Here is a 60,174-nt window from a genome sequence, read left to right as displayed (position 1 = left end):
CGGTGGATGCCTCTTCTGAATGCGGTGTTTGAATGAGGTAAGAGAAGACAGATGAAATGCTTATTGCTGCTGTTTACTGCCAGTCCTCTGCTCCCACATGCAGATTTTTGTCAATGTTTAACTCCTGTTTGGAGTCAATGTTTAATCCCCAGGCACCCAGCCTTGAAATCCAGCATTCTTTAATAAGCCAGTAATATAGTCATTTTAGTATCAATCACTGGAAAATAGAATTGTGACAAGGAGTCTACCAAAGCTAATTAGCAAGCCCCCTCCTCTTTTTTTTTTTTTTTAAAGGATATTGACTGTTTGGGATAATCCATGCCCAAGTAGCCTCACCTTTGTCATCAGCAAATAATGATCTGGTATTTCCTCACCCTCAATGTCATCTATTAGCAGAAGTACAGCATCTATTCTGCCTATTCTAATATCAACTTTTGGGCTGAGGGAGGGCATGGAATGGGGGTTACTGCCCTTGTTGCTCAGCTGAGTGCTGCTCACTGGCTCTGTGGCTCTTAGTATGGTCACTGTTTGGAATCCTACTAAGAGAGTGGGGATCTGAATAGTATAGTTAGTTGGCTGGGCTCAGGCAAGCTTTTGGGGGGTTTCTGAGTCCAGACTTATGTTTGAAAGCTGGAACCTTTTGTTAGGTGGATTTCCCTGTTAGGGAGTAGTCAGGAAGAAAATTAATCATAAACACTCCATATTTGTCTGGCTGTTGGGTGACTTCATAGGGATTATTCAAAGCCCTTCTTAAGGAGCTTGGAGTGTGGTATGTATGATCTGGCCACACTGTGTCAATGCCAAAAACAACCTCAGTGAGAAGAAATTCAGAGGATCACAGGCTGGTGGTGGGCATGTGGGGGGTGTGACAGATGGGGAGAGGGCTGTTAGCAGTTTTAGTCACTGGATAGTGTTAGAAAAGTTGACATAGTAGCTGAATGTGTGCACGTGAGCTTCAAATCTTTCTTTTTTTTACATGAACACACTGAGTCATTTCCTTTTCTCTGATCACCTGCCTCCCTGTGTCACTGTTCAGATATCCAATCCCTCGCCCGTTTTCCCAGCTCTGTTTACTCCCAAGCAGAGAGTAAAAGCAACATTCCTTCTGGGGCTTCTGGGATATAGAAGTGTCTGTAACTCTTAATCTTTTCAGCTGGTAGAGGAGTAAAGGCAGAGACTGGCTGTGTCTTGCCTTGAGGAGGCTGTCATTTGTGGAGAGCAAGGAGTGAGGTGTTGAACTTGAGAGGGCCTGGCAGTGGAGAGCTGGCCTTTGTTCAAAGGCTCTTTCAGTTCCCCTTGGGCCAGAGAGAGCTTTTCACTGCTCTGGTTCTGAGAGGCAGGAGCAAATAAACCAACCTTTTCTGAGGTTACCAAACCATTCTCATGCCCTCTCTTCCTTCATACTGTGCCTGGGGATGGGCGGAAGGAGGAAGGTTTTTGTAGTAGACATCCAAAGTCAACTAGTGGAGGGTCAGATGACAGGGTCCAGCCCCTCTCATAAGCCAGTGGTATCCTCTTAAAAACTTTCGGCTTCCTTGTTCCTGGTCTGAACTTGGCCTCTAGCCCAAGGTTTGCCTGGCAGGCAGATATTGGAAAAATATCCCATGATCTCCTGCAGCCTGTGCCCGTCTGAACCTCACCATTCCTTTCTGTACAATGGTGTACAATGGTCTTTCTGGGGATGTATACTGTAATTAATTTTTAGTTGCACTACACAAATAAAGGAGAGTACTGAAGGCAAAAGGAAGAGTTTAGACCCTGCATCTACACACCAGCCTGTCCTTCCCATGCCAGACTCTGGAGAAACAAACTCCCTGATGCCCCTTTCCTGAGCTCTCGTCAGGCATGAAGTGCATCTTCTTCAGACAAATTGTGGGGCAACTGAGAAAACACCTTGGTCACTGGGGTCCTGTTTCTCTTTCTCCTCTCTGAGATACTCAGGGTTGGGAAGCCAGAAACTTGAAACACTGGGGAAATAAGTGGCCCTTAATTAACTCTCTATGCTCAGATCAGAACTGGTAGATCTGGATTAAGGCAGCAAGTAAGCAAGGGATGGGAACTCAGCCAGAGGTTGGAAGAGGTAGGACATAGAAGATTCCTGTGTTAATTAGGGAATGAATGTGTGTCTCCAACAAAGTGGGACCAGGAGGCAAATGGTGGCCCTCTGGCCCAGAGCCTCAGCGCTCAAGACTTCTGTGTGCCTCCAGAAGTATGGTATTGGGTCCTCTTTCTGAGCTGGCACCTCGCCGCTGCCTATCTGGGTTCTAGCTGACCCTTTGGAGATGGGGCCCTGGCGTTACTGCTCACCTTTTTGTTGATTGCAAAGGAAACAAGTTTGTCTGGGAGGGCCAGTGCATATAAAACAAGCTGTGTCACTTTATTAGAAATGGAGAGCTTGGTGGCACAGGATCCTGCATGCAGGGGCACCTACGAAGTTCATTTTTCTGTAGAATCTTCATTCTCTATTTAGTGTTTGTAAACCTCTTTATCTTGGAATATCTGCACCAATAAAAAATAATCACACAATCCATGTTTACTCAGCTAAAGTACATCATAGGTCTTTTCATGGAAATACCTTCCTCTTTGCATCTGACTGAAGCTGCTGTTAAATCCATCCTATATTTCCAGACTGCACTGGCTGCTGGGGGAGGAAGAAACTCCCCCAAAGTGACAGTGGAGAACAAGGAAAAGTTGGCTGGGGGTCAGGCGTTTGCCCTGAGTTAACTGAGAAGGATGGACACCCCTACAGGTAATTGAAATCTGAGCTCTAGTTGTACAAATGCATAAGCACCTCAGGGCTGGTGACTGGAGTTTGAGCTCTCAGTTTCAGCTCCCTGAGCTTTTTGTACTTCACTTAGGCAGAACAGGATTATTATAAACCAGGTATATGGCTGAAGAAAACAAATTACTGGAAATTTTTATGGCTCTTTCTACACATGGGCCTAAAGGAGGAAAGACTTTGGAAGCTTCAACAGGAAAGGGCCTGACCAGACACCCAGGCTGCAAATCCAAGCACGGAGGAAGGTAGTGCGGCCTGCTGCTCAGGGATTTAAGCTGTGGGGCTTGATCACTCCCTTTGTGTTAAATTCCCAGCCTGCCCTTTCCCTAGGAGTGTAACTACTTAATTTCTCTGGATTCCATTTTCTCATCTGTAAATGGAAATTATTATACTTGCCTTACAGAAACGTTATATCCAGTCCTACCATGGAACGTGAAAACACCTAGGGCCTGCTGTGTGGAGATAATTTACCGAATGGTGGTGGCATTAACGATAGAGGGGGAGAACTGAAGTGGGATGCCCCGACTGGGAAATCTGCTGGGCCATAGGAAGTCAGTTCTTCCCAGCATCTGGGGTTAGCAATCTCCATGGACCTGCCCCTGACTCCAGCCTGGTGGTGGATGTTTCCCTGCCCTGCATCTGGTGGTGTGGGGGTCATACTGGCTGGGGATTTACAGTGAAAAACAAACCACCAAAAATACAAAGTGGTGGAGTTGGCCGGCTTTGCCTGCTCTGGTCCTTTAAGTTAAGCACTCCTACCCAACCCCAGGCAACAGTTGGTCCATAAAAAAGGAAGTGTAAACACTGAGGACTGCCCCACTTCCTTACTAGGAAAGATTTTGCTCAGATCTTATCTCTGCCCAGTTCCAATCTCACCCCTGAGACCCTGATCTTGGCTGTGCTCTGGCCCTTTGAATTTGTACTGGCTCCTCCTGCTGGTGGGCCTCAGTGTCCCCTACAACACCCAAACTTGACAGCCTTTCCTACTTCTGGAAGCTGCTCCTGACTTCAGCCACTTGGTTAACACCCTTGTTGGGCTGGTCTCCTTCCTTGTAAGATGGGTGTTTGGGCAGAACGTATTACAGGAGTTTGGAGGAAGGGGTGGTCCCTACGGAGCTTTTGAGGAGAAGTGGGGTCTGATCCTTCACATCAGAATAGGAACAGGAGAGTCTTGTTTGGTTTTATGGCTCAGAGCAAGGATTGGAAAATGATGGCTCGAGAGCCAGATCCAGTGTGCTACCTGTTTCTGAAAATAAAGTGTTGTTGGAAGACAGGTAAAACCAGCCAGTTATGTGTTGTCTTGGCCACATCTTGTGCTACAACAGCATAACTGAGTAGTTGTGAAAGAGGTTAATTACCTACAAAGTCTAAAATAGTTACTAGTTGACCTTTGTTAAAAAAACAAAATTCAACCGAATACATTTTAAAGACCTTCTTGGCTTTATTCAATAATTCATGAGTCAGATAGCATCTTATCCAGCAGATAGAAAGGAGCTCCAAGGAACTATACAAAATGACAAGCTTTTGTAGGCAGAAGGGAAAGGGACAGGTAAGTCATAGCAGCAAAAAGTAAATTTGCTGTGGCAAAGTCATTTTCCTTCAGGAGACAGAAGGGTTCAGCAGGCAGATTGCCTCATTACTGCTGACCAGAGGAGTTCTGATTGACTGGTTTAAGGTTCCATTTCTGGGAGAGGCTGAAAGTACAGTTAAGTCTCATTTTGGTGATTTGGGAGGGCTTAGCATAAGTGATTCCATATTGGGCCTGTTTTGTTTTTAACACACTTGACTTTGGGGTGGGGTGGGGGGAATGTTGAGAGCAACTCTGTTTATAATAACCTGAATCTGGAAACAATAAAATGCTCATCAATAGGTGAATAGACAGTCCAATTGAGATATATGCATAGTTATTCTTTAGCAATAAAAGGAATAAACTATGGGTATGCACAACAACCTGGATGAATCTCAGAAATATGTTGCACAAAAGAAGTTGGACACAAACACATGTTATATGAAGTCTAAGGTGGGCATGATGATAGAAATCTGATTAGCAGGAGGAGGGAGAAGGGGGGTTGCTGGTTGTTGACTGCTAAGGAGATTGGGGGTAAGGAAAGTAAGTGTTATTTATTATTTATTTATTTATATTGAATTTATTGGGGTGACAATGATTAATAAAATTCCATAGGTTTCAGGTATACAATTCTATAATTCATCATCTGTATATTGTATTATGTGTTCATCATGCCAAGTCAAGTCTCCTTCCAACACCATTTATTCCCTTTTTACCCTCTTTTACCTCCCCTACCCCTCTATACCTCTGGTAATCACCATACTATTGTTCGTATGTTTTTCTTCTTCTTTTCTTTTTCTTAATCCCTTCACCCTTGTCTCCCAGTTCCCCACTTGTCCCCTCTGATACCTGTACAAAAATTTTTGCAGATCCCTATTTTAGTGAATCAAAACCAGACCTGTAAGCTTGCTTTACCACAACATGAGTCCAAATTGCTGGGGAAACAGACATGACATCCTCACCTCCTGGGGCTACCTAGAATGCACCTCAGTGTATTAAGAGCTCTAAAAAATCCTATACAAAGAACTTCTTTGTTGTTTAACCCTCACTTGCCAAACTTCTTTAATCTACCCAAAACTACTTTTTCTCAGAATACCTTTTAACAATCCTAAGAAGCTAGCATTCTGTGGACTTCCCAGTATGCACTTAATTAGGTAAAACAATCTTACATAGTCTGGTTCTTGGCCCACCGATGCCTCTAAGGTGCAGAGTGACATTGGCTGAACTGCATATCCCTCAGTGCCCCCTAAGTCATTGGTTGAGTACTGTTGCCCGTTCTATCTCTCCTCAGGTTTTTCATAGCAGGTCACTGAGATAGTGTGTGCGAAAATGGCCTTGAGCAAGACAACTTGGTGTAATAGATTTTTTTATCAGTTTTGCTTTGATCATTGCTATATTGGTGATATGGATAAGGCATTAGACCAAGGTCCTGAGTTCTCTTTTCTAGTCCTCACTTTGCTATTACTAACTAGGTTTACTGAGTGACTTTAAATAACTTACTTCCCCAGACAGGGCCTCAGTTACTTCCCACTAGGCTGAGAGTTTTAGAGTGCTTAATCTCTAAGGAACTATTAGCTCTGAAATTGTATGATTCCCCTTGGTTAGATGCATACAACTTTCCTACTTATCCAAAACAATGAGGCTCTCACAAACCATGAAGACAGTATCCCCTTGATTTTCCTGGGACAGTATCGGGGTCCAGCACCAGCTGTGAAGAGGTATTGGTAAACAGTTTCTGGTGCTGCTGACAGTTTAGAAGGGAGGGCTGAGACTTCTGGGAATGTCTACCCAACAGTTCTCGACTCAGTATCAAAACCTTTCTTGCCCTTCTCTTCCATCCCTCAAAGCCTTCTCTGCCCAGACATTAAGTCTGGGCAGCTGGTTAATAGATTTGGCAAAATAAAAAAGCAGAGGTAACTCCTGAAAAGGCAATGGGACCAAGAGTGGACTGAAAGTCCCCAAACAGGGAGTGAAGTGGTTATAAAGCAGATTCCAGATAAAATTTTCTTTGGCCACCTTCTCTCTTAGCCCCCCACCAACCATTGTCTAGCTCCACCAACATCCTTGCTGTTGTCAATGTAAGGAGTGTCTAAACCTGTAAGAATTTTTTATGAGTTTATGTGAGCCAAAATGTTGACAATTGTTGGTAAGCAAAACCTCAACAGAGGGAGGAAATGCTCCAGAGAATGGCAGCTCTGCACCTCGCTTTATGCATTATAATCAAAAGAGAGGCTATACGTGGGCTACATGAAATTCATTGATGATAGATTAGGGAGGTAGAAAAAAGCAAAGCAGAGAAACTTCCAGAATTGGCTAAAAACTAAAATGATAGACACATACTTCTTTTACACAGGTGGGAACAGGATAGTTAATAGTCAACAATTAACTCAATAACAGTGAGGGGATTTGTGGTCACCACTTTGGTACTCTGGTGTAGTATCTGTGCTTTGAGGGGTCTGGGAAAAGGAAATTACTTTGACATTCCAAAAGTATGTTATCGTAGATGCAAAAGGACCATAGACACCTTAATTAAGGGAAAGATGGACTTTTGTTGGGGAAAATTCTAGCCTAAGACATGACTATCTGCCATAAACTGCTTGTAGTTAATAAGATTTAATTTCAGGCCGTCCTTTGTGGTTACTTAAGTTTTCTGAGTTAATAAGGCTGCTACACAGGCCTCCTCTGAGCTTGTCAGGTTTAGTATGAGGCCTCTTTTCATTGACACTATCAAGGGTTTATAAGCAGTTGAATAAGAGAAGCTTTGTGAAGAAGGTGACAATCTACTGAAAAACACCCCCCCCCCTTCCATGAATTTAGGAAAATCCCAGAAAATCTTGACTGGGTCAAAGGGTCTACAGCATGGTAAGTATGGGGCCCAATGGGGGAGGGGTGATTGAAAGACTGGGTGTCCTTTTGGTCTCTATGAAAAATCATCTGCTTATGGAGTCATCCAGGGGACTCCCGGGTGAAGGGAGAGCCAAGGCGTCTGTGTGAGCAGGGCTCTTGGAGGCAGCTGAGCCCATGCCCTTCCAGTCAGCCAATCAGTCACAAATATTCACAGGGGATTCTCCTGGATCGAAAGCCCTCTGAGGACACAGTGAAATAAAACACAACTACTGTCCTAAAGCAGCTTAGAATCCACTTGTGGAGGCAAGACCAGTATACATGGATGTAATTCAATGTGTACAGCAGGCTGAATGCTAACAGATGTCTGGAAAGGGGGCAATTGGCACAGGCTAGAAGTGATGGTTGAAAACTTGTAATTCCTCACACTGATTGGAAGCCTCTTACATTTTCAAACCTCCAGGAATGGAAATTTCACATTTTTCCTAGGTAACCTCCACCAGTGTATAATAAATCCTTTCTCGAAGCCTTATCTGAGTCATACTGTCATTCTTGACTGTGGCAAATTCTTGACCTTTGTAGGTCCAAGGATGGGTCAGCCTTTGCTTCCCCAAATGGAGCCCTGGCTCCATTGGCTTCCTTTTGTAAAGGCAGAGAAAAACAAGACGGGGTCGTGGTGTTTGGTCCTAGTTCTCCTTCCATGGCAACCAAGCAGCTTATCCTTTCATTCCTCAGGGTCCAGGATCCCTCTCTGGGACAGTCATGTGGCATGGGTAGGAGAGTCATCCTGGAGTATCTTCCTTTCCACATGGGGGTTGGAGGCTCAGCCCCCAAAAATATCTTATCCGAATCAAGATGACTCCTGCTGTGTCTTCTGTGTCTTCACCTGCACAGACAGAGCACACTATGAGGGGACTGGGCACTGAATTTGACTCCTTGAGAACCACCCCCATGCACCACAAGCCTTCAAGAATTTTCTGAGCCCTTAGACTGGCAGGGACTGGGTCTGAAAATCTTCACTTCCTCCACTTGCTCCTAGAAAATCTTGCCCTTTCTTCACCAGATTCAAACACCATGGAGTTTAAAGTCATTTCAGGGGTATTTGAACCTGGGCATGTTGCTGTAAGAGACTTTTAGCAGAGCCATGCAGGGGTGCAGATGTAGTTCGGTCCCATTCTGGGCCCAGCACTATCTACTGCTGGGGTTGCTTATGTGGTTCACACGCCTGTGGTGAGCACAGGTCTTGCCATCTTCAGAGGAGCTTCTCCTTAATCTCTGGGGTGCCACTGAGATATAAATTCAAAGATGATTTTCCCATTTTGATAAAGAAATGAAGGCCAAGAATGGTTACATGGCTCAGACTAGAATCCAGCACTTCTATTGTACATCCAGAAGTCCTGGCACCAACTCTGACCCCATCCAGTCCTGAGGTTGTCAGAGGGGAGCTAAGCCCTCTCCCCCTCCCAGCCTGGGGGCTACTTAAACTCGACTCACAAGTAATCTTTCTCCGAAGTTTCCTTCGCCATAGGACAAGAGCCCCAAGCATAAGAGGGAACAGCACTGTAGAGACAGGAGTCAGGATCCGAGAGATGTTCTTCTCTTCTGCAGAATGACTGGAGTGCAAGTAGCAGGGGTGGGGAGAGCCCCAGAGAGTGGAGGTTGGAGCTGAATAACAGTCTGTAGGCCATTGGCCCTGGCCTCTCATTTTATAGGTGAGAAGCTAGGCCAAGGTGAGTTGGCTGCCCTCATTCCCATGGTGAGTTACTAGCAAAGCTGGCACTAGAAGCCCTGTCTTCAGGTTCCTGAGCCCTGACTCATGTTCTTGACTCCCCTGCCTGTGTGTGGGACCATCTACTGAGCCATGTTGCAAAGGGGGACTGGGTGAGGGTCAGGGAATCTACCCTTGGCATTTGGCTCTGCCACAGTCTTTCCTTGTGGCTTCAGCTAGTCACCTCCCCTCTCTGGAGCTTCCATTCCTCATCTTAAAAAAAAAGTCCCAAAGGTTTCATTGTTTTGAATTTTGTTGAAAACCACATGAAAATGCTTGGATTCTCCTAGCACAGACCTCCAGTGGCTGGTTTTATTCCCTTGCCCTTTACTGTCTCGTGGTTACAAAATGAGAGAAGTGAGTAGAAGGAGAGGAGCGTGGAGGTCAGCTCATGGAGGGGTGTCCCAGGGGAACGGGCAGTGTGGAGCCCCAACCGACAGGGGGCCCAGAGGTTTACCTCTTCATGGAGGACCCCTTGCCAGGGGATCTTCTGGGTCCTGCTACCAGGTCCTGGCTTGGTGTTATTTGGGGACCACTGTCACCAGCCAGGAGGTCCAGTTCCCCTTCAGTGCTCCCTTCAGCAGATGACATCTCTGTGCTCATGGGTCCCAAGGTCCACATTCCTGCAGCTCGAGTAGTTTCTTCAGTGGAACCTAGGGCTTGTGGCTTAGAAACCAATCTCTCTTCTTGGAGGGTTTCCCATGCCCCTTTTTCTGTGGCCAGGGTTGATGGCCTAATGGTGCCTGTGACCATCCAGTCTGCATCTAAGGCTATTCTGACCCTTTTTGCTTCCTCTCTTGGCCTATCGGCCTCAGTCGTTGTCTCTCTCCCTTCTTCACTGGCCCTAGCGCTGTGTGCTCCAGAGCTTCTGGTGCCCCACAGCCAAGCACCTTCTGTTGCATCCGACATGACTCTGGTTGTTGCAGCTGAACTCTCTGAAATACGTACGGTTGCCCAAATGGAACTCTCTCCCTGGCTAACTCTCCCTACAGCTATGGCCCCAGGGGTTCCTGGGGTTTGCATTCCCTTAGCCGATGCTGTTCTTTTGCTGGTTCCTGGAGTGAGAGCAACTCTGTTCCATCCTGTGTCCTGTCTTTCCATAGTCTGGGTATTTCTTGGGGTCCGTCTGTTGGCTGCTGGAGCGGCTGTTTCAAAGGATCTCCTGACAAGCTCACTAGCAGCTGGAGTGGCTCTGGGGCTGGGAGGACCTGTGTGAACAGTAGAGGGAAACGTGGGAAGGCTATCCTGTGGCCTGCAGGGTTTAGCCAAGGAAGCCAGGCTGAAAGTGTTTGCTGCATGGAATGCAACCTCATTAAGTGATACAGTCTTTGGCCAATATGTTGCATAAAATAAAAATCTGGGAAAACCAGATGTTTTCTCTAGTCGGTTACAAACACTGACATTTTATGGCCCTGTCTTATTTTTTGTGTCCATATATTCTCTATCCAAGCTGTCCAGGGCCCACAGGTGTCTCCCTTTCCTAGAGGGAAAAATGAGCCCAGGATATACTGTCCTCAAATAAGAAAAAAAGAAGTCCAGTCTTAGCAGAGCAGCCAGTTTCAGCAGGCAGCTGGATAGCAAGCAGCATCTAAGAAAACAAGCCCACTGGCCTGTCACAGCCTTCCTCAGCTTCACAGTGCCTGACCCTGGATCAGTCCTCCTAAGCCTGCCACACAGGGTGTGGGCCTGGTGGCTGCCAGGCATCTGCTAAGGGGTTCGGTTTTAGGAAGAGCCCAGGCCCAGTTCTTCTGTCCTGCCTGTCTCACTTCCTCTGCTTGTCTGAAGAGAGACATGATGACCATATGCAGCCAAATTATCCAATTCACTGCATTCTTGGAACTCCCTCCAAATGTATGTGCCACACACCTTGGGGTAAATGGATGGGATGGCTGGTGTGCGTTAGCTGGGACATTTACTCTAACATCTGTCTTTCTTCTGAAGGCAGTTTCCTTGGAAATGAAAGCCTCCTTCTTCAAGCCCTTACCTTGCTCCAGCTTTTCCTCATCACACCCCTGGTGGGTAAAGCCCTCATGGACCTCTTTGTTCCCTTGCACCTGCAATTTCCTGGCATTCACTTCACCAACCTTGACTCACCGGCCGACAGCCCATACCTGCAAAGACGGTCAGGTTCATGCTGAAGAACAGCATGTCGTTCCTGTTTCCGATGCCACAGCGGTAGGACCCCATATCGTGCGGGGACAGCTGGGACAGCCTCACCACAAACAAGCCTTTCTGCGGGAAGTCTGTCAGAGCCACGCGGCCAACGTAGCGAAGGTGAGTGTAGTGGTTGGTGGACACGATGGTGTGGCAGAGCCATGTCAGGGGGCTTCGGCGGCACCAGTACTTCCTCTGGTGCCTGTTGATGGCAGAGGGCTTATAATGGCACTGGATGGTGACAGAGCCCCCAGGCCTCCCAGACACCAGCCTCGGGCCCTTCAGGCCCTTCCACGAATTTGCAGCTGCAGGCAGAGAAAAAACGTCTAAGGAGAGGGAGTGTTGAGTACAGTCACTGTGTGGGGTGTTAACAAGTTCCACACTCTGCCAGAATTAGGGGCCAGGTGAGAAACTGCCTCCTTAAAAGTGAGGCAAGAAAAAATCAATATAAAAATGTGAGACCTTAGTCCCTGGGTGAGGAGTAGGCTCAAGATATAAAAGGAAGCTACACCCAAGGCCCCATCTGAGACATTGGCATGAGAAAATCATCTTGGCCACAATTTAGCTAACACATCATGTGCCCAATTTTCTCACACAAGTCCATCCAGAGCATGGGTTGCTTTCACTGTGCACCAATGCAGATGTTTAAAAAGCTACCATCCAGCCCTGGCTGATGTGGCCCAGTGTATTGAGTGCCAGCCTGCAAACTGAAAGGTTGCCAGTTCAATTCCCAGTCAGAGCACATGTCTGGGTTGTGGGCCAGTTGGGGGCATGCAAGAGGCAACCAATTGATGTATCTCTCACACATCGATGTTTCTTTTCCTCTCTTTCTCCCTACCTTCCCCTTTCTCTAAAAATAAATAAAATTTAAAAATAAATACAAAATTAAAAGCTGCCATCCAAACATGTGTAAGAGGGCTAAGGCAACATCTGGAAGAGGGCTGTGGCTTATATGCATGAAAAGGAAAAGAGAAGTGTTAAACAGTAAGGACACTTCAGCATACTTTCTGCTGAGGGTGTAGAGTGAAACAAGAATCCTGGCGGGTATATCCACAGACCAGTGGTTGCAAAAATGTTCACAGTGGCCACCTTTTTGTAGAAATGGGCCACTATTAAAGCCCAGATAAGCAGTATTGTGACTACATCTGCTTTGGCAATAGGCTTGAACTACAGTATGTGTGTGGCCTGTTTACTGAGTGACTTAATTTTGATTTGTGAAAGCAGAAACCAAGTTTATTCTTTTCCTTGCCACCTCTTCATACTCCACCTGTGTGCTTCTGCTCCTTGATAAAAATGTCAGGCGCACTTTCATAGTCTCACCTCATCAGTCTAGACTGGTTGCATATACAAAATTATATAACCAGTCCAGTTCAATGACTGTTTGCATCTCCAATCTCTTACCCAGTTGAAGCCTTTCCTTTTACTCAGTTAGGTTTGGAGGCCTGTGCAGAGGAAAGAGGCATGCTGGGGCCTCTTGTTTTGCCCTACCCCTTTCTCTACCCCAAACTCTGTTTTAGGCCCCTCTGGGATTGGGTTTGGAGGAGAGAGAAGAGACGTGACAGGGGCAGTGGTGATGCACTCTTGGTGCCCTGTGGGCATGGCAGATGGCCTGAGCTGATTCTTTCTCTGTTGCCTCTCAGAGCCTTGATCTTGCCAGTGCAGCTGATTTTCAGCCATTAACTTGAATGAAAGAGAGCAGAGAATAGGGAACATCAAACCAGTGAATATTCTAGAAATCATCAAGTCAGACATTTGCCTTCTCCTGTGAGCTCTCAGTTCCCTTATTCCCTCTGGGCCCAGACCTGACCCCACCCTGGACCAACTGCATGGCCTTGGATCCCAGGAGAGAAAGCCACGGCTATGCCCCAACTGCCAAGTGTGCACTGAATGCCACCAAGGTGCCTACCAGGAGTCTCCACAACCTGGAAGGCTCGAGCCTGGTTTTGCAAGCTCTGTATCTGAGCTGTTTGGGTCTCACCTTGCAGCAGGCACAGTATGAGGATGACATGCATTTTCCATCCTGCCCTCTGGTTGGTGACCTGCAAAACACCACTAAAAATGAAGAGGTCTGAGAAGGAAGCAAGTGAGAAGCCGGAGTGAACAGTAGTGGGGTCTGTGGCAAGCACCTTCTCACTTGGGGATCTCGGTCTGCTCAGTGCTGGCGCTGGGTGGGTTACCTCTAAGAGAGAAACTAGGCCCCATCTTCACCCTCCAAAGCAGGTATCTCCAGCCTGTCACTGCCACCTAGAGTCTCCTGCCTTGGCATTTTCTGTGTTTAGGAGAGGCGATGTGTCCTCTGTGGGATTCCAGCCTCTGCATCCACTTGCCAGCATGGAGCTCTGGGTTTGGGAATAATTGTGTAGTGGAAAGACTACCCACTGGAAGTTTAAACCTCAGGTGGAACCTTGGAAAGTACTCAGTGTCAGGGATCAGTTTCCTATTCAGGGACAGAGTTCTTATGGTGTACCTGGTAGAGAGTGGTTCCCCTCCCCATCTCTCCTCACCCCCTTCTTTTTTGTAGGAGAACAGATTCCTTCACGGGAAACTTTTTGTTTCATGGGTAGTGTGCCTCCAGTCATAACAAGGAGTTAAAAATTAACTCTCAGCCCAAGCAGTTGTCTGCATGAGGGTCCTATTCGATTTCTTCTCCAGCTTCTAGAAAGCCCTCCCTGTCTCCTGGTTCACACCTATCTTCCCCCCGCTCTTGCATCTCCCACTGGCCTGGAAAGCTCCCTGAAGACTGTGTGTCTCCTCTGTTCACCTCTAGGCTGTGATGCAGGATCCAGCACAGTGTAGGTGGACCATGTGTAGCCATAGTGAACAAGACCAGACCACTCTGATTAAAACAACAGAGTGTGTACATTATATTTCTTCTTTTTCCCCATAGAGTTTTCAAGAGTGCTTTTTGGTTGATTAAAACTCTGTTCTTTGAATCTATCTATTGTCTGCAGTTCCTGGGGCCTACAGATAAAAAAAATAAGTCAACTAAAGAGCCATTGTTTTCTCCTTCCTGCTCTAACACATACCCCATTAATGTTAAGACCAGGTATTGAAAATGGTCTGGCCCAGGGCCAGAGGCCCCCTACCCCTCTTCCCCAACTGGGCCACTGAGTCACATGAGGTCACTGGCCTGTCTTGGACATAGGCTAAAAGAGGAGAAAGGGGAATGGGGGAGGGGGCAGGAAGGAAGTCAGAGAAAATAAGAGCAAGGAGAGAGGACAGGAAGAGTGAGAGCTGAAAGAGAAGAGAAGGGAAAAGAAAGTAGAGAACAAGAGAAAAGCAGAATCTGTGGGTTTGCCCTATAGCAGCTTGGCTCTGTCCAGCCATCTCTACCAATGCCTTTGCTGGCTCTATCCAGGTAGAGCCGCATGAGTGGTCAGATTTGGAAAAGTCCAGGGGCTACTCAGGGCCTCTCTGTGCCCTCGCCCGGCAGCCCTCCTGTCTTGGACACCGCCACAGCAGCCTTAGGCCTTCCCTGCCTTTCAGAGCTCTGCTTCCTACTCTCACCTGGAAACTTTCCCAGGTGTGCCTGCACCTAATCTACTGTTTACACAATCAATATTCACCAAGTTCAGGCTAATTCTGAGGCTGGTGCCCAGGGTCCTTGGCTAATTTTCCTAAAGAGGTAAGTGTTGACGCAACAGCACTGTGTTGGGGCCAATTTCCTCTGAAGTCCAGTGGAGTAGCCTTCTCTCTGCCTCAGAGGGGCAATGAGGAAGCAGAGGGTGAGATAAAATGTCCCCAGGGAGTTATCAGCTTTATTGAAGGAGGCAACACAATAACTCCAAGTCTTCCGCCCTACCAGTGACCTCCAAAAAACCTTTCTCCAGGAGACAGGGAGCCCCAGCTCAGAAACCTGGGGCCACAGGCCTCTGTTCTTCTGTGCAACATTTTAGGGAATGAGGGCCAGGTTCAGAACCTCTCTTGTCCCTCTATCCTGATGGAAGGAGCAACTACTTCAGCACAGGCTGGTGTATTGCCCACCAAATCCTTACCTCCCTCCTGGGGGCCACTCTTCACCTATCCTCCTACCCCCGGGGCAGCACACAAGAACGGAATGAGCCAGTGTGGTGTAGGAGAAAGTGAAGAGAACCAGGAGCAAGAAGGTTCTGCCTTGCCTCTCTGGCTGACAGAATGACCTTGAGCAGTGCATCTTCCCTCTCCACAACAACAAAAGAGCTTGGACCGTGTGATCTCCATGTTTCCATCACTGTATAGTATTTGTTGTTTCTAAATGATGCAGGGGCTTCTCAGGAATCATGCTCTCCGGTGGCAGGGAGAGTGGGAGTGAGCAGAAGAGGAGGGAGGGAGGAGAAAAGTGCTGTGCCCTGAATTCTAGAATCTGCCCAGGCCTCCTGGGAGGGAGCCCAGCTGCTTTGGGAAGGGAACGTGAGTGTATGCTGGACAGCTGCTGCAACTCACACACCCACCTTCCACATTCTGAGACAAGACCCCAGGCTCTGGGGAGAACTTCTACTCTCACCTTTTGTTCTCCGGACTTAGCTGGAGCTTTTCCATCCATCTCAGTCTAGAAATAAACTCCGAGACTTTTCTTTTTCTCTCTTTGAGATGCTTGGTTGTTGGATGTCTTCTAGCTTCTTCTCTGTTACCCTGGAGACTGAGAAGGCAGCATGGTAGTGTTGGGAAGCAGCTGGAGTCAGCTCTACAGGATGGAGGTGCAAGGTGGGGCTCCTCCCACTTACCTCTCTACGACTTGCATCAAGTCACTTCGCCCTAGGCCTTGGCTTTTATTTCATGCACATGGGAGCCAGTCCTGTCCCCTTGTTGTTTTTTCAGTTATTCCTGCAGAACTTTTCTTGGGGTGGTGACAGTAGTTTCAAAGAAAATATACTGATCTACAGTATATATAGATCTCTCTAATGAGAGATCTACCTCTCATTACTTCTTCAGGGCAGGGTCCTAGACTTTTCAGGGTGCTCCAGCTTAGCCAGCCCATTCAGGTCCCTCCTGCACGAGTGATGCAACAACATGGGCTGGAGAGAAAATTCAGGACTGGAATTCCCCTGCTGACTGGCAGGCAGCTGGTGCCCTCTAGCTGACCTGGCCCCTTCAGCTCCCATGGAGAAGCAGTGAGGGGCACTGACTGCCGGTAAACTGCTCTCCTGGCGGTTATTAATTCATGCCCCGAACAAAGCCCCACACAGTAAATGAGATGATCTCCCTGGAAAGGAGCAGTGAGTGGGATTTCTCCAGATGGATGACACACTTAAAAATCCCCCAACATTCCCCTTTGGAAAATATTTCATGGGTGGGTTTTCTCCTCATTAAAGATGTGATCTTCTTACCTCTGCTGGTTTTAAACTGACCCAAAAATGGCCAGCTCAGCCTGAGTGAGACAGGATGGTGAGAAGCTAGGGAAATTCCTTGGTAAGTGGGATAGGGAAACTGAGACAGGTAGCTGAGCACAATGGCGGAGCCATTTACAGCCAGGTGCAGATGGTTACCAGGGCCAAAGGGAAGGCCCTGGGTGCCTGGCCTAGGGCAAAACTGGGAAGGCAGGGGCCTCATCCCCAGGGTAACCTTTCTTCCCCTAGCCTTTCCTCTTTGGAAGTAACATCTAGGCCTCAGTTGTATTTCAGCTCCAGGCCCAGAAAAGCAGCAAAACCAGGTGGAAGATGCCAGGACCAACTACAAGGTCTAAAGACCTGCCCTGTTACTGACCAATCAGCGAAGACCATGACCCTAAAAAAAGCACACCTGGAGAACTGATGAATATTCCACTGAAACCCTCCTCTGAGACCTCCCCTAAGATTCTCACCTACAAGAGAGAGAGAAAATCCTCAAGAAAAAGGACCCACTGCACACTCTCCCTCTGTGGAGCAGCCTGTGCCATTTCCTTTCCCTTCTTCTCCCCTCACTTCTTTCTTCACAGGCACATGTCTCCTATCCTCTAAGGCAATGGGCTGCTGGCAGCTGGTCCCAGCTGATCCTCTGAACTTGTCCTCAAGGCCCCCTTTTCTCTGACTTCCCAGTGAACTAAAGCAGCCCGGCATAGGCTCTCCCGTTGCTTCTTCTTTGCTTAGTCCTCCCTTGTTTTACTGTCCCCAGCTTTCATAAATGGATCCTCTTAGTCACCTGTTGTGAAATCTTTCCTATATGAAGCCAAGCACCCACATGCTATAGCTGGCCATCGGCAGACCACTCCAGGCCAGGCCCCTGTCTGGTTGCACAAGCACTCAGCAACTGAGGGCTCTGAGGGATGGAGGCATTGCGGACTGTAAGTAGGACTCTCACCAGGACCCCTGTAGACAATCATGGACCAATTAGAAAGGACCCTCCTTCAAGAAAAATAAATTCCGTTCATATATCATTGCACAATTGGAATAACAACGGTGGCAGCATGTATTCCCTACGCATTCCCCCTTCCAGGTTGGAAGACAGGTTGGGGGTGAGACTTGGGTCACTTTGAAAGCAAAAAGTGAGGAAATGAAGAAACTGCACAGGATACGTGGTCTGGGACAAGGCAATCTTGTGCAAGTATGTGTGCCAGTGACCTTGGACAGCTGTGTGTGCTGCTGCCCAGGGCTTGGTCAAGAGCACCAGTCTCTGAGCTCAGTATCTTCATAGTCAAGTATAGCCTCTCGTACCAGTTTGATCACATTTGCAATGTGAACAGCATCTCCTCAGTGGGGTGTGCCTGAATAGTGCACAACCCCCAGAAATGTGCATGGTGACCCTACCTCCAGAGGCTATCTTAGAGTTGAATGGTCCCTGTGCAGGTGGTAGAAAGGGTTAATGCCTGGCTAACCTCCCATCCCAACTCCTCTGGGAGCTGCACAGCATTTAGGTTGATTGATTGGTGGGTTGGTCACATAAACTTTGAAGTCAGATTCCCTCCAAGTTAATATCCCAGCCCTACTTTTTACTGAGAAAGTAATATGGGCAAGATTACTTACTATCTTAAAAACTTGTTTTCCTAACCTATAAAATGAGAGATAATAACCCGTACCTCATAAAGTTATTATGTGCATTAAGTGTGATAATTCCATGTAACTTAAAGTGAGTTGTGAATTATCAGGAAACGGTAGATGATAACAGTAACAGCTTAGCTTTCAGCAACAGGGAGAGAGTATCTCATAATGATCGAACCCTCAAAAACAAGTCCCTTTGAAGGTTTTCATCTATTCAGAAGTTTGCTACTTTCTTACATTTCCTTTTTCTTTCTTTTTTTACCACTTTATCGTTTTGGTATTTGAAAGATTAAAAAGAATTCAATTTGGGACATGTCTGAATTGATTTTTGTCATTTAAAAAATAAATATCTAGTTTTTATTTTACAAACAATGCAGTCATTTTACATCTTTAAGGGTGTCTTTTCTATTTTATTTGCTTTTGGACCCTTTGAAGACTTTTTGATTACTGAAGACATAAATTAAAGTCCAATTAGTTGCAAAGCACTGGCCCTGTGTTCAGAGTACAGTCCTAGAGCCCAGATGGTCCTCTCTCTGGAGTTTTATGGGAGAAGCACGCTGTACTGGCTCCTGCTCTGGGGAGTGAAGCTGAATTCTCTTGCCCAGCACAAAGCCATGAGTGGCCTCTTTACACAGGTTCATGACACTGTGATCTGCTGATTTCAGGTCACAGACTCCAGGAAAAGGCTAAATAATACTTAGACCAAATGTCAGATTTCCAAAGAGTTTTATCCATTCCCAGTCACCCATCCCAGTTTAACAGGGCTAAAATCCTTTTAGCAAAGAAACTGTTTTATTTGCTAAATAGACACACAAAAGTAAAAATCAGCAAGCAGAAAACTAACCAGTGCAAGGAAAGCCATTTGTGCAATAAAACAATCCATATTGATCTCTTCCCTTTCCAAAACATGTTTTCTAATGAATAATTAAGAGCAATGTACAGAGATTTTTTTATGCACCCATATAATCATGGCTTTCATTCCTCCTTATGCAGTATCGAGGTTTTCTGCTTACTCGGCCCACGCATGTGAGACTTTTTTTTTATTCCTGTTATTTGTGGTGTAAATAGTCCTCCTTTCCCTTCCTCACCAAAGTTTGGGTCAGAATATTGAATGCTGAAGAAAACATTGCTTAAAAACACTTGGATTACTACAAGCCCCACAAATTCTTCATCATTTACTTAAAAGCTCATAGAAGACTAATTGTGAGAATTGTCACTCCTGCAAATGATAACAGAAAGAAGTATTTGTATAGTACCAATAACCATTTTATAATAGTCCTCCCCCCTCATCTGTGACTTCACTTTCCAAGGTTCGGTTACCTACAGTCAACTGTGGTCTGAAAATATTAAGTGGAAAAATACCGGAAATAAACAATATATACATTTTACATTGTGCACCATTCTGAGCAGTGCCATGAAATCTTGTGCAGCCTTGATCTATCCAGGTGGGTCATAAACTATCCCTTTGTCTGGTGTCCCCATGCTGTACACACTCCCCACATCAGTCACTTAGGAGCTGCCATCTTTGTTATTAGCTTGACTGTCAAGGTATCACAGTGCTTGTGTTCCAGTGACCCTTATAGTAGCCTAGTACTAAGTCACAGTGCCTAGGTCATTCAGCTCACTCTATCTTATCACGCAGGTATTGCATCATCTCACACTGTGACACAATGAAGAAGGGTGAGTACAGTACACTAACAGATTTTGAGGGAGAGAGAGAGAAAGCAATACAGACCACATTTACATAACTCTTATTATAGTATATCATTATAATTGTTCTATTATTGGTTATTGTTAATCTCTTGCTGTGCCTAATATATAAATTTTGCTTTACTGCAATTATGAATGTAAAGCAAAATACATTTTGTATAGAGAGAGTTTTATACTCTGCATGGTTTCAGGCATCTACTGGGGGTCTGGGAGTGTCTTCCCTATGCATAACAGAAGATTTCTGTGTAATGACATTTAGCAGGTTTTACAAACCTCCACCATCATGTGGCTGAGAGCAAAGACTGCCATCCAGCAACATTAAGCCCCTCTGCACACTGAAGCCATTCCATAGACCATCAGGAGAGTGCTGAGATGGTTTATGTTCATGTGCACACTGCTAGTAAAAGCACAGAGTAAAGAATTCCAAGAGATCATTTCCTAGAACACAGGAATATATTGTCTAAGACCTCAGCTGTAACTCATCTCAATGTGATGGTATCATTACTGTAGAAACTGACCAATAGTTCTTAGCATAAACTCTGGAGAGATTTGAGTCTTGGGACTGAACTGAATACATTTCTCACTGATTGAGATTATCTCGTTACCATGCTGTTCAGAGTAGACATTATCTTCTGACAATAAATCATTGACTGTTGTAGGATGGAAGGGCCAAATAATTAATTTGCCACCAGGAAGGCAGTTGGCCTCCCTGCGGAATGATAATAGGCGAGGAACCTGGCATTCCTCTTTGCTGACAAGTTGGATATTCATTAGCAACACCTATAAACTCAGCCTTGGTTAGTGAGAGCCTTTGCTTTTGGGAGTCCGTGCATAGCCCCATCCCTCCAGCTGTGGCTACTTCCCTCAGTGTCCATTGTGCCAGCACCACAGTGGCCAATGCCTAAAGTTGGCTGATGTCAGATGGCCAAGTCATTGTGGCCGCTTGGTAGCTGAATGTCTCTTCCATGGTGTATACTCTCTAGTGGGCATTCACATGCAATACAAAGAGCTTCACACTTGCTGCCACTCACTCCTGTGTCCAGCCATGGGTCTCTAACCAACATTTCAATCTTTTTCCATCCAGGCCTCTATATGATGAAATCAGGCCATTTTTCCTTTCACACCAAGTAGATGAGCAGGTATACTGTCCAGAGTTCTACCTGTTGGAAGTCCTTTGCTTTGCCACTGTGTTTCAAGGTCACTCCCTGTAATACATCTACTGTTCACTTTCAACTTTAACCCACATATTAGACCAACTCATCTATGAACAAAGCTTGGATTTTGCCCTCCTGTCATGTGGTTATAGGAGGTGCCTACATGGCCCATGTGAGCTTAGGGGTACTGACGCAGCAATGGTGGTCAGCATGAGGGGCTGGCTGCTTCTTTATGTAGCTTGCTTGTGCCCTCAAGTCCTTCCCGCACTCGATCTCAGCTGTACCACTTCCAATTTATGACTAATGGCTACTGAACTACCTGATCTTATGACTCAGTGGGCGTAATAGTTCTCAGCTCCTGATGGATAGTTCTAGATGCCTACTCATCTGGTGTCCTGTGTTCAGGTATTACATCACTACCAGAGCTTAGTATCATGCCAGGAGTTGTTTCTCAAAAGACACATGACTCTCCCTTGCAGAAGGCATGGCCTTGCCAAAGAACCACGGGGTACTACGTGACTAGGCTGCAATTCCCCCACTGGGGTTTGCCATAAGTGCCACACAGCATCTGTGCCCAACACCCATACCTGTAACATGAAGTGGCAGGGCTGCATATGTCTCAGCCTGGACCTGCTGCAGAGCTCTGGGCCCCACTCAAAGGTAGAAGTGTTCTGTGCCACTGGGTGTGTAGGCCAGAGCAGTATTTCCAGGTGTAAAAAAATGCCTTCTCCAGAACCAAGGAAGCCTATCAGATACACTGTGGTGGGAGGTGTGGAGGGAGCTGTGGTGTCTTTGACTTGGGATGAGATTTCCTGGTGGACCCTTATCACTGGGTCCCTAAAAATAAATATGGCTGATGTGGCATCCCCTGTATCTTGGTAAGGATTACCTCCCATCCTTTGAAGCATGAGTATATTGCTAAGTTCTCCAACATGCTAGCCATGTCTTGCTAACAGAGACTGATTAGCATAATATCATAAATAATGGATCAATGTGACATTCTTCAGGATGTCCAGATGGTCCAGATCTCTTTGGACTATATTAGGACAGAAGGCAGGGGAGTTAACATAGCCTTGGGACAAAACTGTAAAGATACGTTGTTATTCACCCATATAAATACAAATGATCTCTAATCTTCTCTGAAGGGAATAGTGAAGATTGCCTTCACCAAACCAAGGCTGCATGCTCTGTGCTGGAAGCCAAGTCCATCTGCTCTGTGGTAGCCCCGCCCCTCCCCTCCCCTATCTGCAGAGGATACACTCCTAGGCCCCCAGTGGATGCCTGAAACCATGGATAGTACCAAACACTGAGTTTGTCTGTATGCATACATAACTGTGATAACATTTCTTTATCAATTAGGAAAAGTAAGAGATTAACAACAATAAGAAAAAATAACAGAACAATTGTAAGTGTAATAAGAGTTATGTGAATGTAGTCTCTCTCTCTCAAAATATCTGATTGTACTGTACTCACCTTTTTACTCAACGGAAGTACTTTGTGTTGTTTCTCCTTAGCAAAAACAAATGGCCACTATCACTACTCTTGTACTTTGGGGTCTTTGTGAAGTAAAATAAGAGTTACTTGAACACAAGCACTGTGATACTATGACAGTCCATCTGATAATTCACCAGCTACTGAAGACTGTCTACAGTACTGAGACTCTGGACAAGGGGATGATGCACCTTCTGGTGGGATGGAGCAGGATGGCGTGAAATTTCCTCATATTATTCAGAGTGATGCATGATTCAAAATGTGTGAATTGTTTATTTCTAGAATTTTCCATTTAGTATTTTTGAATTGAGCTTGACTTTGGGTAACCTTAATTGTGGAAATTGAGACCGAGGAAGGGGGGGGGGTAAGGCTGTAGTGGATAAAGAGATACAGTGGCTGGAATGGGGGCTAACATTTCATGGAGTTTGCAGTCACTTGTCATCCTCCATGGTGTCCTAGGTTTCTGTAGGGACCAACTATTGAACTGAATGGAGATATTATGGAAGCTACCACTTTGCATCCTTTATATCCTTAAGGGTGGCTCTGTTACCCACAGTTGTCCCACCATGAGACATTGCTTTGTAGGTATTATCTTGGCTGGGGTGAGGCCTTTTCAGTTGCTTCTTTGTAGCCTTCCCTGTTATGATAGCTCTTACCCCACAAGCCTAAGACCCAGTAATCCAACTCACAAGCATGTCAGCCACACCTGTACATTCAGAAACTAGAGAAATTACCACTGAGAGTATCTGCAAACCCACTGGGCATGCTGTGAGCCAGACCTTGGTTGGAACCTTATTACCTGGCCCTGCATGTCCCATTAGCTTGAAGAAGGGACTGTGATTATATTCTGGTTCTCCTGGGTATCATGTCAGCTTGGACTCTGTGTCCAACAGTTCTCAGAATGTTTGGGGATTCCTTATCAGGTCAGTTCCAACAATTATCAAAATGTTTTGGAATTCCTTTCCCCAAAATACAGCTACACAAATAAATGACTGTGGGTCCCCTTCAGGGGGATTTCCGGAGTCGTCCCTGTCTGTGTTTGCTGTGGTGTTGCAGGCTGTTTTCTCCTGGGGACTGGCTGAGTGTGAGTCTGAAGATTGGCTCAGGCCCAGAAAACAAGCCAGGGATCATGGCACTTTACTGGGGCTACTGCTTTTCAACTCCTTGTCATCCATTCTTAACTTCTAATGGCATAAGCTAGGAAACACTCAGTTGGCTGTTCATTTTGCCTCTAAGGACACTGTATTTTTAATTGTCTCCAAAACTCTCTGTGGGTCAGGCCCCTTTTGGCTGCGCCTCCCACCCTGTTGTTCATCGTGAAAACTGTATCCACTGGGCCTCTGTGGTTCTGGGCCTGTCATCACCACTGCTGTCACTGAGCAAAACCTCCACCCACCTAACCTACCACCAGCCCTGGCTCACAGAGGAGAGCCCTGGTTGATCTCGGTGAAACTGATATCCTTTCTAGCTCATTTCTTTTTTTGTTTAAGAGTTTATTTATTTATTTTTAGAGAGAGGGTAAGGGAGGGAGAAAGGAAGGGAGAGAAACATCAGTGTGTGGTTGACTCTTGAACACCCCCTCCTGGGGACCTAGATGACAACCCAGGCATGTGCCCTGTGTGGGGATCCAGTGACCTTTTGGCTCACAGCTGGCACTCTATCCATTGAGCTATACCAGTGGAGAGCTCATTTCTTTTAACTTCTCTGAGTGGTGGATTTCCTGGGACTTTTCCATGGAACAGAGTCATCTGGCAGGTCTTCCAGCCTTATGGTAGGTGTATCCAACCACACTAGCATGCCCACTTCCCTGAGCCTTTCCATTTCTTCTTCACTGCCTGCTGGGGCAATGCTAGCACTTCAACCTCACCTTTTCCCATATTTCTTGGAGCCATTGGAACAGCAAAGTCATCTCCTAGCATCATTGCTAGGGTGTTAAATCTTGTATCCTTGGGGAGTGCTCCCAAATCAATAAACTCCTCCCTGCCCTATCTTACATTTTAGCCCCCTTGGTCCAGCACCTTCTGATCCCAGAACCAGCACTTCTGCCTTCAGCTGGTGCACGTTGGCCAGGACTGTGCTTGCTGGAGGTCTGTTATCATTCCTCCACCAGGCCCAGCATTTCCCAGTTGGGTTATGTTGTGACTTTGACTGGTTATTCGCCTCATTACTAAGAGGGGAGGTCTCTGCAATGTCTTCAAGCAAGGTGGGGGTGGGAGTTCAGGGAGCAGAGACAGTAGTGCTAGCTCTTGAAAGAGAGAGGTCAGCCAGTTCTGCACGTCAGAGTTTTGAAGAATCTGAAAGATAAAAAAACAATTTGGGCAGGGTTCATCCACCCCAATGACCCATCCTAAGTTCTGGGGTTCCATTTACTCCCAGAAGGTCTCCACTTTCTTTGGATCTAAGCCTTTCTATGTGTGTGACATTGGGCCACTTCAGCTTTCCTTCACAGAAAGACTGCTGTGTGCCTCACCCCACCTGCCTGAAATCCCACAGGAGGTGAAAACAAGGGGCTCTCAAGGACCATCTTCCCACCCAATACTGAAACAAGCAAATGTATTCAGGGTCCAGGTTTGCTACAGTGTGACAGACTTCATAACCATGGGAATTTTACTCTGATTTAAGTTCTAAATAAAGCCTGTTTGTTCATTCTATCTCTTTAAAGACCTACAATGACAAAATTACTTAATTTTGGAAGGTGACTTATCTTCAGAGATCATTCCCCTTAATCCTTCATTCACCACCCCTCGCCCTTTTATGCCTTGTACATGAAGATGCCCAAGGAAACAATGAAGCTTCACTGGGTGTTTCAGTTTCTAGGGTAATTTTTTTTCCTAACAGTTCAATTTATGAAGCTGGGGTTTATCTCAAAGGACAGACAGGAATGGAATCCTGCAGCCCCATGACTTAGCATAAACAGAATGGACACTTTTCTCTCTCAGAGACCTGGATGGACCTTCCTTCCTCCCTAACAGCTCCTGGCACCCAGTGATCCTGGCACAGTGCTGGATGCACAAGGAGAGGCTGGCAGGGTAAAGACTCAAAGGTACTGTGCTCAGTAGATGTTCTACCTAATTGTGGAAGAAACATAAAAACTCAAATGTCAACACAAACTTACAAATTCCAAAAAAGAAGACCTCAAAGGGGTGAGAAAGTTCAATGGGAAGAAGTTGGGAAAAGATTCCCATAGAATCATACATTATCATAAAACCATGAAGTGTGTGGGATCTTAGAAGTGACCTGATTCAATCCCTACTTGACACACAGTATGTTTGAAGACTTCTTTAAAAAGCAAACATTTCACCACAATTTGATTACCTGCAGTGAAAGAGAATTCACACAAAGCCAATTCCATTTTCCAATATTTCTAATTTCCAGGAAATGTTATTGCAACAAATCTAACCACTTCTAGTTTTTACTTATTGGTGATGCTTATTATACCTTCTGGAAAGAGAAATGTTAGATTAAGTACACTGTATTTTTCTCAGTGGTCTTTGAATTAGTCCACTAGAGTCTTCTGTTTGCTCTCCTCAATAGTTCCCATTCCTTTGGTAAAATCGTAGACTATTACTGATGCAAATATGAATCCTTTATTTTCTGCCAGTCCACATGCCTGCCATGATCTCATTTAAGCATTGCAATGACTCACTAAGCCCATGTTATTATGCCCACTATATGTAGATAAGGATCTTGGAGCTGCAAGGAAGTTTGCCCTCCTTCCCCACTATCTAAGTTGCTCCCTTGTAGATGATGTATTGGAGAGCAAACATTTGGAAAAATACAAATGGATCAGGAAACTGTGATGATAATCAAAGATGATGATGAGGTTGCGATGGTAGTGAGGAGTAGCACAAGGTCAGGTTGATGTCCAGTGTGTGGGGGGATGTATGCAGGTAAGTGGAAAGAAGGTGTGAGAAGAAATAGAAGGATTAATTTAATGAGTCCTCATGTATTTCTCAAGAATACATATACCAGCTGGATGCTGAATGTAGTGAACAAAACAGGTATGCCCACCCTTTCATGGCACTTATAGCCTGGTGGGGGGGGAACATTAAGCTAACTGGTATATAATCACATATGTTAATTATTAGGAAGGAAAAGAATAGGTCTAAGAAAGTGATCCAGGACAAGTTGAAATAGCAGAGTGTGCTGACAACACTTAAGCTAGGTTGCCAGGCTGATGAGTGAGAAGCTCATCTCCTTGTTCAAAGTGATATACTCCAAGTTCAAGTTCAGCCACCTGCTTGGCTCTTGCCAGCTGCCTCTGCTGACTAGATGGACTGGGAGAACCTGTATAGGAGTTTTGGATGGTCTCAGTTGTGAAGCGCCCTCTAGTGTTAAGGAAAAAGAGATAATACCCTGAAAGAGGTAGTCAGGGGAGAAAGACTCTAAGGGGGGCCCGAGGGGGGGTTGTTTTGGAGAAAAGGCCAAGGAGAAGCCCCAGGGACCTGTGCTGATGGGCTTGGGTAAGGTTCAAGTGAGTGCCCCCTCAGTGCCCCAGAATGCATACCTGCACCCAGCCAGTAAAATGCATAATGAGGTAGGAACTATTGCACTGCTTGCCTGTTCTACGCATTTACTCTTCACTAAAACCATATGAGAAGGTACTAATAGAACCCATTTTACAGGTATGGAAACTGAAGCACAGAGGTTAACTGATTTTCCCAAGGTCACACAGCTTGTAAGTGGCATAGAAAAGAGTCGCTAGTCAGTGTTCTCCTCCGAGTGCCTGTCTGATCCCAGCACAGGTTCTGGAGACTTCAGATGTGCTTGGCTGGGTGTCTCTTTCAACATTTGCCTGGGGGCTGCTAGAGAAACCCAAACAAAGGTTCTGGGTTAAGCTACTTATTGCTGGGCTGAGGCAGTAGGCAAACCCTGAAATCTAAATAGCTTAACACAGAAAACTTTATTTCTCAAGGGACATCCCATGTGGATGGACAGGAGCTCTGCCCCAAGGAGGGCCACCTCAGAGGAACCAAGCTCTCTCTATTTCGTGGCACTGCCCTCCCGACACATGGCCTCCAAGTCTGCTGAGTCAAGGAAAACAGGGACAGAGGAGGCACACTGGCTTTCATTTCTTCACCCCAGAAGTGCCACAGCAAACATGCTTGGCTTGACTGAGTCAGGTGGCCCCATCCTAACTGCAAAAGAGAGTGGGGGGAATGTGGAGAAACATCAGGAGAGTGCTGGCCCTGCCATGCAATGGGACTGTCCCTGAGCTCAGCCTCAGAGCCAAGGAAAAGCAAAGGAGCAGGAGCAGCAGCTCATTTCTCCTCAGAGGAAGATGATACCCATCAGACTGCAGGGGAACACAGCCCACCCTTGCCTGGGACCACCTGTTTGCAGGGTGCACACTCTGCCCTGCCCCAGGGCTTAGAGGCCCCCTTCTGTGCCATGGTCCAACTGGCAGTAGGGAGAAAGTGGGACAGCTGGGAAGAGGGTCACCTCACAGACCTGTGAGAAGTTGCTCCCAATCTGGGAATGCTGAGGAAAGATTTCTGTTTTAGCTTTTGGATGTATGGGGAGACAGTGACTAGAAATTGCTGTAGAGCTTGAGCCCCTGAAAATCCAGCCTGGAAGCCTAATTCGAAGGAAATTCGTTGTCCTCCTGTCCACATTCGTTGCCGTCCTGTGATTCTGCTTCCTGTTCTTCATGCTCATGCCTTTTCCTCAAGTATGGGTGTGATCTGTAACTTCTTTTACCCACTGACTATGGCAAAGATGATGAGCAGTCCCTTCTGTGATTAAGATGCAAAAGATTGTCACACCATCATTCCACGGGCCTCTGTCCCTGGCTATCTTTGCTGAAGCCAGTGGCCGAGATGTGACCTGCTCTATGGAGAAGACCACATAGCAAGAAAATGAGGCTCCGAGTCCAGCACCCTACGAATAGTCGTGTGAACTTGGAAGGGATCCTTCCCCCTCTGCACTCTCTGGGGAGAACCCAGCCTTGGCTGACACCTTGACTTCAGCCGGTGGAGAACTCAGCTAAGCTGTACTGGGATTCTGGACCCAAAGAAATCTTGAGATTATAAATGTGGGCTGTTTTAATCTGCTAAGCTCATGATAGTCTTGTTATGTGGCAACAGATAGTAAATACGTTGGAACCAGTAACAGTGTTGGAGGGAGGGCATCCATTTCCCGGCTGCTGGGAAGTCCCACAGACTGGGTGGCTGAAAACAATAGAAATTACTCTCTTGCAGTGCTGGAGTCTAGAAGTCCAAAATCAAGGTGTGGGCAGCGCCACGATCCCTCCAGAGCCTATAGGGAGGATCCATCCTTGCCTCTCAGCTCCCCGGGGCATTCCAGGGCCTGTGGTACCATCACTGCGATCTATACCTCTTCTCTTCTTACATGAGCACCAGTCGTAATGGGTTAAAGATCCACTGGACTCTGCATGGCCTCATGTTAACTAATTACATCTTTTTTAAAAAATAAATATTTATTTATTTTTAGAGAGAAGGAAGGGAGGGAGAAAGAGAGGGAGAGAAACATCAATGTGTGGTTGCCTCTCACATGGTCCCCACTGGGGACCTGGCCCACACAACCCAGGCATGTGCCCTGACTGGGAATTGAACCGGCAACCCCTTAGTTCACAGCCCACGCTCAATCCACTGAGCTACACCAGCCAGGGCCTAATTAAATCTTTAATGACCCTGTTTTTCATAAAGCCATTCTGAAGTGCTGGATGTTAGAACTTTAGCCTATGTTTTGGGGGACAGAATTCAACCCAGTAACAGGAAGAAAAAATAAAAGGGCTGACAAAATATCATATGGAAGCATACACCTTCTTGGTGGGTCAGTTGGCCATAGCTAACTACACCTTCAATGCAAGGAATAGTGCAGGTGAGCATCTCGAAAGCTGCTGGGGCACTGGACCCATCCCTGGGTGCCACATAGAAAGTGCCCGGACCACGTCTCATTTTACACGCCAACACAGGCCCCACCCCGAGGGAGGACAGCTTCTCTCACAGCTGTCAGGAACGGTTGTGCCATCTGCCCCGTGGCAGGGGATGGACTGGGTGAGCCCTTACAAATTCTCCCATTCTAATTCCTCGCTTTCTAAGGTCCCCTTGGAATGGTGCTTTATTTCCGCCCTGTCCTAGGTTAGTGAAGGGGCCCCTTTCTCTGTCATAGATACTGGAACTGCTCACAAACCGCGGTACTTTTTTTAAAAAAAGATTTTATTTATTTATTTTTAGACAGAGGGGAAGGGAGGGAGAAAGAGAGGGAGAGAAACACCAATGTGTGGTTGCCTCACGTGCCCCCTACTGGGGACCTGGCCTGCAACCCAGGAATGTGCCCCGACTGGGAATCAAACCAGGACACTTTTGTTCGCAGGCTGGTGTTCTGTCCCCTGAGCCACACCAACCAGGGATGCAGTACTTTTTCAACTGCGGGCAGATGCCACCACCTTGTGTCAGAAAGATGCCATGGCTTGGGTGACCGTATAATTTACCACTCAGATTAGGGACACTTTTGAAAGTGAAAGTGGGCACTTTTCATCATTGTGTTGGGACAGCAGATGTAAGTCAGGACTACCCCAGACAAACAAGGGCATATGGGATACGAGAGAACAAGAGGACGTGCAGGGCTTTCTCGGAGGCAAATCTGGCAGATTTCCAGACTGGCCCACTCCCCACATCTACCCCCTGCGGGAAGCTTTCTGTTCTACCCACCGCAGCAGGAGGCTAGCAACACTGCAGAAAGTTCCGAGTTCTTCTAACACAGGTATAAAGAAATCCCAACTCTGCCTGTTAAAAGGGGGAAAAGGAGATCTCTTTCTGCATTGCCTTAGACGCAACATGCCCCAAACAAATTTAAAGTTTTGTTCTCACTGATACATTTTAAGTTAATAAAGAAACAAAAATCCCAGAAAGGGCCTCTTGTGTATGTGCGTGTGCACATGCATTAGTAGTTTCTAAATTTATATTACTTAGAAATATAAAAGTAAATTTTTGTTGGATCATTGCATTTTTCTTTCTGGGTGCTAACTTCTGTTCATAGCAGGGAGGAGGTGACATTGGCAAGACATTGGACCTGATGATTAATAGCGACAACCTGTCACTCTCAGACTTCTTTTAGGTAAGGCAGTAAATCCAAAGCTCACAGTCCTGGCAGCTTGAAGGTGTCTCTTCTACGTCTTTGCAGGATGGGGCCTGGAGTCTGTGCTCTGGCTCACACACCCCCTGATCCTCTGTAGCCTCTGCTGAGACATGGCCTTGCTCTGACCATGAAGGTCAGAGCTGGTTCATGCTCACCACAGCGGCATCTGCCACCCACACCTTAGGTCATGCCACTGTCTCTGGTGACAAGAGGGCCACACTCTGAGCTTTCTTACTCAAAACCCAGGTCTCTTCTGGTCTCAGGGATTCTGCTACCTCCTGGGTGCCAGAAAACTACAGGCTGCTTCCTCCCCAACATGCTGTGGTGTGTGGCCCCTCAGAAGCTGCTTTCGTGGTACTAAGTGGAAGTACCTCTGCCACACCTGTCACTTCTGCAGACTCTTTTCAGGAAAATGATTTGGGTCTTACCCATGAGGTCCTGGGAGTGGGTGGGTGGGTGGGGAAGTTACACACATCTTCCTTCTGCGGCCCTGCTCCAGCTCAGTGTACTTGATTGAGTTTCTGAGGTGAGAAAAACTGGTTCTGGCTACTTATTTACTTCTGAATGTCTTGGTCTTTGACCTGCACCTCCACTTTTGAAATTTAAAACCTATTATTTGATCATTTTATTGTTTGGTTCTGCTGTAACAATCCTCAAGATACACCCTAAGATCTAAAATACAATAGCACAAACCACAATAAAAATTTAAAATCATTGGTTAATGTATCAAAAAGCCCACTACAAAATGCTAAAACAAGCAAACAAAATCCCAAAATTGCTCACATGACTTTATTATAACTATTAACATTATCTGTACATGTCTAAAAAACTATAAGGAAATACGAAGTGAACTGATGTGCTGGTGAGGAGACAAAATGGGTGACTAAAAATACTACATTTCCTTTATATTCATTACATGTAAATACCACCCATGTCATTTGTAAAAAAATTAATTTATTTTGACCTCTGATAATACAGAGCCTTCCCAGTTCCTATATTTCCCACCTGGTCTCCTGTCAATCTTGATATGGCTTCCTCACTCCAGTGAAGCCGGTCAACCTGCTCAGGCCAGCTTCCAGCCTTTGCTTAGCCCAGTGGTTCTCAAGCTTTAGCTGCATCAGAATCACCTGGAAGGCTGGGCTTCACCCACAGAGTTTCTGATTCTTAGGTCAGGGGCGGGGCCTGAGAACTTGCATTTCTAACAAGTTCCCAGGCGATGTTGATGTTTCTGGTCGAAGGACCCCACTGAGAACCACTGACTTATTCATACCTCTCACCTGAATTGTCTTTTTCCCCCTTTTCCCTTCCTCCCTTCCTTCCTTTTTTCCACAAACACTTACTGAGAACGGAATGGGCATGAGGCACTCCTAAAGGAGATTTTTGGCTACAGCCAATTTATTTACCCACATATTTCACCTACCTTTTCTCAACAGATTCTCAGAACCCTGATTGTTTACTCTGTACTACTGCTACCACTTATATAATCCATCCAGGACATCAAAATAATTCTACATTATTTTGAATTTATTACTGCATACTGCTACAATTATTTCATACATTTTTTTTCTCTCCTTAACCAGCCCTTTTAAGCTCAAACAGGATGCCCTCTCTCCCCTCCTTCCTGGGCACTGACCCAGTGTCTGCTGCTGGGGCCCCTGATGGGTAGACATGCCATCTATTAATAGCGCACTGGCTGCAGAAACCTGTCTGAGCCAGCGCTCACCCCACCCGTCCTTGTCCTGACACGAAATTTCTCCCTCCCTGTTCTGGTGGGCCCATTTTCAGTGTGTCTGCCCCATCTTCTAGGCAGAGAGCCCTGGGACAACTCCCAGCAGGCTCTGCTCACATCAAAACCAAGGCCCAAAGACAGCTGTGCTGAAGAGATAGAACAAACCGTTTGCTATTTTTAAGATGGACTTGACTATAAAAGGTATAATGTAGTTTCACAGTTTATTTTTAAACATACAGAACAGCCAAAGAAGAAAATTAAAATTTACCTATAAACCCACCCTATAAAGATACCCAATTTTAACATCTGAATGTTTATCTTTCATATGTGTTTTCTCACAAAGTTAAACTATTCTGTAAATACTGTTTTTCAAGGCATGATTTTTCACTTGTCAGTGTATCCAGACTTATTTACTGATACCACTTAATCTCCTGTAACATCACTTCAGATGGTTACAAAGCTTTGTGTTATTTACAGAGACTACGTTACTAAAAACCAATCCTTTATTGGTTAATAATCGATCACTTCTGTTAATAAAAAAAGCGATTCAGTGAATATCTTTATGTTTGTACACCCTCCAATGAATTCACCAAGCGTGCATTTGAAAGACTGGTACCTGTCGCAACACTACCATCCCGAGTATGCACATTCCCTTCAGCAGCCGGTCCCTCACACAGTGTTACCGAACTTTAGGGCCTTGTCCAGTTCGTTTGTGAAGATGGCTTTTTATTTTAATTTGAATATATCTCATCACTCAGAGAATTAATTTTTCTTTAAGATTTTATTTATTTATTTATTTATTTATTTATTTATTTATTTATTTATTTATTTATTTATTATTAGAGAGAGGAGAAGGGAGGAAGAAAGAGAGGGAAACATCAGTGTGTGGCTGCCTCTTGTACACCCCCTACTGGGGACCTGGCCCCAGTATGTACCTTGGCATGTGCCCTGACAGGGAATCAGACCCTCGACCTTTCAATTTGCAGGCTGGCACTCAGTTCCCTGAGCCACACCAGCCAGGACTTGGAGAATGAATTTTAAATGAGTATTTATTCTTTGGTGAATTGCCTTTTTGTGTCCTCTGCCCAGTTTTCTTATTGCTTTCATAACAGCAGATTAAGTTAAATATTTTAAGTGAATCACCAAGAAACAAGAGATCCCAGAGTGAGATAAGAGGCAGACCTGCAGAATATTCTATGAGGAGAACAGTGAGGTGACTCCTGTATGAGATGGGAGAGGGCTGAGGGTAGAGACAGGGGGACAGTGAAGCAGATTTCTTTGCAGAGGGCTGGGCTGAGACCAAACTTCTTCCCCAAGGAAGGAGAATGGCGGTGCTTGCCTGTGGCTGAAATAAGGACATGGGCTCCATTGAACATTTAGAGTGTGTGTGCTCCCTGCAGTTAGGGCGAAGGCTGACTCCTTCCTGCCTGTGGAATCCAGGGGAGAGGTGCTGCCACTTGGCTGGATGTTTGGGGGGTAGAGCAAGGCAAGGATGGTTGCTTAGATTCTATCAGGCAAAACAGTGAGTTTTCTGTGAACCAAGGTAGAGGGGGCCCATTCAGAAAGGAGAAATGGACTATAGTCCTTTGAGACCTCACCCCAAAGGACACTTGTAGTAGGCAGAATAATGGTTTCCACAATGGTGTCCACATTTTGATCCTCAGAACCTGTGAATATATTACCTTACCTGGCAAAAAGGACTTTGCAGTTGCGATTAAATGAAGGATCTTGATCTGGAGAAATTATCCTGGATTACTTGGTGGTCCCCATGTAATCCACAGGTTCTTTCTTCAAAAAATATTTTTTAAAATTACAGTTTACATCCCTGGCTGGCGTAGCTCAGTGGATTGAGTGCTGGCCTTGGAACAAAAGTGTTGCCAGTTCGATTCCCAGTCAGGGCACATGCCTGGGTTGCAGGACAGGTTCCCAGTAGGGGGCACATGAGGCAACCACACACTGATGTTTCTCTCCCTCTCTTTCTCCTTCTCTTCCCTCTAAAAATAAATAAACAAAAATACAATCTTTAAAATTACAGTTTACAGTTTACATTCATATTACTTTGCATTAGCTTCAGGTGTGCAGAAAAGTGGTCAGACTATTACACACTTTGTGAAGTATTCTTTCAATATTTCCAGTACCTACCTGGCCTCACACACAGTTATTGCACTTACAAGGTTCAAGAGAGAGAGATAAGAGGGGCAGGGCTAAAGAAGAGGATTTCTGTAACTTTATTTGATATACATTTATATTTATAAACTTCTGCTATCATATTGTATTTTACAAGAACATTCTCTTTATTTTTAAAGTTTTTAACTGAATTTATTGGGGTGGCACTGGCTCATAATATTATGTAGGTTTCAAGTGCATGATTCTATAACACGTCATCTGTATTGCCTCCTGTGTTTAACACCCCAAATCAAGTCTCCTCCTGTCCCCATATATTTGACCCCTCATTCTCATTTTTAAAATCCTTCTTTTAAAAAACATAACATGTTTTTTTTTTCCTGCTTGCTTATTTGTTTTGTTGTTTAGCTTCCTGTTAAAGGTGAGATCATATGGTATTTGTCTTTCACTGTCTGGCTTATTTCACTTAGCATAATGCTTTCCAGTTCCATCCATGCCGTTGCAAAGGGTAGGAGCTTCTTTCTTTCTGCTGCATAGAATTCCATTGTGTATATGTACCATAGTTTTTTGATCCATTCATTTACTGATGGGCACCTAGGTTGCTTCCAAGACTTGGCTATTGTAAATTGTGCTGCTATGAACATTGAGGTGCATAAGTTCTTTTGGATTGGTGTTTCAGGGTTCTTAGGATATAATCCTAGCAGTGGAATTGGTGCTAAGATTTCAAAAGGCAGAGCCATTTTTAGTTTTCTTAGAAAATTCCATACTGTTTTCTATAGTGGTTGTACCCATCTGCAATCCCACCAGCAGTGAACTAGGGTCCCCTTTTCTCCACAACCTCTCCAACACTTGTTTGTTGCTTTGTTTATGATGGCCATTCTGACCGATGTAAAATGGTATCTCATTGTGGTTTTAATTTGCATCTGTTTGATAGCTAGAGATACTGAGCGTCTTTTCATGTGTCTCTGGATCCTCTGTATGTCCTCCTTGGAGAAGTGTCTATTCAAGTTCTTTGCCCACTTTTTAATTTCTTGTCTTTTTAGAGTGGAGTCGTGTAAATTCTTAGTATATTTTAAAGATTAAACTCTCGTCTGAGGTATCATTGGCAAATATGTTTTCCCATACAATTGGTTCTCTTTTTATTTGAATACTGTTTTCTTTAGCCGTGCAGAAGCTTTATATTTTCATGAGATCCCATTTGTTTATTCTTTCCTTTATATTAATTGCTCCTGGGGACATACCAGTAAAAGTGTTTCTGTGTGAAATATCTGAGATTTTCCTGCCAATGTTCTCCTCTAGGACTTTAATGGTGTCACGGCTTATATTTAAGTCTTTTATCCACCTTGAATTTATTTTGGTGTATGGTATAAGTTGGTGCTCAAGTTTCATTTTTTTGCACGTAGCTGTCCGTTTCTTTTAACACCATTTGTTGAAGAGGCTATTTTTACTCCATTTTATGTTGCTGCTCCCTTTGTCGAATATTAATTTACCATAGAGACTTGGGTTTATTTCTGGGCTCTCTGTTCTGTTCCACTGGTCCATGTGCCTGTTTTTATGCCAGTACCAGGCTGTTTTTATTACAGTGGACTTGTAATACAGTTTGGTATCAGGTATTGTGATCCCTCCTACTTTGCTCTTCTTTCTCAAAATTGCAGCTGCTATTTGGGGTCGTTTATGGTTCCATATAAATTTTTGAAATGTTTGCTCTATATTTGTGAAATATGTCATTGGTACTTTAATAGGTATTGCATTGAATCTATAAACTGCTTTGGGTAGTGTGGCCATTTTGATGATGTTAATTCTTCCAATCCATGAGCATGGTACATGCTTCCATTTGTTTGTGTTGCCTTTAATTTCTTTCTTTACTGCTGTGTAGTTTTCTGAGTGCAGGTCTTTTACCTCCTTAATTAGGTTTCTTCCTAGGTAGTTTATTTTTCTTTTTGCTATATCGAATGAGATATTTTTCTTGATTTCTGCTTCTGCTGTTTCATTGTTGATATACAAAAATGCCTTTGATTTCTCCATGTCTTATTTTTTGAGGTGTCTCCACACCACTTTCCACAGTGGCTGCACCAGTCTGCATTTCTACCAACAGTGTGCAGTGTCCCCTTTCTCTACATCGTTGTCAGCACTTATTGTTTGCTGATTTATTGGTGATAACCATTCTGACAGGTGTGGGGTGATATCTCATTGTGGTTTTAATTTGCATTTCTCTGATGATTAGTGACGTTGAGCATATTTTCATATGTCTATTGGCTATCTGTATGTCCTTTCTGGAGAAGTGTCTGTTCAAGTCCTTTGCCCATTTCCAACCTGGGTTATTTGTGTTTTTGGTGTTGAGTCTTAATAAGTTCTTTATAAATTTTGGATATTAATCCCTTATCAGATGTCTCAGTGAATATGTTCTCCCATTCAATGGGTTGCCTTTTTATTTTGCTGTTGGTTTCCTTTGCTGTGCAAAAACTTTTAAGTTTGATGTAGTCCCATTTGTTTATTTTTTATTTTGTTTCCCTCAACTGAGGAGATATATTGGAAAAAAATCTTGCTATCAGCAATGTTTGAGATTTTGCTGCCTATGTTTTCTTCTAGGATTTTTATGGCTTCAGGTCTAACATTTAAGTCTTTAACCCATTATGAATTTATTTTAATGTATGGTATAAGAAGTTGGTCTAGTTTCATTTTTCTGTATGTATCTGTCCAATTTTCACAATACCATTTATTGAATAAACCATCTTTAGTCCATTAGGGTGTGCTTGCTTCCTCTGTCAAATACTGACAATAAAAGGGCTGGGTTTATTTCTGGGCTCTGTATTGTGTTCCATCAATCTATGTGTCTGTTTTAATGCCAGTATCATGCTGTTTTGATTACTATGGCCTCATAGTATAGTTTGATATTAGGTAATGTGATTCCTCCATCTTTGTTTTTCTTTTTCAAGATCACTGTTGCTATTCAGGGCCTTTTATAATTCTGTATAAATGTTTAAAGTATTTTTTCTAGTTCTGTAAATATATCATTGGTATCTTGAAAGGAATTGAGTTAAAGCTATAGATTGATTTGGGTAGTATGGACATTTTAATGGTGCTGATTTTTTCTGTCCATGGACATATGTGCTTCCTCTTATTTATATCTTATTTAATTGCTTTCTTCAGTGTCTTCTAACTTTCTAAGTACAGGTCTTTTACATTCTTGGTTAGAGTCATTACTAGGTATTTTATTCTTTTGAAAGCAATAGTGAATTGGTAGTTTTCTTAATTTCCCTTTCTGATAATTCATCACTGTTATATAAAAATGCAACTAATTTTTGGATATTAATTTTGTATCTTACTACTTTAGTGAATTCATTTATCAGTTCTAGTAATTTCTCGGTGGAATTTTTAGGGTTCTCTATGTACAGTATCATCTGCAAATAAAGACAGATTTACTTCTTCCTTTCCAATTTAAATGCTTTTTTTCATTCTTTTTTTCTGTTTGGTATGGCTAGAATTTCCAGTACTGTGTTGAATAAGAGAGGTGAAAGTGTACATCCCTGTCTTATTCTCTGTCTTAAAGGGAATACTTGTAGTTCTTGCTTGTTGAGTATGGTGATGGCAGTGAGTATGTCATATATGGCCTTTGTTATGTTGAGGTATGTTCCTTCCATTGCCGCTTTGCTGAGTGCTTCTATTATAAATGGGTGCTGAATTTTAGCAAATGCTTTTTCTGCACCTATTGATCTGATCATGTGGTTTTTTTCCTTCATTTTGTTTATGTGGCATATCACATTATTGATTTGAGAATGTTATACCAATCTTGCACTCTGAAATAAATCCCACTTGATCACTGTATGTGATCTTTTTGATATATTGTTGTATTAAGTTTACTAATATTTTGTTGAGGATTTTAGCATCTATGTTCATCAGGGATATTGGCTTACAGGTTTTTTTTGTAGTGTTTTTATCTGGCTGGAATTAGGATAATGCTGTCCTCATAAAAGAAGCTTGGGAGACTTCCCTCCTCTTGAATTTTTTGAAATAGTTTGAGAAGGAGTGGTGTTAGTTATTCTTGAAATGATTGCTAAGATTCACATGTGAAGCCATCTGGTCCAGCACTTTTGTTTGTTGGGAATTTTTTGATTACTGCTTCAATTTCACTGGTATTCAAATTCTCTGATTCTTCCTGATTTAGTTTTGGGAGATTGTATGTTTCTAGGAATTTATTCATTTCTCCCAGGTTGTCCAATTTGTTGGCATATGGTTGTTTATGATATTTTCTTACAATCCTTTGTATTTTTTTGGTGTCAGTGTTATTTCTCTTCTTTAATTTCTGATTTTGTTCATTTGGGTCCTCTTTCTTTTTTCTTGATGAGTCTAGTTAAAGGATTATTAGTCTTGTTTATCTTTTCAAAGAACCAGCTCTTGTGCTCATTTATCTTTTGTATTTTTTTAAGATTCTATTTTGCTTATTTTCTCCTCTGATCTTTATTATTTTCTTCTTTCTGCTCACTTAGGGCTTTGTTCGTTACTCTTTTTCAGGTTCCTTTAAGTGTAAAGTTAGATTGTTTATTTGAGCTTTTTCTTGTTTCTTGAGATAGGCCATTAATGCTATGAATTTCCCTCTTAAGATTGCTTTCCCAGTGTTCCACAGATTTTGGCTTCTTGTGTTCTCATTTTCATTTGTTTAAAGGTATCTTTTGATATATTCCTTTATCTCATTTTTGACCCAGTCATTGTTTAGTAATGTTATTTAGCCCCCACATATTTGTGTACTTTCCAGTTTTCTTCTTGTTACTGATTTCTAGTTTCATAGCATTATGGTCACAGAATATGCTTGATATGACTTCAGTTTTCCTAAATTCATTGAGACTTGTTTTGTGTCTTAACATGTGGTCTATCCTAGAAAATGTTCCATGTGCACTTGAAAAAAATGTATATTCTGCTGCTTTGGGATGAGATGCTCTCTATATATCAATTAAATCCATTTGACCTAGTGTGTCTTTTAAGGTTGCCATCTTCTTGTTGATTTTCTCTCTGGAAGATCTATCCATTGAAATCAATGTGGTGTTAAAATCCCCATACTATGACTGTATCTCTGTTGTTCTCTCCCTTTATGTCTATCAAGATTTGCTTTACATATTTAGGTTCCCCTATGTTGGGTGTGTAATTGTTTTTCTAGGGTTATATCCTCTTGTTAGACCGTTTCCTATATCATTATGGTTGGTTGGGGAGTTGGGAAACCAGTAGTTACACTGGGGGACATCTACATGCCATTTTGAGAGTATTGTTTCTCTGGGGCCATTCAGTTTTTCAAGGGAAAAGCCCTTTATTGTTTTTATTGTTTGAGACCATTTTTTGTTTCTGGTTTGAGGTTGTTTATTGTTCTGAGGAGGTTGGGGCATAGCTCCTGTATGTTTTGAGCCTTGGATAGCTAGATTTCAGGACATCCCCTTTCAAGCCCATGTCTCACTCCTGGGTCCACTCCACTGGGTATTTCCTAGACCCAAGTCCACTGGGTTCTGCAGAGTATGGAAGCCCCTCTTCTGAAGGTCAGTGCATTGAGTCTATAAATGCGATTTTGTCAGATGACAGGTTCATGCCTGATGGTCTTGGTTGATTAAGCTTTGATGCACATATGCGTGTTCTTAGAGATTCTTTCCTCTAGCTTAACCTCATGAGCAGTGCCAGAGCCCTGGGTGTGTGAGAGGTAATGACAGTGGTTAGACATGAAAACCCTCATGAAAAACCTTGGGACAGAGGGGCATCTTGTGGGGAGGTAGATTCAGGACTTGGAAGGCATACGTAGCTACTTTGTGTTTTGTCCTCTGGTTGGCCTCAGTTCCTCCTTTTACCCAGTCTCTGGACACCAAACTCAATTTTAGGCAGCAGTTTCAGTTCTGCCTGGGGCAGCTGCAACAACATTTCTGAGCCTGTGTTCACCACCCTCCCTCAAGACCTCCACCCTTCCTTCAGTCAGGTGGAGCTTCAGGACAAGTGTGCCTGAGCTGAGAGGGGTGGTTTAGCGCTGGTGCTCAGTGCCACGTGGAAGCCGCCCCGGCCAGGTGCAGCACGAGTGTGAGGGGCTGAGCCTCTGTCCCAGTGCTGGCTGTGGTGGGTCAGGGCCGGGGAGGTGGCCTCAGTCCCTTGTTGGAGCACTACTTTTGGAGTCCCAGTTAAGGGATTCTCAGTACTCTGCCAGCCATGGGTGAGGATGGACATAGGTTATTATTACCAATTATCTTGTTATCATTCATATTGCTGTTAACATTTCTTACATCGGTATTGTGATTCTAACTTTTCTAAGTACCTTCACTTTGACCTTCTTTCTCCTTGGTGAGGTGTACAAAGCATGAGTAATCATTTTCTTATTTTACAGTCGAAGAAAACAAAGCCCAGAGAAGCTGTGTTACTTGCCTATGTTGGTGACAGAGCAGAGGTCTAAAATCAAAGTCCCCTGGCTCCAGTCAATGGTCACTCCAGTTTCTCACAACAGAAGAACATTGAACAGTGAGTGTTGAGAGATCCACCTGAGCCTAGAGTGTTTGAGTTGTGGATATGCCCCAAATCCAGACCACTGGGGCCTAGTGGGCTCCTGGGACTAGAAACTGGTTCTTATTTCCATCTCCAGTCCAGAGCCTACCTATTAATCCTACCTCCAGAAATCACCCAGCCCCAAACAAAAGAGTAGACCAGTGCCCTTGGCTCAAATTATGTAAGTGGAGTCTGGGCCGGGGCCACCTGTCTGGTAGGAAGGAGTGGAAGGAGGGCCCTGCCTCTACCCTGGTCTCCCTGGGGTGAGCGTGGGCACAAGAATGTGGAGAGGCCACTCTGAGCCAAGCCAGGTGAGTCTTGCCCTGCAGCTCTAAACCGACAGGCTCAAACCAGTTTTGGCCTAGCCTGTACTTCAGGACGGGGCGGTGGTTGCATTTTTTCCCATCCCCACCCTAAACCAGGCTGTCCATTGAGAAGGAAGTGTGGACAACACAAGAGGCAGTGGGTAGGGACAGACCTGCTTTAGGAAGAGGAGGGTGCTCAGGACTGGAGGCTGCTGCTGCTCTTTGGGCGCTGGCCCCGGTGGTCAGCTCTCAGGCCCACACACTTTGGGGATTTTATTCTGATTGTTCCAGGCACCAGTGTATTTAAACTCATCTTCACTCTCCTGAATTTCCTCTTTTGCCCTTTCATCCAAAAACACAACCCTAATCATGTCACTCCCTGGCCCAAGAATTCCAGTGGTCCCCTGCTACGCGGCAAGTGAAATCCCCCAGCATGGCCTGCCAAGCTCTGTGTGCTATAGAACAGCCCACATCAGCCTCCCCTTGCCCTGTTCTCCTCACTGCTCCCCAAGCTGAGATCATGTTCCCTGGAAATGGTTCTGTGCTTTCCTGCCTCAGGACATTTGCACCTGCTGTTTTCACTGCCTGGAATCCCCATCATCTATAGGTCCTTCATATATGAGCTCAGTGCTGTCTTCAGAGAAGTCTACTCCAATGCCATACCCCACATTAGGTCCCCTTCAATAATAATGCTCTCATAATACTCCATGTGACAATTGTCATTTTTTATTTAATGCCAACTTCATCTTTTGCTGGACTGAATGGTCCATGAGAACAGGACACTGGTATATTCTTCTCAATACTGTATCTTCAGTACAGTCTATGAGTGGGTTAATTACATTCAGTTTATTGAGGACCTAATACTCATATTCAGCAAAGACTTGCTGAGCATTGGTATTTTTAAATAGTCTTCAGCAAAGGCTATTTGTCAAGAATGATACAACCTCATATACAATCTTAATTAATTAATTTCATTTCCATAAACTGTATGCTAGGATTTGGGTTCCAAAGCTGAAGTTACTACATTGAGATTATGTGCTCATATGTCTTAAAAAGACAGTCTTTTTAAATGACACAGGGGTATAGTAGGTGCTCAATAAATATTTATCCACTAGAAAAGATACATTTCTTAAAAGACAATCTTCTGATGAAAAAGTTAAATTACACATGGTGTATCTGAGAAAAACAAGATTCTTTAAATCACATAGTTGCAAGTGCTAGGCCTAGGATTAGAACCCAGGCCTGCAAGCATGAGCCTGGAGTTTGTTTTGGATAGCCACTTTCACTCCTGGTCCAATGAGGACTCAAAGAGATCAAGAACTGTGTTCTGTCCTGGAGGAACAGACAGTAACATTGATAAGAGAGAGATACAGACCTAAAGATACAGTTGTCTCTGTGTTTTAGTGCCTAAGAAATTGATATGAACAGTATGTGAAATCAGAAATAAGGGAAGGGAGAGATCCAGTGAGGAGTACCTGCAGGGAGGGGGAGCCAGAGGGCAGTCCAGAAGGGCGAGAGAGTGAAAGCACAGCAGAGAGGAACAAGCCAGTGTGAATGAGAATCCACAGCCAGAATGTGCATGGTCCCCAGCAGGAAGAGATGAAGTGTGGAAAGGAAGGCGGAGCCAGTAGCTGAGGGTCCTGCATGGCTGACAAAGAGGTGACTGGACCTGGTGATGGGAAGCGACTTGAGAGTTGTGATCAAGAGAAGAGCCCGATGAAGCAGTTTGAGGAAGATCATTCTGGCAGTGTGGTACAAGATACGCTCTAGCAAAGGGGAAAGAAGAAAAGGAAAGGGGGAGGGAAGAAAGGTAGACAGACAAGAGGTAGCATTTGCTGAGCAGCTAGTAGGCTTTCATTTAATGTTGTCAACAACAGTGAATGGTGTGTATTATTAACTGGAGTTTAAGGAGGTGAAAGAACTCACCCAGGATTACTTAACCAGATAGGAATCAGAACTAATGCTTGTGGGATTTGCCTCCAAGTCCAGCAAGCTTTCCACAGCATCACAAGGTGCATTTGACAGACAGCCCAGTTAGGAGGTCATTCCAGCAGAGAGGTCATAGTACTTTATGGTTTGGGGTTAGAAAGAGACTTTCCTGAGCTAAAATAGGTGTGCCTATCTCTGAATCTCTGGACCCGGCTCTACAAGCACCATGGCAGGCATGCTGTAACAAAGTATAAGGTCAGGAGCCATACATGGTCAGTCCTGAGAGAATGTCCAGTGTGGGGCCATGTGGAGAGTTGAATTAAAAGCAAAGTCTTAGCAGATGGAGTCAGAGCCAGGAGTCAGCCTGGCTGGTTGTTGGGAAAACTGGGTTCAAGTCCTAGAAGCATCACTCTGGGGCTTTGGGTCAGTCACTAAGTCTCTTTGAGCCTCAGCTCTCTTGTCTGTAAAATACAATTAAGGATTTCAATTTTCTCATCCACTGCATTTTGAAATCCAAATGAGATTGTAACTGCGAACATGTTTTGATTCCTGAGAGATGCTGAGCTGGTGGAAGAGATGGGTGTCATTATCAGGAATCAGGAGAAGACGAGCAGGACAACTCAGGGCCCCACTGTGGGCATTTCCTCGTTTGGGACCCTGTGGACATCTCACCCAGCTGACTTCATCAGCTGACTTCATCACCTGTAATCAATTCACTGCCTATTCACTAGGCACACACTCTATTTATCTGTTTGTTTTAAATTTATTTTTTCAATTACAGTTCACATTTAATATTATTTTGTAATAGTTTCAGGTGTACAGCGTAGTGGTTAGATAATCATATACTTTATAAAGTGTTCCCTTTGATATTTCCAGTATCTACTTGGCATCATACATAGTTATACTATTATTGACTATATTTCCTATGTTGTGACTCACATCCCCATGACTATTTTGTAACTACGAAGTTGTACTTCTTAATCCCTTCACCTTTTTCATTCAGCCCCTAAACCCCCTCCCCTCTGGCAACTATCGGTCTGTTCTCTGTGTCTGTGAGTCTGTTTAAATTTTGTTTATTTTATTCTTTAGATTCCACATGTAAATGAAGTAATATGGTATTTGTCTTTCTGTGACCTACTTATTTCACTTAGTATAATACCCTTAAGGTACATTTATGCTGTCTCAAAAGGATTTTATTGTTTTCTTATGGCTGAGTAATATTCTGTTGTATGTATGTAGTACCACTTTTTTATCTACTTGTCTATTGATGGGCACTTGGATTGCTTCCATATCTTGGCTATTATAAATAAGGCTGCCCCCAAAATAGATGTACATATACTCATATTCTTTCAAATTAGTGTTTTGGGTTTCTTCCAATACATACCCAGAAGTGGAATTGCTGAATCATAAGGAAGTTCCATTTTAAATTTTTCCAGGACCCTCCATACTGCAGCAATCTACATTCTCACCGACAGTGCACTAGGGTTCCCTTTTCTCCACATCCTCACCTACACTTGTTTGTTGATGCATTAATAAGAGCCATTCTGGCAGGTATGGAAGAAAAGGAGCCCATACTAAACATGACAAGCTCAGGGGAGTCCTGCATGGTGGCCTTTCAAACTCAGAGACCTAAAGTAACCACATAGGATGGTCTGAAATTAAAAACTTAATAAATGAGAGTAGTTCAGAGCAAGTAGTCATATCCCAGGCCAGTATCTTTCCCTAACAAAGTCAATCTCGACCTTTACTCAGCCTGTCTATTGTCTTTTTTCATCTCGGATAATGAACCTTTGGAATGTCAAGAAAATTTCCTTTATCCAGACCCCTCAGGGCACAATCTCACGTCAGAGTAGGGACCGCCAGAGCCCCTCGTTGTTACACTGTTCTTTCACATACCGTCTCTATGTGTGCTGTGAAGGTTCATTGTTAACTGTCCCGTACCCACCAATGTAAAAGAAGTGTCTCTCCAGTTTACTTTTCATCCAGTCCCAGAGATTTCCCTGCTTTGCTTTCTCCTGCCTCCATAATCTATCTCCAGTAGATTCATGTAACCCCAGTATGTCTCCTCAGTATCTTTGATTGTTATGTGACAATCGAAGGAGGAGGATACTGGGGTGTCCTTTGTCAAATATTAATTGGAGATAGATTATAGGTTATGTTATTGTTATGTAACTAACACCTTATTATAAAATAAGGTGTTAAACTGCCATTCTCTGGAGCATTATCTCAACTTGTTGAGGTTTTGTTTCCTGGCGGTTGTCAGTTTGGCTCAAATAAACTCACAATAATTCTCTAGCACAGCTGTGCAACACATGGCCCACAGGCCACATGCAGCCCAGAATGGCTATGAATGCAGCCCAACACAAAATCATAAATTTACTTAAAATCTTTTTTGTTTGTTTTACTTAAAACTCTTTCATTACTGTTTATGTATTTAATGTGTGGCCCAGAGACACCAAAAGTTTGGACACCCCTGCTACAGGTTTAAGTGTTTCTTAGGTTGACACAGGTATGAGGTGATTTTAATTGTAGCTTTAACTTGCATTTTTCTGATGATCAGTGATGTTGAGCATCATTTCATATGTTTATTGGCAATCTCTGTATGTTCTTTTTGCAGAAGTGTCTGTTCAGATCCTCTGCCCATTTTTAAATTAGATTGTGTTTCTTTTTGGTGTTGTGTTGTATGAATTCTTTTTTTTTTACTTAGTTATTTTTCAAGTACAGTTTTTTGTCTATTTCTCCCATCCCAGCCCCCCCTGCCCTGTGCTCCCCACCTCCCTCCCATTTCCTCCCCCCCAGTCCTCATCCCTGTGTCTTTCATACTTGTTCCTCAAAATCCTTCCCCTTTTTTCGCCTTAAATTCCCTTCCCTCTCCCCTCTGGTCACTGCCCACTTGTTCCCTATTTCAGTGTCTTTGTTTTTATTCTGTTTGCTTGTTTGTTTTGTTGTTTAGCTTCCTGTTAAAGGTGAGATCATATGGTACTTGTCTTTCAATGCCTGGCCTATTTCACTCAGCATAATGCTTTCCAGTTCCATCCATGTTGTTGCAAAGGGTAGTACCTCCTTCTTTCTCTCTGCTGCATAGAATTCCATTGTGTATATGTACCACAATTTTTTGATCCATTCATTTGCTGACAGGCACCTAGGTTGCTTCCAACTCTTGGCTATTGTAAAAAAAATTGAAATATTAACCCCTTATGGAATGTATCATTAGTAAATATCTTCTTTCATTCAGTAGGTTGTCTTTTCATTTTGTTGATGATTTCCTTTGCCATGCAAAAACTTTTTAGTTGGAATTGGCCCCATTTATTTATTTTTTTCTTTTGTTTCTCTTACCGGAGGAGATATATCAGGAAAAAAATTGCTAAGAGAAATGTCAGAGTTACTGCCTATGTTTTCTTCTAGGAGTTTTATGGTTTTGACTTTTACGCATTATAAAGTCTTTAATTCATTTAGAGTTTATTTTTGTATATCATGTATGAAGGTGGTCTAATTTCATATTTTTGTATGTATCTGTCCTTTTTCCCATTTATTGCATAGACTGTCTTTACCCCATTCTATGTTTTTGCTTTTTTTGTCAAATACTAATTGGTACTTAGGCATGATTTTATTTCTGGGCTCTGTATTTTGTTCCATTGATCTATATGTCTGCTATTATGTAAGTACCATACTGTTTTGATTACTATAGCCTTGTAGCATAGTTTGATATCAGCTAGTACAATACCTCCAATTCTGTTTTTCTTCCTCAAGATTGCTATAGCTATTCAGGTTTCATATAAATTTTTTGTGGTTCAATGTAAATTTTTGGAATACACATTCTAGTTCTGTGAAATATCATTGATATTTTGATAAGAATTCTGTTGAATCTATAGATTGCTTTGGATAGTATGGACATTTTAATGATGTTAATTCTTGTGACCCATGAGTATGGTATATGCTTCCATATATTTGTATCTTTTTCACCTTCTTTATCATTTTTTGAGTGCAAATCTTTTACATCCTCGTTTAAATTTATTTCTTGGGTATTTTATTTTTGATGCAATTGTAAATAAGATTGTTTTCTTAGTTTCCTTTTCTGATATTTCATTGTTGGTATATGAAAATGCAACTAATTTCTGAACATTTATTTTGTATCCTGCTACTTAATTCATTTATCAATTTTAATAGATTTTGGGGGAAATCTTTGGGGTTCTCTATTCACAGTGTCATGTCATCTGCAGATAATGACAGTTTTACCTCTTCCATTTAAATTTAGAGGCCTTTTATTTCTTCTTGTGTCTTTGCTGCTGTGAGAACTTCCAGTACTATGTTGAATAAGAATAGTGAAATTGGACATCCTTTTCTCATTTTCAATATTAAGGGAAATGCTTTTAGTTTTTCCCCACTGTGTATGATGTTGGCTGTGGGTTTGTCATGTATGGCCTTTATTATGTTGAGGTATGTTTTTTCTAGTCCCACTTTGCTAAGAGTTTTTATCATAAGTGATTGGTGAATATTGTCAAATGCTTTTTCTGCATCCATAGATATCATTGTATTATTTTTATCTTTCATTTTGTTTATGTGGTACAATTGGTTTGCAGATATTTTATCAACCTTGCATCCCAGGAATAAATCACACTTTATTGTGGTGTGTGACCTTTTTAATATATTGCTGAATTTGTCTTGCTAATATTTCTTGAGGATTTTTGCACCTATATTTGTCAGAAATACTGGCCTATAATTTTTATCTTTGTAGACTCTTTATCTGGTTTTGGAATTAGGATAATGCTGGTCTTGTAAAATGAACATCGAAGACCTCTGTTCTCTTGAATCTTTTGTACTAATTTGAGAAGGATTGGAATTGGTTCTTCTTTGAATGTTTGGTAACATTCACCTGTGAAGCCATTTGATGGGTACTTCTGTTTGTTGAGAGTTTTTTGATTATTGCTTCAATTTTGTTGGTTATAATTGGTCTGTTCAGATTTTCTGTTTCTTCTTGATTCAGTTTTAGAATATTGTATATTTCTAGGAATTTAACATTTTCTTTCAGATTGTCCAATTTGTTGGCATGTAGTTGTTCATAATATTTCCTTATAGTCCTTTGTACTTCTGTGGTGTTTGTTACTTTTCCTCTTTCATTTCTGATTTTATTTATTAGGATCCTCTTGCCTTTTTTCTTAATGAGTCTAGTTAAAGGTTTATCAATCTTATTTATCTTTTTAAAGACCCAATTCTTAGTTTTATTGATCTTTTGTGTTGTATTGTTTTAGACTTTATTTTATTTATTTCCACTCTGATCTGTATTATTTTCTTTCTCTTACTACTTTGGGCTTTGTTCTCTTTCTAGTTCCTTTAGGTATAAGGTTAGATTGTTTGAGATTTTTCTTGTTTCTTAAGGTAGGCCTGTATTGCTATGAATTTCCCTCTTAGGACTTCTTTGCTGTGTCCCATAGATTTCGGGTTGTGTTCTCATTTTCATTTGTTTCATGTGATCTTTTGATTTCTTCCTTGAGCTCAGTGTTAACACATTCATTGTTTATAACATATTATTTAGCCTCCATGTGTTCATGTGTTTTTCATTTTTTCTTTTCTTTTTAAAATATATTTTATTTTATTTAATTAAAAAATTTTATTTTATTGATTATGCCATTACAGTTGCTCTGTTCCCCCCTTCATTCCCCTCCACCCTGCACACCCCTCCCCCACCATTCCCCCCCTTTAGTTTATGACCATGTGTCTCAAGTTCTTTAGATTCTATATTTCCCATACTATTCTTGCCCTCCCCCTATCTATTTTCTACCTACCGTTTATGCTTCTTATTTTCTGTACCTCTCCCCCTTTCTCCTTCTCCCACTCCCCTGTTGCTAACCCTCCATGTGATCTTCATTTCTATGTTTCCACTCCTGATCTAGCTGTCCTTTTAGTTTGCTTTTGTTTTAGGTGTGGTTGTTAATAATTGTGAGTTTGCTGTCCCTTCACTGTTCATATTTTTATCTTCTTTTCTTAGATAAGTCCCTTTAACATTTCATATAATGAGGGCTTGGTGATGATGAACTCCTTGAAGTTGACCTTATCTGAGAAGCACTTTATCTGTCCTTCCATTGTAAATGAAAGTTTTGCTGGATAGAGCAATCTTAGTTGTAGGTCTTTGGATTTCATGACTTGGAATACCTCTTTCCAGCCCCTTCTTGCCTATAAGGTCTCTTTTGAGAAATCAGCTAACAGTCTGATGGAAACTCCTTTGTAGGTGACTGTCCCCTTATCTCTTGCTGCTTCTAGGATTCTCTCCTTCATTTTAGTCTTGGCTAATGTAATTATGATGTGCCTTGGTGTGTTCCTCTTTGGGTCCACCTTCTTTGGGACTCTGAGTTTCCTGGCATTCCTGAAAGTCTATTTTCTTTGCCAGATTAGGGAAGTTCTCCTTTATTATTTGTTCGACTAAGTTTTCCACTTGTTGCTCTTCCTCCTCCTTTTTCGGTACCCCTATAATTTGGATGTTAGAATGTTTCAAGATGTCCTGGAGGTTCCTAAGCCTCTCCTTATTTTTTTGAATTCTTGTTTCTTCATTCTTTTCTGTTTGGTTGTTCCTTTCTTTCTTCTGGTCCACTCCATTGATTTGAGTCTCAGTTTTTTTTCCATCACTATTGGTTCCCTGTGCATTTTGCTTCATTTCACTTAGTGTAGCCTTCATTTTTTTCATCTAATTTGTGACCAAAATCAACCAGTTCTGTGAGCATCTCGATCACCAGTGTTTTGAACTGTGCATCTGATAGGTTGGCTATCTCTTGGTTGCTTAGAAGTATTGACTGTGGGGCTTTGATTTGTTCTTCTGTTTGAGCCATACTTTTTTGGTCTGGTCACTCCTGTTATGTATGAGCCACAGCAGAGCCTTAGGTGTTCACTAAGGTGGGGCAACCCAGTGGCTGGGTTGTGATGCTGTATGTGGGGGTGGGGTCAGAGAGGGAATAATGGTGCTTGCTCTGCTCTCTTTCAAACTTCAGTCCCTTCTGCTACTTCCCACAAGCAAATTGGGCCCTTCTGGTGTTAGTTCCTGGGTGAGTGGGCTTGTGTACATTCTAGGACCCTGTGGGTCTCTCCAATGAACTCTTCTATGAGGCTGGGAGTCTTTCCTGGCACCTCAATCCCCACAAGTTTTTTCAATCAGTGCTTTTAGGCTTTATTTCCCATTGCTGGGGCCCTGGGTTGTGTGGTCTGTCTCACTGCCCATTTTTTGCCTGGTTTATCTGCGTGCGAATGTGTGACTGTGGTCAGCCAACCACCTTGTGCACCTCACTGGGTTGGGTCTGCTCATTTCCTCCCTGTGCGCAGGTCTTCCAACCACTAGGACCCCTCTCTGTTGGCCATGAACTCTACCCCTCTTACAGGTCTGGATTAATGGTTCCTTGTTGTTGGACTTCAGTACAGTTCAATTTTCTGTCTGTTCTGATTGTGTTTTTGTTTCTAAATCTTTGTTGTCCTTAAATTTGGTTGTGCAAGGAGGCACAGTGTTTCCACCTATGCTTCCATCTTGGCTGGATCATTTTTTTCTTGTAACTGATTTCTAATTTCATACCATTGTGGTTGAAGATTCTTGATATATTTTCAATCTTTTAAAATTTACTGTATTTTGTCATGTATAGTGCATATATTTTGCCCAAATTTTTGAGAGAAAAATAGGGATGCACATTATATGTGGATATAACAATTACATACATGGGTATATGTACAATTATACATGGGTATAATAATGGATATAATAATCCTGTGCATAACATGCACAAAATGTGGGTGCACATTATACATAGCAAAATATGGTATTAAACCTTGTTTTATATTAAGGGGAAGAGAATGGTCAAGTTAAGGAACATGTAAAAGGACCCATGGACAAGGGCAACAGGGGAAGAGAAAGGATTGAATGTAGGAGTGGAGGGTGGGAAGGACAGGGGAGAGTAATGAGGACAACTGTAATTGAACAACAGTGAAAAAAAGGTCTGTTTTGTGTTCTAACATATAATTTATCCTGGAAAATGTTCCATGTACACTTGAAAACAATGTACCATATTTTTCAGACTATAAGACGCACCTTTCCCCCACAAAATTTGGGAGAAATAATGGTTGTTAATGCTGCCGTTGAGTTCTGTTTACATTTATATTGGTGAAATATTATGTTATTTATGTTACTAAATATTTTACCACATTTTTTGCTTCAAAAATTTTTTTCCTATTTTCCTCCTCTAGAACCTATTTATGCCTTATGGTCCAAAAAATACTGTATATTCTGCTGCTTTGAGGTAAAATACTCTGAAAATATCAATTAAATCCATCTGGTCTAGGTTGCTATGGTCTTATTGATTTTCTGTCTGGAAGATCTATTCATTGATGTCAGTGGTTTGTTAAAGTCCCGTACTATTGACTGTATTACTATGAATCTCTCCCTTTATGTCCATCAATATTTGCTTTATATATTTAGGTGCTCCTTTGTGATGTGCATAAACATTTACACAGGTTATATCCTTTTGTTGGACTGATCCCTTTATTATTGTCTAATGTCCTTCTTCATTTGTTATTATAGCCTTTGTTTTAAAGTTTATTTTGTCTTATAATAACTATTGCTACCCTAGCTTTTTTCCATTTCCATTTGCATGAAATATCTTTTTTCATCTCTTTATTCTCACCCTGAATGTGTCTTTTGTTCTAAGTTGGGTCTCTTGCAGACAGCATATATATAGGTCTTGTCTTTTTATTTATTCAGCAACCCTATGTCTTTTGATTGGAGCATTTAATCCATTTACATTTAAAGTAATTATCAATAGGTACATATTTATTGTCATTTTGTTCTTTGTAATTATGTTCCTCTCTTTTCTTCTTTCCTAGAGGAGGAGTCCCCTTTTTGTAATATTGGTTTGGTGGTAATAAACTCCTTTAGCTTTTTCTTATCTGGGAGGTACCTCCTCTATCTAGATTACTGTGCTAGGCATGTCTTGTTCTAGTCCTCTTATCACCCTCTTTTTACTTTTCCTCTTTCCTGTATATCCTAAGAGGTAGTGAAATAATTCTACTGTGTTTTTGGTAAAAAGTGAATCACCTATATCCAAATACTGAAATATATTATAATGCTTCTTTTACTTCATCCTTAGGTTGTCTTTTCATGTCCACAAAATTTACTGTCTGTGGCACACTTGCATTATAAATTACATGTAAAAATCATCAAATTCAGTTCCAGAAAAAAAAAACCCAAAAAATTTGTTTTCCAGTTTTCATTGCTGGTTAACTGTAAAACATGAGCTATTTTATGTGTGGATGAGGGAACCTAGGCATCAGCCAACGTAGTGCTTTGCAAATTTACTTTTTTAGAAAATGCATTATGGGGATAGGGACTTTCATTTATTTGTACCAAAGCCTCTACAGAAAAAAGAACACTTGTGTGTTACTCAAGTGTATATTATTCTTACACAAGAGGACTATGGCAAAATTCCATTTCAGTAGCCTGAGGAAACCATGCTCATAGTCTCCTGCTCCCCCCACAACACACACACACACACACACACACACACACACACACACACACGTCCTTACTATTGTTTGTGCATATCTGCCCAGCCTGGAACACTCTGCAGGTGCTGTGGGCACCTCTGTTGCAGATCAGGGTCAGAGAGGCCATTTTTTGGTCAGAGAGTCCTGGTTACAGGATGAAGCCCACAACATGGACAAACAAAGAGAGGACACAGAGGTTGAAATACCAAGGACCCATGCTGAGGTGAAACTGCAGCAGTTCCCAGAGAATGACAGGCCCAAAGGAAGGTCAAAAGGGACATTGCTCTGTGTCCAGAGAGGAAAGACTTGCTTTACTGGAAATAAAACCCACTTTAGGGGAGCATTCTAAACCCTTGACTTTTTAAAATTATGTTTGCCCAGTTTTGTATGATCACTTCATTTGAGTTATTCTCTGCTCCCCAAGACAGGGGTTAGAGAGAGAATGGGTTCTCTGTGGGATAAGGAGGACAACCAGGTGTTTGGACAAGTGACCGTTGAGTAAGCCACTCCTTGCTTTTGTATGCTGGGAATCCATTCATTTATTTATCCAACATAACACATTTGCTACCTTTCTGTAGGACATCCGGCAGCATGATAGGAGCTCAAGGGACAGAGAAGAATAGAACCCAGGCCCTCCAGTTTTCTGTAATGAAGCCACAGAACTAAGACTGCTGCCAGCCCAGTTAGTCTGTGGCTGGACTTGAGTAAGGAATCTGAACTCCACAGACTCTTCTATCTCATGGCTTTTGCATTTTTTATTTAGGGGTTTTGTCTTTTTTATAGTTTTCTATAAAATTCTTTGACAATAATTGCAGGTTTAACCCCCCTAAACCAAGGAGGAAATGTGTATAGTCTATACCTGGCCAAGACCAGGCGTGTGGGTGTGGTGGTCACTCCATCAGACCAGTACAGGACTAAGTGAGGGGCTGGGGCTGCTGACTCTGTTGGGGTCTGCCTTTTTTTACCCCTCCTGTGTGTTTCATATCTACAAGCATCTGGAGGATACTTTGTTCAGTGGCTGAGAGCAGCCTAGAGAATTGGAACTGGAACAAGAGAATGCTGAGTCATCATCAAGGACCCTTGGGCCCTCTCAGCCATTGGTGAGGCCATCCCATCTGTAGGCAGCCCCAGCCTCAGGCTCACCATCTCGGGTCTGGGATCTTCCAGGCTGTGCAAAACACTCAGCTCAGTCTGTCTATTGTTGTGCTTCTCTTCTCCCCATCAGATTATATTCTCCTTCGGGCTATTTACCATGCCTGTAACAAAACGAAATGCTTGCTCTCCCTGACTCTATCTTAATTCTAGCCTGCATTTCTCCCACAGCTTTCAGGCAAGTAGCTCCTGCTATAGATTTGCTAATTATTAGAAGAATTCTGCCCAAGGCTTGAGCTTTTGGTAAAGAGCTGCAGAAGCCTCAACACTGACTCAGATCAGCAGGAGACAATGGATAGGGAACAAAAGATTTCAGGCTCTTCCTTTGATCCCAGTTGGTGCCTAGATGTCACACACCTCTTGCCCTGCCATTCTCCCTTCCCTTGACCTGAAAGAAGCCTGAATTCCAGGCTCTCTTAAAATGGATTTGTAGAAGCTTTAAGCCCCTTCACCCCATCTTCTTGAGCTGGTGACTTCTAAATCAATAAACCTTTCCTTACTTGGAACCTGATGTTTTGAATATTGGCCTTGAAGCATTGGTCAGACAAACCTTGAACAGGTAACGCGGCTCCTTCTCACGCAAAGCCCTACAAAGTGGGGCCAGTCAGCAGCCTGCCTTCTTTAAATCCTACAGGATGCACGGAGAAAACAAAGCAGCACCTACTTCTGGCTCTTGTTGGGGGAGCACCCAACCTTTTAAGGCCCCTTTTTATTTCATCACAGCTCACCGCACATGCTCTCCCTTTTCCTTCCCTCCTCAGCCCGGGAGAGAATGACAGGAATCTTTCCTTCTAGTTCAGCTGGTTCTTCTCCTTTCTCTCCCGTCCCCAGAGTCCAGGTCTCAGGGCCCCTCATCCATTGCCCAGACCAAAGTACCAGGTCTGGCTTAGCCCTGGTTCCTCTGTACTCAGGGAGGCTGGACACAGGGCAGGGCTGGAGCAAAGGAAAGGGACTAGCAATGATGCTAAAGAGGCAGAGAGGGGGGCACATTGATTTGTTTGTATACTATTTCATCTTGAGTGGACTGAGAGTTTCCTATGGTGGGCCTTCTCATGTCTGCTCCCAGCATCTACTCTTCCAAACCATCTTGCACACACATGACTTTAGCTGTTTCTGTGTTTAATTTCAATTTGTATGTGTTGGGGGGCAGTGGCAGACCCACACCAGCAAGCAATTCTCAGATACCAGCGGGGTGTTTCAAGCTAACTCAATTCTGACATTATCTACCTGGAGATAGCGTCAGATTCCACAGGTTAAGTGCTCAGTTTTACAAGACTGTCTGCCCCACCCTCCTCAGATGCCAGTTACAAGCCCAGGTTGTCACCTGTGCTCTGAACAACTGGCTAGAGGCTGCATGTTCCCATGACCCTATCTTTAGGGGTTTGATTAATCTGCTAGAGCAGCTCACAGAACACAGAGACACCTGTTAATTACTAGATTACCAATTTATTATAAAAGATATATGACCCAGGGGCCAGATGGAGGTGATGCATTGGACAAGGTATGTGGGAAGGGGCACAGAGCTCTTACGCCCTCTACAGGCGAGCCTCTCTCCTTGCACCTCCACATGTTCACCAACCCGGAAGCTTTCAAAATCCTGTCCTTATGTGATTTGTTTTTCTTTTAGGGGCAACTTCATTACATAGAAATGATTAATTAATAATTCATTGGACATTGGTTATTGATTCAACCTCCAGCCCCTCTTCCCTCCCTGGAAGTCAGCTAGGTGGGACTGAAAGTTCCAACCCTCTAAGCACTTGGTAGGGTCACCCGGCAACTAGCCCCCATACTTAGGTGATCTAGAGGTGTTCTAAAAGTCACTCCATCAGCATGACAAGGACACCTTAATCACTCTCTATCACTTAGGAAATCCCAAGGGCTTTGAGAGCTCTGTGGCAGAAACAGGTGGAAGGCCATATAGAAATTTTATGTAAATTTCTTACTGTAAATTACAATGTCATAAGACCCTAGCTGTTCCCCCTACCCTTCTTGACAAGATTCAAATGTTCTTCCTCTTCCTGAAAACAGCCAGATATGACCTCTGAAAACAGTTTGCTATTCACCTGAGCTAGAAAACCCCACAAATTTATGCAAATCAAGAGGTCCAAATCTTTGTGTTCACTTTAAGAACATCTGCAAAACTGTCCAGGCCATCAAGGGTATGCATATCTGAAAAGCCACCAAGTATCTTAAGGGTGTCACTTTACAGAAGCAATGTGTGCCATTCTGTCATTGCAATGGTAGAGTTGGTAGGTGTGTCCAAGCCAAACAATGGGGCTGGACACAGAGCTGGTGGCCCAAGTAGAGTGCTGAATATTTGGTGCACATGCTTGAAAATGCCGAGCGTAAGGCTGAACTTAGGGGTTTAGATGTAGATTCTCTGGTGATTGAGCACCTTCAGGGGAACGCAGCTCCCAAGATGTGGCACAGAAGTTACAGAGCTCGTGGGCACATTAACCTACACATGAGCTCTCCCTGCCACGCTGAGGTGATCTCACTGAAAAAGAGCAGATTGTTATTAACCCAGAAGAGGAAGCTGCACAGAAAAAAAAAAGATATATTGGAATAGACTGAAAAAACAAAAACAGGCCCAGGAATAAATTTAGCATAAAATAAATACTAATAAAAGTTTTTTAAAAATTCAAATGGTCCAATTAATAGTTGTAATCTGTGAGCACAGGTCCTCCCTCTTCCAAGAATCATTCTTGATCAACTATTCCTGAAACGAGATGAACTTTGCCTGACCCTTTCTCTAAAGCTCTATAAACATTCTTTTTTCCTTCTCCAAGTTAGGGGGGAATAAAACTTACATTAACTGTGCTTTGAAGGATGTTCTTTCACAGTGCAGTCCTGGAGAAGGTCTTCTGTTTACCCTAAGAAATGTCTTCTGGGGGTAGGGAGAAAAGAAAGATCATTCTGTAGTTTGTGGAGGGATTGGAAAGAGTGTGCCAAGGAGGAAGATTCTATAATAGTGTAGTTGGGCCGAGGGGCCGAGGGGCCCCACCCCCAGGGGCTGGCCCTGGAGTCTTTCTCAGCTCCCCACCTCAACCTGTCCCTTCCTAGACTTGTCCCTGGGTGGATGGCCCCTAAAGTCCTGTCCCCACAGCACACTGTGCCCACCTCTCCAGCCTGTTGTGCTTGTTCAGCGCCTCTGCTTCCCTGCAGAGCCACAAGCACCTGCTGAGTTTTCTTCATTAGGTTCTACCTTGAAAAGGTGATCGGCTGAAATAACTGAGATTAAGCAAGAAACTGGCATTTCACAGAGGAAGATGGGCCTCTAGAAATGCTGGCTCAGGGACTCTAACCTGAGAACAGGTGTTAGTTCCAGTAGTAGTGATACAGGTCCTTGTTCTCTCTCCACATGGTTACCTGGCCCCCTTATCTCTCTCAGGGCAGGTACAACATTCCTGGGTGTGAGGAGGGCCTTATCAGAGGGGAGCAGTAGGAGCTTGATATGCAGTCCAGGGTCCACATCTGAAGGATGAGGAGTTCTTCACTAATGCTGCTTCCTGCTCCTGTTTTCCTTGAATGGAATCCAAACTTGTTTGAAGAGGGAAGAAGTTACTAAGGCCAGGGTCCCATCAAAGGGCCTTTTGTCTCCTGAGCTAAACATTGGCTCATTGTTGCCTTCCTGCCTGGACCATCCCTCCAGAGGTGGAAGGCCACTCAGAGACTCCAGTTTTGGTTGGTGGCTCTGAATGCAATAGTGCAGCAGGAGGAAACTGGCCTAGCTCTGGGCCAGAGGAAACCTGGGACAGGCTGGTGTGATGCATCTGCTCAAGCCTCTGTCCAGCAATGACTGGGTGAGCTGACACTCAGTTGCCTTCCTCCAGGACAAAGGATTCTTCTAGCTCTTCCTTCCTCCCTCCTAAACTCAAGCCTGTTACAGGATTCTTTTCCCCTTGCTTCTCAGGAGATGGAGATAACCTTACATTCTGTCAAACCTAAACTGACCCAACACCACCTTCATTTCTCTGTACATTTACAGTTTCCTGAAGAACACATGACCACTGGAACATCAACCAAGTTTGGATAGTTTTTACCTCCTTGAGATAGAGGAAGAACAGTTTTAGAAAGTTTGTAGAACAGAGTTGAAGACTTGACCCTAGTTGCTGGCTGCGGAACTTAGGACAAGTCTTTGACCTTCTTTATGCCTCAATTGCTTCTTCTACCAAATGGTAATAACACTGCAGTTGTTGTGAGGGCTAAACTAGATAATGTGGGCAAAGTGTTTACCTCTGTAGGTCTTGTAAATAATAACTGCAGGAAATGTTACCTGGCATTACAATTCTCAAGATGAGTCCCAGACCAGCCCTCCAGAGTCTGCACTCTTAATCTGTTCTCTGTTGCCTTTCAAGGCACATCAGCATGGTCCTGGGGAGTTGGGAAGAGGTTCTCCCTCTCTGTTTAGAAGGTTCTCCAGTATAATTCAAGGCCCTGGGTAGAGAGGGTTTGCTTGTCAAACCTAATTACCAAGAGGACCCTTAGGGCCACCTGGTTATCTAGCACCAACTCCCAATGTGAATGGGCCACATTTGAAAAAATTAAAAAGATGTGCCTGAGACTTGATGAATAGAACTTGTCTCACTTTTTGTTTGAGCTCTAGGAATGATGAGCCTTTGTGGCATCCTGCACTTGATTTCATCATTAATTCCTTCATTTAATTAACAAGCATTCATTGAGTGCTTACTGCATGCTGGGAGCTGTGCAATGTGCAGGGCATAAAGTGATGACCCAAAGGAGATGTGTTCTTTGGTGTTGTGGAACTTAGCAGACATTAAAGTAATAGGTGTGAGCAAATGCTCTTTAGGAAAGAGAGTGACAAATTCCATGAACTGAAGGAGTGCCTGAAGCTTAGAGAGGGTACAGGGAGGCTGGAGGGTGGACTGGGGTTGTTTGTGATGAAGCTTGAAAAGGCTGGAGTCCATGTTTAAGATTCCCCTAAGAGCAGGGGGGAAGCCCCAGGTCATGATTACTTCAGTTTTCTATTTTGAAATTTTTTTTCTTAAATTTTTTTATTTTTAGATAATTTTGGACTCTAAAAAAATTGAAAAACTAGTACAGAGTTTCCACATACTCTTTACCCATGCTCCCCAAATGTTAACATCTTACATAGTACATTTAATAAAACCAAATTGGGATGTCCTTTTCCTGGGAAGATTCAACCTAGGATTCCATATTGCATTTACTTGCCACCTCTCTTTCGTCTCTTCCAATGTATGATTTTTCTTCAATCTTTATCTTTCAACACCATGGTGCTTGAAGAGTACCGACCAATTATTTTGTAAAAGGTCTCTCAATTTCTGTTTCTCTGATATTTCTTCATATTTAAATTCAGGTCGTACACACCACAGCTGTGATATTGTGTCCTTCTCAGTGAGTGTAATAAGAGGAACGTGATGTCAATATGTGTCATAATTGGTAATGTTGACTTTGATCACTTCTTAAACTTGTGTTGGCCAGTTTTTTTTATTGCAAAGATATTATTTGTTTCTTTTCAGTGAGTATTTTCAGGAAGATACTTCGAGACTATTGAAAATACCCTATTTCTTATCATACTTTCTTTCACTAATTTTAGCATCTATTAATGATTCTTAACTGACACAATTATTACTGTGTCATTTGCCAAATTGTAATTTTTCTACTTCTGTAATTACTTCTACATTTATTGTTTAGAATTCCACTGTAATAAAGAACTGCTCCTTAACTTCCATTTCATTATTTATTCAATTATTTATTTATATCAATATGGAATCGTGCATGTTTATGCTATTCTATGGGTTATTCTTCACGACTATCCTTTATTTTGTTACCCAACTTGTTTTTTTTTTGGCTCTTGAGAGACTCTTTCCTTTGTCTCTTTTGCCCTTTTTGACATTTATTAAAAATAAATTAAAAAATTAAAAAGACTAGAATAAGCACTGTGGTATTGGAATAGAATTGGAGGTACAGTATGAACTCATGACTTTTAATATGTATGTAAGCAGATGAATAAAGGCAAAGATACAGATGTGTGTGCATGTTTGTGTGTATTCATGTATCTATTGCCTAGCTCTGTCTGCTGAGAAGGCTTACAAAAAATGATACCCAAGTCTCAAAGAGCACATCTAACTCCCAAATCTTGATTTCTAGCTACTATTTTCCAAAAAAAAAAAAAAAAGGATCCGGAGGTCCTTGGATAATTCCAGGGTGAGGACAGAGAAAGGACAAGGCAGGCCAAAAGCAGTTTACATGACAAAAATTTTGAAAGTACTCAAAATGGTGGGGGCACATCAAAAGTACAAAAGAGCCAATGTAACAGGTCTCTCAAGGGCCAAACGAAGAATAAGTTGAGCAACAAAATAAAGGATAGTCATGGACTCTTAACTGACAGAATAAAATAAACATACGTTATTGCATATTGATATGAATAGATA

General features: G+C 43.2%; 1 protein-coding gene and 1 pseudogene across 1 annotated transcript; one reads left to right on the top strand and one right to left on the bottom strand.

Annotated features, from left to right (window-relative positions):
• Nucleotides 1-4,231: 4,231 nt before the first annotated feature.
• Nucleotides 4,232-16,072, bottom strand: FCAMR (Fc alpha and mu receptor). The gene is given in 9 exon segments (XM_037155411.2): nt 4,232-7,956; nt 7,959-8,007; nt 8,009-8,076; nt 8,685-8,803; nt 9,416-10,166; nt 11,070-11,417; nt 13,091-13,151; nt 15,596-15,730; nt 15,816-16,072. Coding segments are annotated over 8 exon segments (1,470 nt in total). The 5' UTR covers nt 15,635-15,730; nt 15,816-16,072; the 3' UTR covers nt 4,232-7,921.
• Nucleotides 16,073-42,808: 26,736 nt separating this feature from the next.
• On the top strand, nt 42,809-56,305 carry LOC119056800 (60S ribosomal protein L17-like; annotated as a pseudogene).
• The last annotated feature ends 3,869 nt before the right edge of the window (nt 56,306-60,174 follow it).

Source organism: Artibeus jamaicensis, unplaced genomic scaffold (genome assembly GCF_021234435.1).
Source record: "Artibeus jamaicensis isolate MK-2021 breed Jamaican fruit bat unplaced genomic scaffold, CSHL_Jam_final contig_475, whole genome shotgun sequence".
Classification (NCBI taxonomy): Eukaryota; Metazoa; Chordata; class Mammalia; order Chiroptera; family Phyllostomidae; genus Artibeus; species Artibeus jamaicensis.
Note: the sequence above shows the minus strand (reverse complement) of the source record. Positions and strands in the feature narration are given on the sequence as shown.